The sequence below is a fragment of the Lathyrus oleraceus genome, chromosome 6, assembly GCF_024323335.1.
Source record: "Lathyrus oleraceus cultivar Zhongwan6 chromosome 6, CAAS_Psat_ZW6_1.0, whole genome shotgun sequence".
Lineage (NCBI taxonomy): Eukaryota > Viridiplantae > Streptophyta > Magnoliopsida > Fabales > Fabaceae > Lathyrus > Lathyrus oleraceus.
In genome coordinates, this window is record NC_066584.1 from 324,592,368 (window position 1) to 324,664,456 (window position 72,089).

At 37.5% G+C, this 72,089-nt stretch overlaps 4 protein-coding genes across 5 annotated transcripts; 2 read left to right on the top strand and 2 right to left on the bottom strand.

Moving 5' to 3' along the window:
• Positions 1–14,855: 14,855 nt before the first annotated feature.
• On the bottom strand, positions 14,856–21,645 carry LOC127091091 (uncharacterized). The gene is made up of 2 exons (XM_051029629.1): positions 21,172–21,645; positions 14,856–15,370 (listed from the first exon to the last, which is right to left on the bottom strand). Exons 1-2 carry the CDS (start codon positions 21,492–21,494, stop codon positions 15,289–15,291), a joined length of 405 nt encoding a protein of 134 aa, XP_050885586.1. The 5' UTR covers positions 21,495–21,645; the 3' UTR covers positions 14,856–15,288.
• A 1,090-nt stretch (positions 21,646–22,735) lies between these two features.
• Positions 22,736–25,210, top strand: LOC127091089 (uncharacterized). Of its 2 annotated transcripts, none has more exons than XM_051029627.1 (6): positions 22,736–23,012; positions 23,088–23,167; positions 23,277–23,332; positions 23,442–23,554; positions 24,636–24,697; positions 24,795–25,210. In XM_051029627.1, the coding sequence occupies exons 1-6, from the start codon at positions 22,824–22,826 to the stop codon at positions 25,090–25,092; spliced, it is 798 nt and encodes a 265-aa protein (XP_050885584.1). In that variant the 5' UTR covers positions 22,736–22,823; the 3' UTR covers positions 25,093–25,210. The 2 variants fall into 2 exon arrangements, with proteins under 2 accessions (XP_050885584.1, XP_050885585.1); XM_051029628.1 differs by having other exon boundaries at positions 22,745–23,007; positions 23,092–23,167.
• Positions 25,211–25,648: 438 nt separating this feature from the next.
• Positions 25,649–28,234, top strand: LOC127091088 (amidase 1). The gene is made up of 9 exons (XM_051029626.1): positions 25,649–25,988; positions 26,132–26,284; positions 26,455–26,579; positions 26,721–26,846; positions 26,969–27,151; positions 27,253–27,400; positions 27,498–27,666; positions 27,754–27,888; positions 27,978–28,234. The coding sequence occupies exons 1-9, from the start codon at positions 25,879–25,881 to the stop codon at positions 28,098–28,100; spliced, it is 1,272 nt and encodes a 423-aa protein (XP_050885583.1). The 5' UTR covers positions 25,649–25,878; the 3' UTR covers positions 28,101–28,234.
• Positions 28,235–31,727: 3,493 nt separating this feature from the next.
• Positions 31,728–33,347, bottom strand: LOC127091092 (NADPH-dependent aldehyde reductase 1, chloroplastic). Its single transcript, XM_051029630.1, has 4 exons — positions 33,006–33,347; positions 32,514–32,890; positions 32,064–32,422; positions 31,728–31,983 (listed from the first exon to the last, which is right to left on the bottom strand). The coding sequence occupies exons 1-4, from the start codon at positions 33,318–33,320 to the stop codon at positions 31,961–31,963; spliced, it is 1,074 nt and encodes a 357-aa protein (XP_050885587.1). The 5' UTR covers positions 33,321–33,347; the 3' UTR covers positions 31,728–31,960.
• Between the last annotated feature and the right edge of the window lie 38,742 nt (positions 33,348–72,089).

The following is a 72,089-nucleotide window of genomic DNA, read 5'->3' on the forward strand; positions in this document are numbered from 1 at the left end:
TAGGTTTTATCGATATTTCCTCTTTCCCTCTTTGGGAATAAATAAAGTTCGGTGGCGACTCTGTTTTGTTTATATTTCGAGCGTTCCTTACGCTTGGGTATTTTTCGCGCCGCGACACCACCACTGAGGAGAAGCTTGAAGAACAATGGTCCAAGGAGGAGGATGATCTCGCTCTTGGAAATTCTAGAGCTTTGAATGCCATCTTCAATGGAGTGGAGAAGAATATTTTCAGGCTGATAAATAACTGTGAAATAGCCAAAGAGGCTTGGGACATTCTCAAGACCACTCATGAAGGCACATATAGGGTAAAGATGTCTAGACTTCAGCTGCTCACCTCCAAGTTTGAAAACTTAAGAATGAAAGAAGATGAAAATATTCACGAATTTTACATGAGCATTCTTGAAATTGCCAATGCCTCTGGAGCTTTGGGTGAGAAGATGTCAGATGAAAAGCTTGTAAGAAAAATATTAAGATCACTCCCCAAGAGATTTGCTATGAAAGTCACATCCATAGAAGAATCTCAAGACATCTCAAATATGAGAGTAGATGAGCTAATTGGGTCCCTCCAAACATTTGAGATGGGAATATGTGATGGAGCGGAAAAGAAGGCCAAGAGCATAGCATTCATGTTAAACACCGAAGAGGAAGATGAGGTAGATGGTCACAACATTGATGGAGACCTGGCAAATGAGATAGCAATGCTGGGAAGACAGTTCAACAGACTAATGAAAAAGGTAGACGTCAGAGCTAAGGGCAGTGTCAAAAACATCACATCTGACATCAATAAATCCAACAGCCTTGGTAAGACCACAAAGTCTGAAGAGAAGTGCTATGAGTGTAATGGATATGGTCATATTAAAACTGAATGTGGGACCTACCTCAGGAAACAAAAGAGGAGCCTTGTAGCCTCTTGGTCTGATGGAAGTGAAACTGAAGAAGCCACGAATCATGTGAATGCCTTGACAGGAAGATGGGGGTCTGAGGAAGAGTCAATGGATGATGAAAGATCCGTTGAAGAGCTGGACACTACCTATAAAGAGTTGTGCCACAGAAGGGCAGGAGTGTGCAGACAAGTTGAAAGACAGAAGCAAGTGATAGCTCAGCTGAAAAATGAGAAGAAAGAGTATATGGAAACCATCTCAAAATTGGAAACTGAGGCTGTATTCTTGAATTCCAAACTAGATGAGATGACTAAGTATGTAAAAATGCTTAACAATGGATCTGCCACCCTAGACAAGATTCTCCAGACTGGGCAAATAACTGGAAACAAATCTGGCATTGGATTCAAGGCTGAGTGCAGTTGCAAATCAAAATCCAAACCTAAGAGCAGCCATGGCAAAAGCAAACCTGAGATGTCACATCAGATGTCACAACAGCAGAAAGGGAACCATCAAAGATGGAAATGCCAATATTGTGGAAAATTTGGCCACCTGAAGCCCTTCTGTTATAAGCTATATGGCTATCCTGGTCCTCTTCAGTCTCAACACCAATCTAGGACCAAACATCACAAGACTGTCAGCAGAAAGCAATGGGCTCTTAAGACAAAGGTCACAAGTCTAATAGCCCACACTTCCCTCAGAGTCTCACCCAAAGAAGATTGGTATTTTGACAGTGGGTGCTCCAGACATATGACTGGGAACAAAAACCTGTTAACTGAACTTCATCCTCATGCCATGAGTTATGTTACATTTGGTGATGGTGCAAAAGGTGAAATCAAGGGAATGGGTAGGCTGGATTGCCCTGGAGTCCCTGACCTTGATGATGTTCTACTTGTTAAGGGATTAACTGCTAATCTTATAAGCATCAGTCAACTATGTGATCAAGGTCTTAATGTAAACTTCACAAAAACTGAATGTATGATTACAAACAAAGAAAATAAAGTAATCATGAAGGGAGTTAGGTCCAAAGACAACTGCTACATGTGGAGCTCTCAAGAAACTGGATACTCTTCAATGTGTACCTTGGCCAAAGAAGAAGAAGTAAAGATATGGCATCAAAGGTTGGGCCATCTGCACCTGAAAGGTATGAAGAGAATCATATCAGTAGAAGCAATTAGAGGGATTCCCAACTTAAAAATTGATGAGGGTAAAATCTGTGGAGAATGTCAGATTGGAAAACAAACAAGGATGTCACACCAGAAGCTCAGACATGACACAACTACCAAAGTCCTAGAACTACTTCATATGGACTTAATGGGACCCATGCAGGTAGAAAGCCTTGGTGGTAAGAAATATGCATATGTGGTGGTGGATGATTTCTCCAGATACACCTGGATCAATTTTATAAGAGAAAAATCTGATGTGTTTGAAGTCTTTAAGGAGCTGTGTCTGAAACTTCAAAGGGAAAAAGAAAGCCCTGTTATCAAAATTAGAAGTGATTATGGAAAGGAGTTTGAAAACAACAAATTTGCTGAATTTTGCTCTTCAGAAGGAATTCATCATGAGTTCTCATCTCCCATCACTCCCAGCAAAATGGTGTGGTGGAAAGAAAAAATAGGACTCTGCAAGAATCAGCCAGAGCTACGATTCATGCTAAGAAGTTACCCTATCATTTTTGGGTTGAAGCCATGAACACAACCTGCTATGTCCACAACAGAGTGACATTAAAGAAAGGGACTCCCACAACTCTCTATGAAGTCTGGAAAGGAAGAAAACCTACAGTAAAATACTTCCATGTATTTGGTAGCAAATGCTATATCTTAGCTGACCGTGAGCAAAGAAGGAAGATGGATCCCAAAAGTGATGAAGGAATATTTTTGGGCTACTCAACAAACAGCAGAGCCTACAGGGTCTTCAATTCCAGAACTAATGTGTTGATGGAATCCATTAATGTAGTGGTTGATGATCAGCAGACTGATGTCACAGACGATGTCGAGACATCTCTGAATGATTCTCCAGCTGACTCCTCAGATAAGAATAAGGAGGAAGAACCACCACAAGCTGAACCTGAAGATGACAAAATCAACAAGGGACCCTCTATCAGAATTCAGAAGGATCATCCCAAAGACCTTATCATAGGAGACCCAGATAAAGGAGTCACTACTAGATCAAGAGAAATAATCTCACATGGCTGCTTTGTGTCAAAGATTGAACCCAGAAATATCAAGGAAGCCTTGACTGATGAGTTCTGGATCAATGCCATGCAAGAAGAACTAGGTCAATTCAAAAGGAATGAAGTATGGGAATTGGTTCCTAGACCTGAAGGAGTAAATGTCATAGGTACAAAGTGGGTATACAAGAATAAATCTGATGAACAGGGGGTTGTTACTAAAAACAAAGCTAGATTGGTAGCCCAAGGATATACTCAAGTTGAAGGAGTTGACTTTGATGAAACTTTTGCTCCTGTAGCTCGCCTTGAGTCCATTAGATTACTGCTTGGAGTGGCATGTATTCTGAAATTTAAACTGTTTCAGATGGATGTGAAAAGTGCCTTTCTAAATGGCTACCTAAATGAAGAAGTATATGTTGAACAGCCTAAAGGCTTCACAGATCCAAACCTTCCTAAACATGTGTACAGATTGAAGAAAGCCCTCTATGGGTTAAAACAAGCTCCCAGGGCTTGGTATGAGAGGCTCACAGTGTTCCTCACTGACAATGGATACAGGAAATGAGGTATTGACAAAACTCTGTTTGTGAAGAATGAAGGAGGGAAGCTCATGGTGGCACAAATATATGTAGATGACATAGTATTTGGTGGAATGTCAGAACAGATGGTTGAACACTTTGTTAGACAAATGCAATCTGAGTTTGAAATGAGCCTTGTTGGAGAGCTAACTTACTTTCTTGGGCTACAAGTCAAATAGATGGAAGACTCTATCTTTTTATCTCAAAGCAAGTATGCCAAGAACATTGTGAAGAAGTTTGGCATGGAGAATGCAAGCCATAAAAGAACTCCTGCTCCTACACATGTAAAAATCTCCAAAGATGAAAATGGTGTCAGTGTAGATCAAAGTCTATACAGAAGCATGATAGGAAGTCTGCTATATCTCACAGCAAGCAGACCTGACATTGCATTTTTCGTTGGTGTGTGTCCTAGATATCAAGCTGAACCAAAAGTCAGTCACATAAACCAAGTGAAGAGAATACTGAAATATATCAATGGCACCAGTGACTATGGGATGTTATATACTCATGGATCTGGATCTATGTTGACTGGATACTGTGATGCAGACTGGGCTGGAAGTGCTGATGATAGGAAGAGCACATCAGGAGGATGCTTCTTCTTAGGGAACAATCTGATTTCATGGTTCAGTAAGAAACAGAACTGTGTATCTCTATCCACTGCTGAAGCTATGTACATAGCAGCGGGAAGTAGTTGTTCTCAACTGGTCTGGATGAAACAAATATTGTCTGATTACAATGTCACACAAGAAGTCATGACATTATACTGTGATAACCTGAGTGCTATAAATATCTCCAAGAATCCTATTCAGCACAGCAGGACAAAGCATATTGACATCAGACATCACTTCATCAGAGAACTTGTGGAAGAGAAGATCGTAGCACTGAAGCATGTTCCTACAGAAGGGCAATTAGCTGACATATTCACAAAAGTTTTGGATGCCAATCAATTTGAATTTTTAAGAGGAAAATTGGGGATTTGTGTGTATGATAATTTATAGCAATCAAAGGGGTACGTGGTTAGTTCTCACAAAAAGAGTATGAAGATTTGTGACGAATGGTATGGTGAAAGAGGTAAGGAGTGTAAAGATGCTATGAGATTTGTTCACCTTTGGTCAATTTTGACTAAAAAGGGGGAGAAGAGCTTGATATGGAAGTTGGATGTGGCTAATCAGAATGACAGCTATTATTGACTGGTGCACAGGTGTTGATGTTGAAGCAAATGTCAGTATGACATTCTGGCTGGTACAGGTACTGGAGTTCAGTAGTTGTTATGGTTATGCATAGTTTTAGGGGGAGAAGAAGTACCCTTGTGCATGTGTGTATTACTAGTAGCCATAGCTAGTAATTGTTTTGCTTCTACTGCTGATTAAACTACTGTTATGTGGTTTAACTGCTGATAGTTTACCTTGTGAACAAAAAGGACATATATATGTTTTAGCAAAAATTTGCCAAAGGGGGAGTTTGTTGATTCTAAGAGTTGGCATCAATTTTGGTAAAACAAAGAGTGTTCATAAGATGTCATGTGTGATGTCTTAACATAAGATATCCTATGTACCTGCTGGAGTTGAAGAACATATGCAAGCAGGATTGTTTCAGAATGCCACATACATTGACAAGGCTTCTGATATTGGTTGTACCTGCTGGAGCTTATATGGAAGACATATGCTGCAGGATTGTTTCAGTTGACATACTCATTGTCATGGTAACTGATATGGTTGTACCTGCATTAAAAGGAAACTGGATTATGCAGGATTTTTCCAGATGTCAGACCCGATGTCATGACATCCTGTACACAGAACATTCAATATGAATGTCTGGTGTTTTGTGATTGCACAATTGGTGGCAATCATTGGTTGATTGAAGATATGGCTAGCTGGCGCATTCTATCAGGGATATCAACCAGATTTGTTTATTTTCCAAGGAGATCTTTACAACTGATATGAAAAGATTTGATTGGAAAATATATCTCGGATTTTCAAGGTGTCCAATACTTCTATAAAAAGGGACTTAGAAAACCTGATTGTACACACAACCAAGACTGAGCGAAATTTAGAGAGAGAGCTAGGGTTTGTGTCTGTAGGTCATTCAAGTCATCCATTGATGATTGAATTGGACTGATTTGTCTTCTTGATCAAAGCTTTGAAGCAAGATCAAGAGTGTGTCTTCTTGATTGAAACTGTGAAGTAAAATCAAGAATATTGTAATTGAAAAGTATTTTCTTTTCACAAGGGATTGTTGTTTAAAATCACGGGTGTGTGATTGTAAGGGAAGTGAGTGGGTTCTCATATCTAAGGGTGCTTAGGTAGAAATTGCACGGGTAGAGATTAGGTGAGAAAGACTGTAACTTGGTGAAGTGTACGGATAGTCTTTGAACTAATTCTATTTTTAGTGGATTTCCTTCCTGGCTTGGTAGCCCCCATACGTAGGTGAGTTGCACCGAACTGGGTTAACAATTGATTGTGTTATTTGCTTTACCATTCTGTTTCTGTTTATCCATTGTTTATAACCAGATATCAGTGTCGTGACATTACCTTCAACATCTTATATCTGATACCAGAATTTCAATTGGTATCAGAGCAGGCATCCTGCTCTGGTTCTGGGTGAGATCTAGGGGCAATACTTTCTGGTACAATGGAGAGAGATGGAGGATCTGTTCATAGGCCACCAATTTTGGATGGTTCTAACTATGACTATTGGAAACTTAGAATGGTAGCCTTTTTAAAATCCCTTGATAACAAGGCTTGGAAAGCTGTGCTAACAGGTTGGGTGCCTCCTGTCATTACTAAAGAAGGAGTAGCCACCACTGAGGAGAAGCCTGAAGAACAATGGTCCAAGGAGGAGGATGATCTCGCTCTTGGAAATTCTAAAGCTTTGAATGCCATCTTCAATGGAGTGGACAAGAATATTTTCAGGCTGATAAATAACTGTGAAATAGCCAAAGAGGCTTGGGACATTCTCAAGACCACTCATGAAGGCACATCTAGGGTAAAGATGTCTAGACTTCAGCTGCTCACCTCCAAGTTTGAAAACTTAAGAATGAAAGAAGATGAAAATATTCACGAATTTTACATGAGCATTCTTGAAATTGCCAATGCCTCTGGAGCTTTGGGCGAGAAGATGTCAGATGAAAAGCTTGTAAGAAAAATATTAAGATCACTCCCCAAGAGATTTGCTATGAAAGTCACATCCATAGAAGAATCTCAAGACATCTCAAATATGAGAGTAGATGAGCTAATTGGGTCCCTCCAAACATTTGAGATGGGAATATGTGATGGAGCGGAAAAGAAGGCCAAGAGCATAGCATTCATGTCAAATGTAACACCCTTACTAACTACCCCAAATAATTATTTAAAATAGCAATACAAAGTCAGAGTAATTTATGCACCAAGGGTGTCACACAATATTTCACGCCAAAAATATTTAGTCATGCTCTTATTTAATCAAAACAGCAATTTTGCATAATTTCGCAGCGGATATACAGTCAATTCAATCATATCAAACATGTAACACATTACATGTAAAATGGTTCATCACCAACAATAAAACATTCAAAATGTTCCCTCCCGATGTTACATCTATCAGAGCATGACCCACTACGAAGACTACACTAGACTCCAAGCATTAGTCTCTATGCAACTCATTTCTCGTTACCTGAAAAATAGGTGTAAGGGTGAGTTCCTCAATCAATATAATAAGCATTATAGAACAACATGTAATGCTAAGTAAATAACACATCAATTCACCCTAACCAGACTACGCATTCAGCAACGGCAACATCCGTCCAAACATCATATTCAACAATAATATATATCATATGTATAATCCTCAAACCATATTCAACACCAACAACACAACACAACGATTTACTCACTAATTCCTCACAATGGGAATTAGCTACAGCCCCACAGGCTATGCCATGCATTCATTATGCAATGAGACTCCATGAAATGCGGTACCGACTCTTCTCGAACATATAGTTCAAGCTCACCGATCCCTCCAGATACGGCTACTGAGCCCACTAGTCCCACTCATTGAGATCTAATGACTCACTCACTAATTCCTCACTATGGGAATTAGCTACAGCCCCAAAGGCTAGACTATGCACACTACTCATCTAGTATGCAAACATCAACAACAAATCCACAATGGTTCACTCACTAATTCCTCACTATGGGAATTAGCTACAGCCCCGAAGGCTATGCCATGCATGCTAATCATCTAGCAATGCAACATCAACAATAATTCTAGAATAAACATATGCTCACACTCTGAGCCATACAACAGTCCATTCACACATTCATGCATAATATATACATTCACAGCATCATGTACATCATTATACATCATCAATCCTTCATCACATAAACATGTCAGATTATGCCAAACAACAACCACAATATTTGTACATTTCAATATTGCATATACTGCTCAAAACAGCGGGAATTAATCCCTATTACACCATAGGCCAACATAGACCAACCCTCGGATAGGTACACAACATTTAAACAACAATTTTTCCATTCTGCTACAGCGTTAACCGGTTAACGCCCTGGGTTAACCGGTTAACGCAGCACAACACGCCTCCTGTCTCAAAACTTAACAGTGTTAACCGGTTAACACCCTGGGTTAACCGGTTAACGCAGCGCAAACAGCAATATTCACAATTCACAACAGTGTTAACCGGTTAACACCCTGGGTTAACCGGTTAACGCAGACAAAACAGCATATTTTCACAATTCAACACCGTGTTAACCGGTTAACACCCTGGGTTAACCGGTTAACGCAAGACAGAAAGCTGTCCCTGCGCTAACACACAGCAGAAAGCAGAATTCTCCGCATTTTCCGCCGTTGGAGGACTTCCGGACCTCCGAATCCAATTCCGTAAAAAGCTATACGATCGGAAAATTACAACAGACTCCATTACCGATTTAATTTCAACTTCTAACACGGTTCATCCAACAAAATTTCAGCATTCGCAATTCCCAATTAGGGTCAAATTAACAGCTTATTACTACCCATCACATATTATCCTATAATACCCATTAATCGAGATAAACCCCCCTTACCTTAACAATCCGGCAGAATCTTTGAGCTTCAAGCTTTCGTTCTCCAACCTTTGCTCTTCAGCTCCTCTTCTCTGCCCTTTTCCCTTTTCTCTCACGATGCTTCTCTGTTCTGTTTTCACGTGAAATGCTTTCCAAATGAGAACTTTTCCTTATTCCAACATATATACTTTCCAATAATAATAATCCAAAAATAATAATAATAAAATTTCCAATTATTTAATTAAATTAATAATTAAATTATTAACTCAATTCAAATAATTATTTATTATTATCGGGGTGTTACAACTCTCCCCCACTAAAAGAGTTTTCGTCCTCGAAAACATACCTCAAGCGAACAACTCTGGGTAAGACTCCTTCATCTTACTCTCCAGTTCCCAAGTCACGTTGCCACCTGCTGGTCCTCCCCAAGCTACCTTCACCAAGGCAATCTCTTTACCCCGCAACTGCTTCAACTCTCGATCCTCTATCCTCATAGGTGATGTTTCAACAGTCAGGTTATCTCTCACCTGTACATCATCTACTTGGACTATATGCGACGGATCATGAATGTATCTCCTCAACTGAGACACATGAAAAACCTCATGCAAATTCGCAAGCGACGGCGGTAAAGCGATACGATAGGCTACCTCTCATATCCTCTCCAAAATCTGATAAGGACCAATAAATCGAGGTGTCAACTTCTTCGACTTCAAAGCTCGACCAACACCAGTTATCGGAGTAACACGAAGAAACACATGATCTCCCTCTTGGAACTCAAGTGACTTCCTCCTCCTGTCATGATAACTCTTCTGAAGACTCTGAGCAATTCTCATCTTTTCCTGAATCATCTTAATCTTTTCCGTAGTTTGTTGAACAATCTCCGGTCCAACCACAGCACTCTCACCGGACTCATACCAACATAAAGGTGTCCGACATCTCCTACCATACAAAGCTTCAAACGGTGCCATACCAATACTCGAATGAAAACTATTGTTGTAGGTAAACTCAATCAAAGGCAAATAACAATCCCAAGCACCTCCTTTTTCCAAAACACAAGCTCTCAAAAGATCCTCTAGTGACTGAATAGTCCTCTCAGTCTGACCATCAGTCTGCGGATGATATGCAGAACTCAATCTCAGCTTAGTTCCCAAAGCCTTCTGCAAACCTTCCCAGAACTTCGATGTAAATCTAGGATCTCTGTCCGAAACAATACTAGACGGAATACCATGCAAACTTACAATCTTCTCAATATACAACTCGGCTAATCTCTCTAACGGATAATCCATTCTGATCGGAATGAAATGAGCCGACTTCGTCAATCTATCAACAATCACCCAAATGGCTTCAAAATTCTTATTTGTCCTTGGCAAACCAGAAACAAAATCCATACTGATACTATCCCACTTCCACTCTGGAATAGCCAACGGTTGCATTAGCCCAGACGGCTTCTGATGCTCAATCTTCGACTTCTGACAAGTCAAACAGGAATACACAAAACTTGCAATTTCTCTTTTCATTCCCGGCCACCAAAATAACTTCTTCAAATCATGATACATCTTCGTAGCTCCAGGATGGATACTCAAACCACTACGATGTCCTTCTTCAAGAATACTCTTCTTAAGTTCTGTAACATTCGGAATACACACCCGATCACCAAATCTCAAAACACCATTCTCATCAACTCTGAATTCACCACCTTGGCCTTGATTCACTAAAGTCAACTTATCAACCAAAAGCATATCAGATTTCTGACCCTCTCTGATCTCCTCCAGAATACCACTTGTTAATTTCAACATTCCCAATTTAACACTATTGTGAGTACTCTCACACACCAAACTCAAGTCTCTAAACTGCTCAATCAAATCCAATTCCCTAACCATTAACATAGACATGTGTAATGAGTTCCGACTCAACGCATCAGCCACTACATTTGCTTTACCCGGATGGTAATTCAAACCAAAGTCATAATCCTTCAGAAACTCTAACCATCTCCTTTGTCTCATATTCAGCTCTTTCTGATCAAACAAATACTTTAAACTCTTATGGTCACTGAAAACCTCAAATCTTGATCCATACAAATAATGCCTCCACAACTTCAGAACAAATACCACAGCTGCCAACTCTAAATCGTGAGTAGGATAGTTCCTCTCATGAACCCTCAGCTGTCTCGAAGCATAAGCTATAACCTGCTTATTCTGCATCAACACACCACCTAAACCCAACAATGAAGCATCACAATAAACCTCAAATAATTCCGACGAACTCGGTAATATCAAAATAGGAGCAGTAGTCAACCTTCTCTTTAACTCTTGGAAACCTTCTTCACATTTTGAATCCCAAACAAACGCTTGCCCCTTTCTAGTCAACATCGTCAACGGTAACGCCAACTTAGAAAATCCCTCAATGAACTTCCTATAATAACCAGCCAAACCAAGGAAACTTCGAATTTCAGCAACAGACTTCGGAGCTTCCCACTTAGATACCGCTTCTATCTTAGAAGGATCAACAGCAACACCACCTCTTGAAATCACATGACCAAGAAAACTAACCTCTTCTAGCCAAAATTCACACTTCGACAGTTTAGCAAATAACTGCTTTTCTCGCAGCACTCCTAAAACCACTCTCAAATGCTCAGCATGCTCTTCTTCAGATTTCGAATACACCAAAATGTCATCAATAAACACCACGACAAACTGATCCAAGTACGGATGGAAAATCCTATTCATGTACTCCATAAATACTCCAGGCGCATTAGTCACACCAAAAGGCATTACAGAATACTCATAATGTCCATACCTTGTTCTGAAAGCAGTCTTCTGAATATCCTCAGTTTTCACACGTATCTGATGATACCCAGATCTCAAATCTATCTTGCTGAACACACTCGCACCAACCAACTGATCCATCAAATCATCAATCCTCGGCAAAGGATACCGATTCTTGATCGTCACTTTATTCAGTTGCCTGTAGTCCACACACAACCTCATAGTACCTTCCTTCTTCTTAACCAACAACACTGGTGCACCCCACGGTGACACACTCGGACGAATAAATTTCTTATCCAACAGATCTTCCAACTGACTCTTCAATTCAGCTAGCTCAACAGCAGACATACGATAAGGAGCCATCGATATCGGTCTAGTACCAGGTACCAAATCAATCGAAAACTCAACTTCACGCTCTGGCGGTAATTCATTCACTTCTTCCGGAAACACATCAGGAAAATCACACACCACTGCTAGATCACGAATCACCAGTTTATCTTTAGCCTCTAAAGTTGCCAACAGCATAAACAACTCTGCCCCATCTGCCACTTCCTCATTCACCTGCCTGGCTGATAGAAACAGACTCTGCCCTTCCTCAATCTCAGGAAATATCACAGTCTTAGCAAAACAGTTGATATAGACTCGGTTAAACACCAACCAGTTCATTCCCAAGATAACGTCAATCTGCACTAATGGAAGACACACAAGGTCTATCCCAAAATCTCTACCAAAAATATTCAAAGGACAACTCAAACAAACCGAAGTAGTAGTCACTGAACCCTTTGCAGGAGTATCAATCACCATACTTCCACGCATCTCAGATATCTCTAACTTAAGCTTCACAGCACAATCCACAGATATAAAAGAATGAGTAGCACCTGTGTCAATAATAGCTATAAGAGGAAAGCCATTAATATAACACGTACCTCTGATCAAACGATCATCTGCAGAAGTCTCAGAACCTGATAGAGCAAAAACCTTGCCTCCCGACTGATTCTCCTTCTTCGGCTTAGGACACTGGGGACTGATATGACCCAACTCTCCACAGTTGAAACAAGTTACAGTCTTCAATCGACACTCTGCAGCCAAGTGACCACCTTTCCCACACTTGAAACACTTCATCTCAGCACTGGTACACTCGTGAACACGATGTCCAGCCCGACCACATCTATAACACTTAACAGGAGCACTAGAGTCTCCCCCACTAGGCCTCTTCATCCCACTCTGCTTCTGAAAACCTTTGCCAGCTGCATACGGTTTTCCACGATCCATCTGATTCTTACCCTTCCTATCAACCCTCTGCTGATAGCTCTCTGCTCTAGCCTTGGAATCCTGTTCAAAAATTCTGCAACAGTCAACCAAGTCAGAAAACACTCTGATCCTCTGATATCCAATCGCTTGTTTGATCTCGGGACGCAACCCGTTCTCAAACTTCACACATTTTGAAAATTCTCCAGCAGCCTCATTATAGGGAGTATAGTACTTTGACAGCTCTGTGAACTTCGCAGCATACTCAGTAACAGTCCTGTTACCCTGTTTCAATTCCAAAAATTCTATCTCTTTCTTTCCTCTGACATCCTCTGGAAAATACTTCCTCAGGAACCTTTCCCTGAACACAGCCCAAGTGATCTCAGTATTCCCAGCAGATTCCAACTCAGTGCGGGTAGCAACCCACCAATCGTCAGCTTCTTCTGACAGCATATGTGTACCGAACCTGACCTTCTGGTTATCAGCACACTCAGTTACTCGGAAGATTCTCTCTATCTCCTTCAACCACTTCTGAGCACCATCTGGATCGTATGCTCCTTTGAACATCGGAGGATTGTTCTTCTGGAACTCACTCAACTGACGAGCAGCTCCCATCCCCACAACATTCGGATTTCCACCAAGTACTCCAGCTAGCATACCCAGAGCCTCAGCAATCGCAGCATCATCTCTACCTCTTCCAGCCATCTCTATTCTGAAAACTCCAACAACCAAAACAATAAGTACTGATAGGTTACTCAACACCTATACCGTACAGGGAAACAGAAAATTACGACTCGACTCGACCGACTATGCTCTGATACCACTAATGTAACACCCTTACTAACTACCCCAAATAATTATTTAAAATAGCAATACAAAGTCAGAGTAATTTATGCACCAAGGGTGTCACACAATATTTCACGCCAAAAATATTTAGTCATGCTCTTATTTAATCAAAACAGCAATTTTGCATAATTTCGCAGCGGATATACAGTCAATTCAATCATATCAAACATGTAACACATTACATGTAAAATGGTTCATCACCAACAATAAAACATTCAAAATGTTCCCTCCCGATGTTACATCTATCAGAGCATGACCCACTACGAAGACTACACTAGACTCCAAGCATTAGTCTCTATGCAACTCATTTCTCGTTACCTGAAAAATAGGTGTAAGGGTGAGTTCCTCAATCAATATAATAAGCATTATAGAACAACATGTAATGCTAAGTAAATAACACATCAATTCACCCTAACCAGACTACGCATTCAGCAACGGCAACATCCGTCCAAACATCATATTCAACAATAATATATATCATATGTATAATCCTCAAACCATATTCAACACCAACAACACAACACAACGATTTACTCACTAATTCCTCACAATGGGAATTAGCTACAGCCCCACAGGCTATGCCATGCATTCATTATGCAATGAGACTCCATGAAATGCGGTACCGACTCTTCTCGAACATATAGTTCAAGCTCACCGATCCCTCCAGATACGGCTACTGAGCCCACTAGTCCCACTCATTGAGATCTAATGACTCACTCACTAATTCCTCACTATGGGAATTAGCTACAGCCCCAAAGGCTAGACTATGCACACTACTCATCTAGTATGCAAACATCAACAACAAATCCACAATGGTTCACTCACTAATTCCTCACTATGGGAATTAGCTACAGCCCCGAAGGCTATGCCATGCATGCTAATCATCTAGCAATGCAACATCAACAATAATTCAAGAATAAACATATGCTCACACTCTGAGCCATACAACAGTCCATTCACACATTCATGCATAATATATACATTCACAGCATCATGTACATCATTATACATCATCAATCCTTCATCACATAAACATGTCAGATTATGCCAAACAACAACCACAATATTTGTACATTTCAATATTGCATATACTGCTCAAAACAGCGGGAATTAATCCCTATTACACCATAGGCCAACATAGACCAACCCTCGGATAGGTACACAACATTTAAACAACAATTTTTCCATTCTGCTACAGCGTTAACCGGTTAACGCCCTGGGTTAACCGGTTAACGCAACACAACACGCCTCTTGTCTCAAAACTTAACAGTGTTAACCGGTTAACACCCTGGGTTAACCGGTTAACGCAGCGCAAACAGCAATATTCACAATTCACAACAGTGTTAACCGGTTAACACCCTGGGTTAACCGGTTAACGCAGACAAAACAGCATATTTTCACAATTCAACACCGTGTTAACCGGTTAACACCCTGGGTTAACCGGTTAACGCAAGACAGAAAGCTGTCCCTGCGCTAACACACAGCAGAAAGCAGAATTCTCCGCATTTTCCGCCGTTGGAGGACTTCCGGACCTCCGAATCCAATTCCGTAAAAAGCTATACGATCGGAAAATTACAACAGACTCCATTACCGATTTAATTTCAACTTCTAACACGGTTCATCCAACAAAATTTCAGCATTCGCAATTCCCAATTAGGGTCAAATTAACAGCTTATTACTACCCATCACATATTATCCCATAATACCCATTAATCGAGATAAACCCCCCTTACCTTAACAATCCGGCAGAATCTTTGAGCTTCAAGCTTTCGTTCTCCAACCTTTGCTCTTCAGCTCCTCTTCTCTGCCCTTTTTCCCTTTTCTCTCACGATGCTTCTCTGTTCTGTTTTCACGTGAAATGCTTTTCCAAATGAGAACTTTTCCTTATTCCAACATATATATACTTTCCAATAATAATAATCCAAAAATAATAATAATAAAATTTCCAATTATTTAATTAAATTAATAATTAAATTATTAACTCAATTCAAATAATTATTTTATTATTATCGGGGTGTTACATCAAACACCGAAGAGGAAGATGAGGTAGATAGTCACGACATTGATGGAGACCTGGCAAATGAGATAGCAATGCTGGGAAGACAGTTCAACAGACTAATGAAAAAGGTAGACGTCAGAGCTAAGGGCAGTGTCAAAAACATCACATCTAACATCAATAAATCCAACAGCCTTGGTAAGACCACAAAGTCTGAAGAGAAGTGCTATGAGTGTAATGGATATGGTCATATTAAAACTGAATGTGGGACCTACCTCAGGAAACAAAAGAGGAGCCTTATAGCCTCTTGGTCTGATGGAAGTGAAACTGAAGAAGCCACGAATCATGTGAATGCCTTGACAGGAAGATGGGGGTCTGAGGAAGAGTCAATGGATGATGAAAGATCCGTTGAAGAGCTGGACACTACCTATAAAGAGTTGTGCCACAGAAGGGCAGGAGTGTGCAGACAAGTTGAAAGACAGAAGCAAGTGATAGCTCAGCTGAAAAATGAGAAGAAAGAGTATATGGAAACCATCTCAAAATTGGAAACTGAGGTTGTATTCTTGAATTCCAAACTAGATGAGATGACTAAGTATGTAAAAATGCTTAACAATGGATCTGCCACCCTAGACAAGATTCTCCAGACTGGGCAAATAACTGGAAACAAATCTGGCATTGGATTCAAGGCTGAGTGCAGTTGCAAATCAAAATCCAAACCTAAGAGCAGCCATGGCAAAAGCAAACCTGAGATGTCACATCAGATGTCACAACAGCAGAAAGGGAATCATCAAAGATGGAAATGCCAATACTGTGGAAAATTTGGCCACCTGAAGCCCTTCTGTTATAAGCTATATGGCTATCCTGGTCCTCTTCAGTCTCAACACCAATCTAGGACCAAACATCACAAGACTGTCAGCAGAAAGCAATGGGCTCTTAAGACAAAGGTCACAAGTCTAATAGCCCACACTTCCCTCAGAGTCTCACCCAAAGAAGATTGGTATTTTGACAGTGGGTGCTCCAGACATATGACTGGGAACAAAAACCTGTTGACTGAACTTCATCCTCATGCCATGAGTTATGTTACATTTGGTGATGGTGCAAAAGGTGAAATCAAGGGAATGGGTAGGCTGGATTGCCCTGGAGTCCCTGACCTTGATGATGTTCTACTTGTTAAGGGATTAACTGCTAATCTTATAAGCATCAGTCAACTATGTGATCAAGGTCTTAATGTAAACTTCACAAAAACTGAATGTATGATTACTAACAAAGAAAATAAAGTAATCATGAAGGGAGTTAGGTCCAAAGACAACTGCTACATGTGGAGCTCTCAAGAAATTGGATACTCTTCAATGTGTACCTTGGCCAAAGAAGAAGAAGTAAAGATATGGCATCAAAGGTTGGGCCATCTGCACCTGAAAGGTGTGAAGAGAATCATATCAGTAGAAGCAGTTAGAGGGATTCCCAACTTAAAAATTGATGAGGGTAAAATCTGTGGAGAATGTCAGATTGGAAAACAAACAAGGATGTCACACCAGAAGCTCAGACATGACACAACTACCAAAGTCCTAGAACTACTTCATATGGACTTAATGGGACCCATGCAGGTAGAAAGCCTTGGTGGTAAGAAATATGCATATGTGGTGGTGGATGATTTCTCCAGATACACCTGGATCAATTTTATAAGAGAAAAATCTGATGTGTTTGAAGTCTTTAAGGAGCTGTGTCTGAAACTTCAAAGGGAAAAAGAAAGCCCTGTTATCAAAATTAGAAGTGATTATGGAAAGGAGTTTGAAAACAACAAATTTGCTGAATTTTGCTCTTCAGAAGGAATTCATCATGAGTTCTCATCTCCCATCACTCCCAGCAAAATGGTGTGGTGGAAAGAAAAAATAGGACTCTGCAAGAATCAGCCAGAGCTACGATTCATGCTAAGAAGTTACCCTATCATTTTTGGGCTGAAGCCATGAACACAGCCTGCTATGTCCACAACAGAGTGACATTAAAGAAAGGGACTCCCACAACTCTCTATGAAGTCTGGAAAGGAAGAAAACCTACAGTAAAATACTTCCATGTATTTGGTAGCAAATGCTATATCTTAGCTGACCGTGAGCAAAGAAGGAAGATGGATCCCAAAAGTGATGAAGGAATATTTTTGGGCTACTCAACAAACAGCAGAGCCTACAGGGTCTTCAATTCCAGAACTAATGTGTTGATGAAATCCATTAATGTAGTGGTTGATGATCAGCAAACTGATGTCACAGACGATGTCGAGACATCTCTGAATGATTTTCCAGCTGACTCCTCAGATAAGAATAAGGAGGAAGAACCACCACAAGCTGAACCTGAAGATGACAAAATCAACAAGGGACCCTCTATCAGAATTCAGAAGGATCATCCCAAAGACCTTATCATAGGAGACCCAGATAAAGGAGTCACTACTAGATCAAGAGAAATAATCTCACATGGCTGCTTTGTGTCAAAGATTGAACCTAGAAATATCAAGGAAGCCTTGACTGATGAGTTCTGGATCAATGCCATGCAAGAAGAACTAGGTCAATTCAAAAGGAATGAAGTATGGGAATTGGTTCCTAGACCTGAAGGAGTAAATGTCATAGGTACAAAGTGGGTATACAAGAATAAATCTGATGAACAGAGGGTTGTTACTAAAAACAAAGCTAGATTGGTAGCCCAAGGATATACTCAAGTTGAAGGAGTTGACTTTGATGAAACTTTTGCTCCTGTAGCTCGCCTTGAGTCCATTAGATTACTGCTTGGAGTGGCATGTATTCTGAAATTTAAACTGTTTCAGATGGATGTGAAAAGTGCCTTTCTAAATGGCTACCTAAATGAAGAAGTATATGTTGAACAACCTAAAGGCTTCACAGATCCAAACCTTCCTAAACATGTGTACAGATTGAAGAAAGCCCTCTATGGGTTAAAACAAGCTCCCAGGGCTTGGTATGAGAGGCTCACAGTGTTCCTCACTAACAATGGATACAGGAAATGAGGTATTGACAAAACTCTGTTTGTGAAGAATGAAGGAGGGAAGCTCATGGTGGCACAAATATATGTAGATGACATAGTATTTGGTGGAATGTCAGAACAGATGGTTGAACACTTTGTTAGACAAATGCAATCTGAGTTTGAAATGAGCCTTGTTGGAGAACTAACTTACTTTCTTGGGCTACAAGTCAAACAGATGGAAGACTCTATCTTTTTATCTCAAAGCAAGTATGCCAAGAACATTGTGAAGAAGTTTGGCATGGAGAATGCAAGCCATAAAAGAACTCCTGCTCCTACACATGTAAAAATCTCCAAAGATGAAAATGGTGTCAGTGTAGATCAAAGTCTATACAGAAGCATGATAGGAAGTCTGCTATATCTCACAGCAAGCAGACCTGACATTGCATTTTCCGTTGGTGTGTGTCCTAGATATCAAGCTGAACCAAAAGTCAGTCACATAAACCAAGTGAAGAGAATACTGAAATATGTCAATGGCACCAGTGACTATGGGATGTTATATACTCATGGATCTGGATCTATGTTGACTGGATACTGTGATGCAGACTGGGCTGGAAGTGCTGATGATAGGAAGAGCACATCAGGAGGATGCTTCTTCTTAGGGAACAATCTGATTTCATGGTTCAATAAGAAACAAAACTGTGTATCTCTATCCACTGCTGAAGCTGAGTACATAGCAGCGGGAAGTAGTTGTTCTCAACTGGTCTGGATGAAACAAATATTGTCTGAATATAATGTCACACAAGAAGTCATGACATTATACTGTGATAACCTGAGTGCTATAAATATCTCCAAGAATCCTATTCAGCACAGCAGGACAAAGCATATTGACATCAGGCATCACTTCATCAGAGAACTTGTGGAAGAGAAGATCATAACACTGAAGCATGTTCCTACAGAAGGGCAATTAGCTGACATATTCACAAAAGTTTTGGATGCCAATCAATTTGAATGTTTAAGAGGAAAATTGGGGATTTGTGTGTATGATAATTTATAGCAATCAAAGAGGTGTGTGGTTAGTTCTCACAAAAAGAGTATGAAGATTTGTGACGAATGGTATGGTGAAAGAGGTAAGGAGTGTAAAGATGCTATGAGATTTGTTCACCTTTGGTCAATTTTGACTAAAAAGGGGGAGAAGAGCTTGATATGGAAGTTGGATGTGGCTGATCAGAAGGACAACTATTATTGACTGGTGCACAGGTATTGATGTTGAAGCAAATGTCAGTATGACATTCTGGCTGGTACAGGTACTGGAGTTCAGTAGCTGTTATGGTTATGCACAGTTTTAGGGGGAGAAGAAGTACCCTTGTGCATGTGTGTATTACTAGTAGCCATAACTAGTAATTGTTTTGCTTCTACTGCTGATTAAACTACTGTTATGTGGTTTAACTGCTGATAGTTTACCTTGTGAACAAAAAGGACATATATATGTTTTAGCCAAAATTTGCCAAAGGGGGAGTTTGTTGATTCTAAGAGTTGGCATCAATTTTGATAAAACAAAGAGTGTTCACAAGATGTTATGTGTGATGTCTTAACATAAGATATCCTATGTACCTGCTGGAGTTGAAGAACATATGCAAGCAGGATTTTTTCAGAATGCCACATACATTGACAAGGCTTCTGATATTGGTTGTACCTGCTGGAGCTTATATGGAAGACATATGCTGCAAGATTGTTTCAGTTGACATACTCATTGTCATGGTAACTGATATGGCTGTACCTGCATTAAAAGGAAACTGGATTATGCAGGATTTTTCCAGATGTCAGACCCGATGTCATGACATCCTGTACACAGAACATTCAGTATGAATGTCTGGTGTTTTGTGATTGCACAATTGGTGGCAATCATTGGTTGATTGAAGATATGGCTAGCTGGCGCATTCTATCAGGGATATCAACCAGATTTGTTTATTTTCCAAGGAGATCTTTACAGCTGATATGAAAAGATTTGATTGGAAAATATATCTCGGGTTTTCAAGGTGTCCAATACTTCTATAAAAAGGGACTTAGAAAACCTGATTGTACACACAACCAAGACTGAACGAAATTTAGAGAGAGAGCTAGGGTTTGTGTCTGTAGGTCATTCAAGTCATCCATTGATGATTGAATTGGACTGATTTGTCTTCTTGATCAAAGCTTTGAAGCAAGATCAAGAGTGTGTCTTCTTGATTGAAACTGTGAAGTAAAATCAAGAATATTGTAATTGAAAAGTATTTTCTTTTCACAAGGGATTGTTGTTTAAAATCACGGGTGTGTGATTGTAAGGGAAGTGAGTGGGTTCTCATATCTAAGGGTGCTTAGGTAGAAATTGCACGGGTAGAGATTAGGTGAGAAAGACTATAACTTGGTGAAGTGTACGGATAGTCTTTGAACTAATTCTATTTTTAGTGGATTTCCTTCCTGGCTTGGTAGCCCCTAGACGTAGGTGAGTTGCACCGAACTGGGTTAACAATTGATTGTGTTATTTGCTTTACCATTCTGTTTCTGTTTATCCATTGTTTATAACTAGATATCAGTGTCGTGACATTACCTTCGACATCTTATATCTGATACCAGAATTTCATAATATATTCGTACTAACCCTAATAATCATTGTTATAAGTACCAGTAATACCAATGTTTCATACCTGACAAGCCATAAGTTGGTGAATGTGTTTGTTCTATCAATCTTCCTTCTAATGTCAGGCAAAATCTTATCATTAGAGACATTTTGAAACCTCATCCTATTGTTTGCCCATCTCTCCATAATGTAGGTTCTGATCTCTTCCAGCATAGTGACTAATGGTTTAGCCCTTGAGTCAAGAATAACACTATTAAAAGACTCCGACATGTTATTGAGAACAACATCACACTTGTTACTTGCCCTAAAATATGATCTACTCCAATATCTTGGTGGGGTCTTCATCACATAAAGATATGCATCCTGACTGATCAATTCCATTCCCCTCATTTATATTTCTCAAGCTTATGAGTATGTTGACTTTGCAACCCTCCATATAATTTCCTTCAACATCTTTCCAGGATACCTCTTCCTGAAATTGTTATACAAATGTATCACACCAAATCTTTGTTCAACATTAGGCAAAAGATCATCATTTGCAGGTAAGAGACCCTACAAAACATCATGCATAACAGAAAGCTATGAAGTTTACAAAACAGGAAAAATAATGTAATAATAAGAGGAAACAATCAAGTTTATATACCTTTTGTTGGTCTGAAATGAATGTGTATGAGAGACACTCATTTCTACCTCATAGGACATGAAAAACCCTAAATCTACAAAAAAAACTAAATATACAGAAATCCCTAAATCTACAGCAAATAATACTTACTTGTGATCAAAAATTCGTCTTCAATCCTTCACTTCACTTGATTTCGCCAGACTGTACGCCTTCAATCGCCTTAACCGCCTTCGTGTATCTTCAACTGCTTAAGATTCCTTCGTTTTGAACAACAACACAACGTTTCTGAAGCTATATTGAGTCACATAACCACACCAACACAACATTTCTGAAGCTATATTGAGTCACATAGCCACGCTAACACAACGTTTCAGAAGCTATATTGAGTCACATATCCACCTCATCAAGTAACATGCCACTTGACAACTATTTTTGACTTTGACTAACGTCCACTAACGGAAGGACAAATGTGATAATGTTTCAAAAGTTAAAGGACCAAAGTGACACGGAAAAAAATTTAGAGACCTAACTGAACCCAAAGATATAGTTAAGGGACCAAAAATGATATTTTGCCTAAAGATTAACACTATAATAAACTTGAAAAGACTCTAGCATCCACACTTGAAATACATGTACACAACAATCAAAAAGTTTGTATTCAGGTTGTAACAAGGTCATGGTAAGGGTAGGATAAATTCTATGGAGTACCAGGCTAAAATTTAAAGGGACAAATGAGAATTGAAGGAAACTATGTGTGTTGAACTAAACGATAAGTCTTTCACTTTTCAACAACTTCTCTACGACTATTTTCCTCTTCTCTTTGCTTTTTATTTTTCTCTTTTTTTAGAAGGAATACGATTTAACATGACTTTTATTCCTATTTGCCTTTCTTTCTTTATATATATATATTTTTTATTTTCTTTTTATATTTTTTTTTCTTTTCTGTCAACTTTTAAAATATCACAACTATATTAATTCAAATATATACAATTTCCTACAATTTTTAAGAAGAGTAGAGACTTAAAAAAAACAAGTCTTTAGAAGAAAGAAGCAAAATAGGATACGATTTTAGGACGGAGCGCGAGTTGCACGAAAAGATGGAGGATGAATCAGCAACCAATTCGCACGATTCCATTTGCCCAATCTGCCTCGGACCCTTAACTCAAGAATCGTATCTCGACCATTGTTTGCATAGATTTTGCTTCAATTGCATTCTCCGCTGGACCAATATCGTTTCCTCCAAGCACCAAACTCCACCTTCTTCCGTGAAATGCCCCCTTTGTAAGGTTCGCTTATTCCCCTCACTCTTCAACTCTTACAATTATTATACTCTTATTTACTATGCTGATTTTGTTATTCAGACAGATAATTTTTCTATCATTTATGGACTTGATGGAACTTCCTTTCAGCGCCATTATATAAATACCAATCTTCAAGATTGGTTTGTTGTCTCTCTCACTATGCCTCTTTTAATTAGTTTTTATTTTTTATTTTTTATATAAGTTTCAAAATTTAGTAGAATTCTCATTTTATATAATTTGTATGTGCAGTTTTGTGTTATCAAAAGCACACAGATATAGATTACAATGCTATTATACTCAACAAGGTCTTCTATAATCTATTCTACCACCTTTTATTCATCATTAAAGTTGTCTGTATCTGTAAGTGTATGTAATTTGATTAGTGTGGAATGTTTGTTATATTTATAATTCTAGGTTTCTTAGAAGACATATTCAATGTATCACTCTATTGGAAATCTCGTAAGTATAATCAGCCAAACAACTGGCTTCAAACTTGGTTAACAAGGGAAATTCAAGCACTTACCCAGGTTAGTTCATTTTCCAGATTAGTGCATTGTTTGTGCATTGCCTCTCATGTCACCACAGACAATGGAATCAACAAACCATCAATTTAGTCCATAAACTATCATCCAGCTCCATCAATTTAGTCCCTCCTATTACGATGTTAAGGACTAACTTGAAGGATTTTCATATATTGTAAGAACTAAATGACTAAATTCTTGCGTTGGTTGTGTGGTAAGGCTAGACATGATACGATTAGAAATGACAATATTAAAGAGAGTGTTGGGGTAGCACCTATAGTAGAAAAGATGGTAGAAAATAGACTTAGGTGGTTTGGGCATGCAGAGAGAAGAACCGTAGATTTTGTGGTAAGGAGAGAAGATCAGATGGAGAGGAGTCAAACAGTTAGAGGTAAAGGAAGACCTAGAAAAACTATAAGAGAAGTTATTAATAAAGATCTCGAGATTAACAATTTCGATTGACGCATGATCCTGGATAGAACATTTTGGCAAAAGTTGATTCATATAGCCGATCCCGTTTAGTGGGATAAGGCTTAACTGTTGTTGTAAAAGACTAAATTGACGGATTTCATTTAGTTTGTGAACTATTTATCATATTTTTATTGCTTAGGGTTTAAATTGGAGAGAATGATAGTTTAGGGACTAAATTGATGGTTTATTCCAGAGTAAATGATTCTCATCCTTACCAATGCGTTTCACCTACTAACTACATTATGTTGCATTTTCTTTAGCACTGCTATATGCAATGTGTTAATAAATTTCCTTATAGTTTTCTTTCATAACTTGTACGCTTAGGCCCTATTTGGATAAACAACATAATTAAGCACTTATGATGTATGTGTTTATGTATTAGCTTTTTCTATTTGTGTATAACAAAAGACACAATAAAGTCAATTTTTTCATATAAGACAGGTTGTTTTTATAGGCTAACATGGAGAGCCTATGAAAATAAGTTGAAAACAACTTATGAACATGTCATAAGCTATTTCTATTAGCTTTCCTAAACAATTTCATAAGTGCTCTTACCAATAATGCAATCTGAAATGGCTCTTATCTTGACTCATGTCTCCTTTTGCTTAATCTTTAGGAAGAGGATGTTGACATCATTGTGCACCATATCTCTGGTGTGGTAAAACCGTTATGGACAAGGTAAGTTTCTTCATGCATTTTAAGTTGATATAACATTATCTCATATGAGTATGACAAAGAGTGATGGTCTGGTTACTGTTGATTCTCTATCTTTCAGTAAAGAACAGAAGCTGCACACAAAAGAACCTGAAAAGAAACAGGAAGAGTTCATGATGTCGGTCTCTGAAGCAGCCAGGCCTTTTCTGGGAGCAAGAACAGACAGATTTGTGTATGAGATTCAACTATTTCTTGCTTCAGGATTGAATATTGAAGCTTATGATGCAGTTTACATACAACGATTAGGTTGGAGCTCACCTGGGGAAAACACTGAAGTTTCTCAAAATGAATTGATTGATCGCACTACTGTGATTCCATACCTCTACATATTTGACGATGACTCTGATGGAAATGAGTAGATACCTCTTCCTATTTTTATCCTCATTTGCTTGTTGTAATTCTTGAATAATGTGATTGCTCCTCAAATGGCACATATGTAAAATTTACACATATCAAAGAGCACTATTGTGAGTTCAACCTTTCTAGTTACAGTGCAAATCTTCATCCACGGGCATGAAGTTTTTTAACATATACTTTTAACGGGTATTACAATTATTATACTGACAGTTTTCATTAGCTAGATCTTATGTTGGAAGATTTAGTTTCCACCATGGAATATCAAAAGCCTGATTTTAGGCTTTTACCAACTTAGATTTTGGACTAATTTCAACTACACAAAGTTTGCTTAGAAGATGAGATTTATTTAAAGCTTTAAAAGCAGTATTTAAGTTTTATCTCTATGATGACCTTTTAAAAAATGTGGAAAATAAAATAAATGACATGGTTAAGTAAATATAGAGAAAACTAAGTGTTGGGAAAAATTTACACAGTGAGATTGAGTTAAAAAAACTGAATGAATTAAAGAATGATATGAAAAGAATAAAAAATGCAATATCTTTGTTGGATACAAAGAGAAGGACAAAAAACTTGGTAGGTGGTTGTGTCACACTTTTGGATAGGCCAATCAAAATTTGTTGTTTGGCTATCTTCAAAATAATCATACAAACAGTGAAACTGCTACTGACAAGAGAAGCTCCTTAATCAATCCTTGTAAGTTTTTTTCTGACTCACAAAACCAGTGAAGAGGTGCTGCTGTTATCATCCGTGGGTGGTTGTAAGTGTGTTACAGTAGCTTTGCAACAGACATGGAAACAGCCTCAGACTATGGAGCATTCATGGAGAAATTCATTTTGCCACCATCTTCTTCTTCCACTGATCTTCCTTTGAATTCACTCACCTTTGCAGTCAAAGACATGTAAGTAAACTATGTCACTTTCGTAAAATTCACAGTATGAAAACTTTCCTGCCTTCGAAGTGAACACATACTTAATTAACTCGCGTATTTGAATCCATATATCTTTAGATTGATTGATGTTTTTGTTTGCCTTTGTCAAACAGATTTGATGTGAAAGGGTATGTAGCTGGATTTGGGAATCCTGATTGGGCAAAGACTCATGAGGTTGCTACTTCTACTGCTCCAACAGTTTTGGCTCTCCTTAGTGCTGGTGCCACTTGTGTTGGTAAAACTGTCATGGATGAAATGGCTTACAGGTTTTGTTTTTTGTCAGTAAATATTTTCACCCATTCTAAAGATTGTCTATAGGAGTTTGTTTATTAGGTAAAATATGATTTGATTATTTGTAATTTTTGTTGTCGGGCATGTGCATATATTCAACATGTTACTTATGTTAGTTGTTTAACGAGGTACTCTATTTTGACAGTATAAACGGAGAAAATATACACTATGGAACACCTAGAAATCCTTGTGCAGAAGACCGAGTTCCCGGAGGATCTTCTAGTGGTTCTGCTGTTGCAGTTGGTGCAAAGCTTGTTGATTTCTCTTTGGGTCAGCCATTCTTCCATTGCATGAGCTATTTTGAGCACCACTTAGTTGATAATTAGAAGTACTGTTATGTTTTTCCTTTAAAGGTAGAATACTCTTCCATTTCATGAGATTAATAATCTAAACATTTTGTTAAAATTATAGGAACTGATACAGGAGGAAGTGTAAGGGTGCCGGCATCATATTGTGGGATTTTTGGTTTTCGTCCTTCTCATGGCGCTATCTCAAAATCGGGAGTTGTTCCTATGGCACAAAGTTTTGATACTGTAGGTAATAATCCACAATCTCGGTAGTTACATGGAGCATATCTAGTGATCTTGAAAATATAGCTTCAGAAAATGTTGAACCCTTATTCTCGAGATTGATTCTCTTATTCTCTTATTCACATCTAGGATGGTTTGCTAGGGATCCCAAGATTTTAAGCAGAGTTGGACATATACTTTTGCAATCTCCACAGGTCACACCTGTTAAACCTACTCAGGTTATCATCGCAGAGGATTGTTTTCAGCTTTCAAGTGTTCCTTACGAAGTGGTTCCACAGACTGTCATCAAAGCAGTACAGAAGTTATATGGCGGTAAATGTTTGATTTCAAGTCAGTATATTTATATGTTGTTTCAGCCAATTTTATTTAAACTGATAAATTTTGTCGATGTATCTATCTATCCACGGCTGCAGAGGATGTATTAAGGCGTGAAATCCTTGGTGAATATGTGAAGGCCAAAGTTCCGGGTTTGAAACATTTCATGAGTGAAGAAAACACAAATCAAGTATACAACATTCCATCACTGGCTGCACTTTCAAGCGCGATGCGATTACTTCAGAGGTATAACTCACTACACCATCCCTAATCTTCTAGATATTGCGGATATTTCAGTTAGTTAAATTTTGAATCCTTTCTTGTTTTACTATTTGTGACATAGGTATGAGTTTAAGAATAACCACAGTGAATGGATCAATGCAGTCAAACCTGATTTAGGCCCCGGAATTTCGGAACGTGTATCAGATGCTCTAGGCACAACAGAGAAAGATACTGATATCTGTCATTCTATAAAAAGGGAGTTGCGTGATGCCCTTACTTCTCTTCTTGGGGTATTCTTTTTCTCTCTCTCACACACACACACTTAGCATGCATAGTTTGTCTATAAGTCAGTTTTACAGTTTGTGTGAAAATTTCAGGATTTAGGTGTTCTCGTGATCCCGACGGTTCCAGGGCCTCCACCTAAACTACAAACAAATTCATCTGAATTAGAGATTTTCCGCGCAAGAGCTTTTAGCCTGCTGTCCATTGTTGGAGTTTCTGGATTTTGCCAGGTTGTTCTTTATGCGTGTTTGTGAAAAACTTAAGATTCTTGTTTCTTCTATATTTAAATATGATTTTCTTTTCTCAACACTTTTTGCAGGTAAGCATACCGCTAGGGATGTATAATGACCTTCCTATATCAGTTTCTCTTGTGGCCAGGAATGGTGCAGATGGATTCTTGCTTCACCTTGTAGAGAGTATTTATGATAACATAGAAAAATAGGAAACAAGCAGCATAGCTGAGAGCATAATTAAGTTACTTTTTTGTAACTGCAATGAAAGTCAGTGTAAGCAAATTTTTATATATTCAAATTGAAATAAAGAAGTTTATGGAAGTTTTAGAAAACTTTTGAAGAAGAGACACGTTTTAGTCTTTCATTTTCTGTGTATATACAGTAATAAAATAAAATTAACCAAACAAAATTTGTACTAATTTTATATGAATTTAAAATTTAGGTAAGTTTATTCTGTATAATTCTTTTTAGTCATATTTAATAAATAAATATTTAATTTAGTTCATAAATTATCACTATTTTATTAATTCATTTTGAAACCATTAAAATAAAATAATTTAGACAGTCACTAGTTTGACAATAATTTGACTCAATAAACTTTCCATTGGAGAGGACATTTCTCTATCATGTCTAGCAGTATCAAGAATTGTCACAAATTGTATAAAGAAACACCAGCTTTGATAGTAGGCTCTTATGGGACTTTACCTGCAGATTGAATCCAAACAAGGCCTTAACAAATCAAATAATTTAGAGATTTTTTAATGCATTTTATATATTTTTTAAACATCACATAAAAATTTAAAATTGTTCTTAATTTTTGGAGATGCATCTTTAATACATCTCATGCCGTACAATTCATTCTTTTTTGAACCACATTTTAATTCAATGACTTAAATTATTTCAAAAATATGTTTTTGAAATATATCTAAAAATGTATTTCTGAAACTAAAAAAATAAAAAAGAAGGAAAATGACAACATTTGCCATTACAAATATTATTGTTAAAATTAGAATTAAAAATTGGTAACACTCAATAAAAGATACAATTTGAATCTCATTAAGACACAATTTGAGGATAGTCGAAGTCATCCTAGAAAAAAAGGAAAATGACAAGCGTTTGCCATTACAAATATTACAAATATTATTGTTAAAATTAGAAATAGAAATTATTAACACTAAAAATAAAAACAAAAAAAAAATTGACTTAAACTTGCAATATATCTAATATAAATTAATTTTAAAAAAATACTAAAATAAATTAAAAGACTACTTAAAATTAGAACATAGTTATTGATGGAATCTCATTTTTTTTTTAGTTCCAGAAATATATTTTCAGAGACATTTTAAAAATATATTTCTAAAATAATTTAAATCATAAAATTGAGATGTATTTGAGGTTGCTAAAAAATGAATTAGTTATGTATGCATGGGTTGCATCCTGAGATATATCAACCGAAGATATTTTTATATTTCCGCATGGTATCCAAGAAATATATATGGTACATTAAAATTTTTAAAATAATTTCAAACTTTAAAGTAGAGTTGGATCAATGTGGATGTTTCATATCATATTTAAACAACACGTGTCCAAAAAGTTATTAAGCCCGTTATCTTATTATTTGAGCATGGATCCTAGAAAATAGTTTTTAAAGATTTTTTAATGCACCTTATAAGTTTCTTTGCCCACCATGCAAAAATACATAAATGTCTTCAGATTTCGAAGATGCATTTCCGGATACACTAAAATCTCAGTTAATGTTAAAATATTTCGAAGATGCATCTTTGAAATATTTTGGAGGTTAAATCGCGTCAGATCCTTCATTTCTGACCATTTCTCATTTTACTCAAACTCGACTTCAAACTCTCTCAACTTTTTTCTCTACGCCAAGTCAAAACTCAATCAAAAAGGCTCAAGGGAATTTTAATCAACATCTCTAACATCAGAAACAACATCAGAACATCAATCTCTTGTAAATTTTTTGAGTTTTTGATAAATTTTTGAGTTTTTGTGTAAATGAGTAAAAATCGATGATTAAGATTAGAAATGAATAAAAATAGTATTTAAGATAGTTTAAACATAGTGTATTAGATGTTTGTTGGCTAAAAAGGATGATAAAAACATGTTTTTTTGGATTGCATGAGGTACTGTAGAAATTCCAAAGATGCATCTCCGAAATTTTCAATGTTTTAGTTTTCCAGATTTCGGAGATGCATCTCTAAAATTTTCTTAATGTTTTTTTTTAATTTTCTTACTTGTGGCATTGTTTGCTTGCATTAATTCTCTTCTTTACTTTAGCTTACAGGCATAATGGTTGATAGACACGATAAACTGAGGCACAAGAGGGTTGCTTATCATGCATCAGTGCGGCAGAAGAAGAGTCAGCAGACTCCAAAGACTCCTGGTCCCTCTAGTCATGCAGAGTCATCTACTTCTGAGTCTCATGCTTCTCATTATGCCACTTCATCTTCTTCTTCTTCTTTCCGTAGGAGACGAGATTCACCATCTGGCGCATCACTCCCTCCATCTTCCCGCAGACGCTAGGTTTTCCCCTATTTAGACGCCTGAGATAGCGAATTCACCAGTGCCACCTCCTACTTTAGATGCTTTTGAGTCTGTGTCACCTTTTACTATTGATATTGTTGATCCAGTGCCACCTTCAAAGAATGAGATTGTTACGAATGATGAGCTAGAGGCATTTGGAGGAAACTCTATTGATTTCTCATTACTGCCTCTGTACGTAGACCATACTTCCAGGCATATTTGGGACGAAGAGGTAGCTTACTTGAAGTCATTGTTTTTTATTTACGTTAATTTTAATTGACAAATTTCTGACATTGATTATTCAGGAGTGTGATCCGCAGAAGTATATTAACCACGGACGGAAGATTGCTGCCTTGCCTCAGTCGAATGGGGATTGATTTTAGGAATTTTTGTCCTTATCTGACCTGAAGGACTTGTGCATGACCGATTATGGTACAGTCAACCACGAGATGCTTAATGCATTAATGGAGAGATGACACTCGAAGACCTCATCATTTCATATCTCATTTGGTGAGATGTCTATCACACTCGATGATGTCTCTTGTTTGCTACATCTTCTGATTAGAGAGGGACTCCTAGATCATGGGAGGATTACCAAAGACGAGACACATCAGATGATGGTAGACTATCTGAGAACTGGTCCATGGGAGACGAATGACGAGTTAGATAAAATCAATGGTGCTCATACTAGGTTTGAATACCTGAAAAAAATATATGAGACTGAGATCCTTAGATCAGAACAGGCTGCAGCTGATGATGACAAGGTGGCACTGTATAAAACGCATGTTACGAGATTGCATTTAGTGGATGTGTGACTTTACTATGCTTCACTTATATAGATGTCATCTACTAAGATAATTCCTGGATTTCGAACCGATATATATATATATATATATATATATATATATATATATATATATATATAATAAATTTACTTATTTAAGTTATTTAACAATCGTTTCTTATTAAAAGAAAAAAAAACATATTAATCTGATTTTTTTTATAAAAGTTATCTAATTTTAGTTAATTGCTTTTAAATTTTAAATATTTTTATTTATTCCTAATAGTTTATTCCTACTAAAAGTTCTCGTTTTTTTTCTCACTTATTCCTAATATTCCTAAGATTTAAAGACGTGTAAATTTGGTTGTATTATAAAAAGACTAGGAAACAGCTTTTTGACACAAGGCTTTCCCAATTGTCAAGTTAGAACCAAGAGTACCATGTATATATATTTTCGGATAAAAAAACATGTATATATTCCATAACAAGAGTCTAGTCAAAGTCAAAGTCAAAGTCAAAGTCAAGAGGTATTTCAATCTTAATACATAATGATCTGCATATTCTTTTACATACATTTCTCTTGTCCAAAAATACATATTTATTTGTATAGGTTTTCACGGTTAAATTAAAAACTCATGTTCCTCCCAAACCCATCTCTAACATAAGAGCTTACACATTTGGTAGCACTCTACTACTACCCTACTGTTGTTTCTCTTTCTATTCATATAAAGTAATATTCCTAAATCTTCAACCATTCACAACGGCTCCACCTGGAAAAAAAACATGTCAATGTCAATTATTAAACTTCTACAATAAATTAATAAATGTACACATTAGGGGCACTAATTACCATTGGGATGAAGGACTTGTCCAGTAAAATAAGAGGAACATTGATTGGAGGCAAGAAAGACATAAGAGGGAGCAACCTCAATAGGTTGACCAGCTCTTTTCATAGGAACTTGAGCACCAAATTGAGCAGTTTCTTCCTCCTTGAAAGATGCTGGTATCAATGGTGTCCATATAGGTCCAGGTGCCACCCCATTCACCCTTATTCCCTTGCTCACAAGCTGAAGTGATAGTCCCCTTGTAAATGCCACAATTGCACCCTTTGTAGATGTATAGTCCAGTAGTTTTGCGTGTCCTTTGTATGCATTCACTGATGTTGTGTTAATAATACTGCTCCCTTCCTTCATGTGCTTCAATGCATGCCTGACATGTCAATACTGGTAATAACATCTGACACATCGATATATCGATACTGATAATAATTTGACCGTGTCTGTGATTCAGAATTACTGACCTGGTCATAAAGAAATATGAGAAGATATTTGTTCGGAACACCCTCTCAAGCCTGGGTTCATCAATCTCCTCAACGGATGAACACTCATATTGCTCAGCTGCATTGTTAACAAGAATGTCAATGTGTCCATACGCACTAACAATCTCATCAACAACTCTCTTGCAATTCTCATCAAACCCTAAGTCAGCTGCTAAAGCCAATGGATCCTTAGCATCAGCACTCTTTGATTTCTTGATCATTTCTAGCGTGTCCTTCGCATCCTTGTCTTCATCACCCTTCACATACGTAAACACCACGGTAGCACCTTCTAATGAAAACAAATTGCACACTGCTCGTCCAATTCCAGAATCACCTCCTGTTATTACAGCTATCTTTCCCTGAAATTTCACACAAAATCGAAAAAAAAAACATCAAGTTTTCTTTCAGTATATGTATAGTACATACAACTTGTACAAGCAAGCAATACTTGAAGGTGAATATGTATAGATATACTTGAAGTTTATTGGATGGTTTGTAGTCAGGATTAGTGAATTGAGGTAGTGGATCCATAACATGTTCTTTCCCAGGTTGTGTGTTTTGTTTTTGAGGAGGGAATTTCTGTTCACCGGAAGCCATTCTTACAGAGAAGCTAGTGGGAAAGGATATGGAAGGGACTCTGTGAGTTGATGGAAAAATAGGAAGAAAGTGATGAGTGTTGTTTTTGGAAGTGAAATTAGAGAAGGTGGATATGGTTGTTAGAGATCTTGATGATGATGATGAAGAAAATGTTCGGTTAAACATAGAATGCGTAGTGAAAGACTTGAACATGGTGCACGTGTGGTATGGTACTTGTGACATGCGGATTGAGAGGTTCTTTATAAGGATGTGAATATGCCACGTGGTGAATGTTGGAGAAAGAGGTGCTGACGTGTCATTCGATTCAAATGCTTCTTCATTTTTGTTTGGGTTCATAGTTTCATGAACCACCGAGTAAGGCTTAATCAAACTCCTTATAATCCCACTGATATTTATATTAAAAAACTAATATAATTATTAGATATATTATTTAACATATGTTTAGCCAAGATATCAAGTTGCCTAAAGTACCCTAATCCTCTAACTTAATACAAGTTTGAATAAAAAATAGTACATTAATTTATAATTGGAAAATTATCATTTTATCTCAATTTTTTAAGAATATATCTAAGCGTCAACTTTTTCTTTTACTAGAAGAATTCATCTGGATGCTTTATTATTTTGAAAATATCTTTCAAGAGGGTATGAATATACACACACCTTTTCACTTCCACGTCCAAAAATATCTTTCAAAAGGAATTTTTGTCGACCTTAAACCACACGACTTACTCTTGTCCCCAAAAATTCCTTTTGAGATTTCCACTATCAACAACTTGAGCTTTTACATAGGTTCAACCCAATAGCTTTACCCCGAGCTTTTTTTTTACATGTTTAGCATGCAACCTTCAAGTCTATTACCATATCATATGAGGGTTAAGCTCTTGAATACACAAACTCAACACAATAACATAAAAACACATCTCTCAGTTGAAGTTTTTCACTCTCTCAACACTAAGGTGATTTCCAATGAAGAAAATTGATAACATAATGAGAATGAGTGAGATAGAAAAGTAGATAGTTCAGAAAAATTGTGATTTTCAAATGAGGAAATCACTTTTTAAATAGGAAAAAATTAGCTAAAAAAGGCAACAATCATGGGCATGAATGTTGTCTAATCAATTAGAAATAAAAGCCTAATCGATTAGACTAAGCCAAAAAAGGAAACCATAATCTGATACATAACTTAATAGATTAAAATGCTTTCTAATTAATTAAGAGGTGAACTTGTGCCTTAATCGATTAGATAAATGTTTAATCAATTATACAATGAGCTTTCCTAATTGATCACAATTGTTTCTTAATCGTTAAAGTACTTGCCACAATTGGTAAGTTTTGAGAAAAATATGAAGAGTTTAATAAGATTTTAGTGCGTGTAAGCATCACCTTAGTATTGAAGAACTTTCTCTTGCTTAATTTACATTCAACTGATCAAATAGAAGATAAAAACACTAGGCACATAATCAGATGAGCTTTCATATCTTTATGTTCCTTTTGTTTGACCGGTTTTATTCTTTTTAGCTCTTTAAATAGGAAATTGGATACTTTGCTTTGAGCTTGCTTCTTGATTGATGATACTTGTGATTTTAATTTTTCTTGTCTAGTTTTCGTTATGTAAACCTTTAGAAGGCTTTGGCATTCACGGCATATATAACCATATTCTTCCCCTTTTTGCTGAAGGCAACACATCTTTGACGGATGTGGTAAACAAGATAGATATAGATGAAAAGAAATAGAGTCGTTAACTCCCCCTAATTGATAAATAGATTATACTTTACTCCCACTAAGAGTATGCTTCTCACCCTTTATCATTATCAAAAAGCGAGAAGGAGGAAGATAACATATAGATAAAAAAAAGTCACATTGAAGCAGACACACGTCACATAAAACATATTTATTAAGCTAAATAAATGATAAAAACAACATTCATATATTGAAGAAATTAGGGATTATAAATTGAATGAAAAGAACAAAAAAAAACAAAGCAAACAAGCAAAATAGAGAAAACACGCAAATAAATTAAAAAGAGAAACTCATTGCTTTCATCGTTATCATCACCAAACAACCTGAGTGGAATTGGCACTCTGGAGTTAGCCAAATGATTTGCAAAGAAAGCTATTTTGGTGACATGCTCTGAAGCATTCTATTGTTATCTTGAGTGTTGATCAGAATAGTGTTGAGCAGAGCTTTAGTAGGAGGAAGATCAGGTATCTCAAAATCAAAATTTTCTAAGGTCAATGACCATTCTTTCTGAGATGCTTATGGTGCAAATTATTGTTGTTGTGAAGCTTGATTTGCAACCTTATTATGCATAAAAACTCCATGTTTAGCTTTGACCAACATCAAATTCAAAATGTGCTTCCCAATTATTATGCATTTATCATAAGATGTTTCCCATCTAAGTTGATTCTAACATGCATCAAAACTTTAGTAATCAAGTCACCATATGGTAACCATGTGTTCCTCTTTCTTTAGCAGTTCAACATGTGTTGTACTACCCCATTAGCCTAGTTGGTCTCGAGGTTTTCAGTTAGTATCCAAGTGACTACAACATCGGCCCTAGACAATTTCCCGAGATTGAATTTCCTTTGAATTAACACATGGGTGGCAATATAGTGAATATAATAAAATTTTAGAGTCGTAAGTCTTGTTGTGTGGGGAGATTTTTGACCCGATGTTGGTCAACTATAAGAGATAATATCAAAGTTTTTAATTGCACTGGGAGCATCATAAATGAAGAAGAAGCTAGAAAGAGGTCAATAAAAAATATCCGCAAATTCCTCAATGGTAAGAGAAATATGGGGTTTACATACCTCAAATGTGATTACCCCATCTTTGAAGTTGATATTGGTATAAAACACCCTTACCAACCTTGGAAACATCTCCCCAGGTTTGTTGTAAATGAAGCTCATTAAACCTACTTGATTGAAGGAGTTGAAGAATTGAAACTTTCGAAAGTAACTTTCATCACCATGATGTGGACTGATGAGATGATGATTGATAAAGTTATCATTGAAGTGGTTTTCTTGCTTTTTACAAGAGAAATCTTTAGATTTATAAACATGAGATGAAAAGCTTGCGATGATACGGATTTTCTTGGGTGCCATTTGGTACTGATGATGAATTAGAAACACAAAAATATCAAAAGCAAAGAGAGCAAGAAAGAAAGTATCAAGAAGATGAAGATAAGAGAGATGGAGAAAAGAGTAATACATGTTTACCTATTTATATAAGCCATTTAATCAATAGAAGTTTTTCTAATTGATAAGGTTATTTACTCTAATGGAATTTTAATTGCCTATTGAAGACGGTTGCAACTTTTTAAATTTAAATGATTAAACAATATCATTTAATTGATTAGAGGACGCCAAATTTGAAATTCAAAAATTCCTAATTGATTAACCCTAAGGTCTAATTTAATAAGGAGCAAGATTTATTAGCTTCTGGGGTTCTTTTGGGCCTAAAAGGATTTTTGGTCCATATTGCTTTAGAAACCTCCCCCTTTTAGTTTCTGACCTCCTTTCTTAAATTCATATTTTTAGCAAATAGTTAGTAGAAAAATAAAGAAGATTAGGTAATTTAGATTTTGTTAGAAGAATAACCAGATTTTTTCGTGTTTATTCTCTAATCAGTAATTTAAATAAAACCTTTAAGGAACCTTTGATTTTCAAGGAGTTAGAGCTTTGTTTCTTTACTTAATTGATTCTTTGGATCTTTTGATGAGAGAGACCATTTTGATTTCATTTTCTAATTCTTACTTTCTGATAGTTTCTTTAAACAATTTAAAGAATTCTTCAGATACATGCTTTAAGCAACTGTTTCTAATTTGTGTAGAGCTTAATGTTTGATATACGATCCATACATAAGAGATAGGGTGAATTGTAGAGGTTTTAAAAAATCATTTATAAAATCAGAGTTTGAAAATATTTTATAAAACACGTGAATAAATCAGCAGAGGAAAAACCAAAGAAAAGAAAATTACTAGAAATTAAAAGAGACTAAGGAAGAAAAATAACACTAGAGAATTATATAGGTTCGGCCAAAAAGACCTAATCATATCCCCAAGAATTATTCTTGAGAGTATCTACTAAAATTATCAGCTTTTAGAAGGTTATTCCCATGAATCCCCTTATACAGGGAAATTAGGTTTTCAGGATAACTTCTAACCAAACAATGAACAAGGCTTAGAGCAGTTAGTCTCAAAACCAATTAGATATTTTTCATGGGATGATCTAGAACCAAGACGGAGTTTTGAGTTGGCTATCCTCTGAACAAAACTGGGGTTTTACACAGGGTAACTACGAAGCAACCCAAGATTATTATTGGGTTGATCTCGAACCAACTGAGTTTTTACACCATGATAAACTCAGAAACTGATAAATATTTCAACCGGGATGATCTCGAACTGACAAAACTTTTACACAGGCTGACTCAAGAACCATTGTGGAGCTTTTACACAGTTTTAAGACACAATCTCATCAAAAGTTATTGAGGTAGACCAAGTGAAGAGAGATGTCATTGAAAAATTACCCTCATCTATTAATGTGAAATATGTGAGAGGTTTTCTTTGACATGTAAGTTTTTACCGGCAGTTCAAAAAGAATTCTCAAAGATTGCAAAACCTCTTTGCAACCTCCTAGTGAAAGAATTTTTTTTGAGTTTGATGCTGAATGTTTAAAGTCTTTTTCTACTATTAAAGACAAGTTGGTTATTGCACTTGTAATCGTCGCTCTAAATTGGGAACTTCCCTTTAAACTTATGTGTGATGCAAGTGATTACACGGTAAGAGCAGTTCTTGGCCAACGCCATGAGAAATATTTCCATGAAATCTATTAAGCTAGATAAGTTTTAAATGAAAATCAATTGAATTAAACCACCACTAAAAAAGAGTTAATAGTTGTGGTATTCACATTGGAAAAATTATGGCTTTATATAATTGGTTCAAAAGTTATTATTTTCACAGAAATTAAAGTATCTTCTTAAGAAAGAAGACTCTAAGTTGAAATTACTCAGATGAATACTATTGTTGCAAGAGTTTGACTTAGAAATCAAGATAAAAAGGGTGTGGAAATGTAGTAAGCTAATTACCTCTCCACTTTGGAAAATAGTGAAGTGACTAAGAAGGATAAGAACATTATTGAAGAATTTATGAATGAGCACTTAATGGAAATCAGCGAAAGACCTTGGTTTGCTGATATGGAAAACTACAAAGTTACGGAAAATGTTCCCGGGGAGTACACTTGAAAACAAAACAATTTTTTTACATGAAGGCTAATCACTATTTGTGGGATGAAACTTTTTTAAAAAAAAATTAGTCATGGTGGTTTGATTCGCAAGTGTGTAGCAGGTGAAGAGGCAAGAAATATTATGATGTATTGTCATAGCTTAGCTTATGGAGGCCACCACTATGAGGAAAGAATTGTAGCTAAAGTACTCCAAAATGGCTTGTAGTGACCAAATCTATTTAAAGACTATAAGTTGTATGTTCAACAGTGTCCTGAATGTCATAAAACAAGTAATATCTCAAAAAGGGACGAAATGCACCTAACATTATGTTATAAGTAGAACCATTTGATTGTTGGAGAATTGACTTCATGGGTCCCTTTCCCACCATTAAATTCACATATTTATGTTCTTGTCTGTGTTGATTTTCTCACCAAATGGGTTGAAAACATTGCTTGTACCTCTAATGATGCCAACATTGTTTCTAACTTCCTAAAAAAGAATGTTTTGCTAGGCTCGGAGTCCCTAAAGTCTTGATCAGTGATGGGGGATGAACTTCTACAACAAGTATTTGGAAGGTGTGTTTGCAAAGTATAATTTGGAAGTTGAAATAAATTTTAGACAAAATAATTGCTACATCGCGGAAGGATTGGTCCAATAAGTTAGATGACTATATTTGGGCGTATATGACCGCTTTTAAGACTCACTTAGGACTATTTGCATACCAACTAGTTTATGGGAAAGCTTGTAACTTATCAATAAAGCTATAACACAAGGATTATTGGGCAGTGAAGTTTTTGAATTTTGATGAGAAAACATCAGGGAATAAGAGGTTATTGAAACTGGATGAGTTGGAAGAGATAAGGCCTCAAGCTTATGAGAACGTTGTGATTTACAAAGAGAGAATAAAAAGGTATCATGATAAGAATATGGTGAAACAAGACTTTCAACCACGATAGAAGGTTCTACTATATAACTCTAGGATTAAAGTATTTTCCAGTAAGTTGAAGTCTAAGTGGTCTGATCCTTTTATTATAACAAAGGTACTTGCTAGTGGTACTGTAGAAATACAGGATCTTAGAGATGCAGACACATTTACAATCAATAACCAAAGATTGAAACCATATGTTAAAGGTGAGATACCAGATGAAAATGTGTCTCTAATACTTGCAGAACCTTAGGCAAGCATAAGTTAAGCTAATGACTATAAAGAAGCGCTTAATGGTAGACAACCCATCAGATGAAAAATAGTTTAAATTTCATTTGTATTTTAATTTCATGTTATTTGTGAGTATTGATGCTTTTTTATTTTATAGCAATTATAAGGGTGAAGAAGTATGAAAGACATAGAAAAAGAATGAAGATAAAAGAGGAAAGTAGAAAAAAAGATGAGCAAATAAGTGAATCCGCTGCTAGAAAATTCATGAGCGTGATGTTGACCTTCATGGCAGCGGTCGAGTCCTATCGTGGCACAATCTATTTATTCGCGGTCGCGATTATAACGTTGCAAAAGTAACTTTTGAGTAAAGGACCGTTGGCATCATGGGTGCGATATATGCAATTGCAGACACGATGGGTGCCTGAAAGGCAACTTTAAATAGGAACAAGAAGCATTCCTTCTGTACAACGTAACACCCCTTTTTATACCCCAAAATACTTAACATATAATCAGAGTGAATAAGCACGCATATAAACAAAAGGGCGTCACATCGACGTTTTCAAAAACTAAAAGCTTTCAAAAACCAACATCATTCATCATCAATATACAATACACCTGGTCATTTAAAATAACACATTTCAAATATCATGAATCATCAAGAATATGCGTTTGTAGCGGAAAATAATGAATACTCATGTATTTCATAAAATGATTCATGTCCCATACCATGATCATCTCTCAATAATCTCCTCAAGATAAAATAAAACCATATCCAGAATATTTGGCACTATGGCCTCTCAAACAGCAAATTGCAAATAAACATGTTCACAAGTAATAACATAATACATATCCAAATAAGACATGAGTTCAATTCTACTAATCTACCCAGTGTTACATGACCAGAGCATTGACTCACTACCTAGTCTCCAAACAAAACACGGAAGCTCTCCGGCTAAATCTCGAGTGAGCTACTAAGCGTCAGAACCTGCATGTCGCCAAACGGGGCAACATTAAAACAGAAGGGTGAGAATGCGAATCATTATGAAGAAAGTATAATAAAGCACAGTGATTAAATCAACAATTAAAGGAATTCATCACACCTTGTATAACCATGTAAATAATACTAACCAATATTTATTTCACATGTTTCAAGCATACATCAAAACTCAAGGAGTATAATATTAAAATCCAATGCTATCTTCCCAAATATACACATAACTATAATTATCACATAATCACATATTTTACCAAGTTATGTATTCAAACATCACCAAATTCAATTACCATATCTCATACACGCATAACAATCACATCAATGCATATATTCAATTATCACATAACTCTAATGTGACTCAATGCAAGACATGTGACTCTATGCATGTGGTACCGCAATGTGAACCCAATATTTCCCCGCTTTCCGATTCAATATCTAGAATCCAAGCCACACTTCTGATCCGGACAAGATCCAAGCCATACAATATAGCTATACTTTCTTTTTCTACTAATTAAAACAACTAAGTAATAAAAATAGTAGTATCAGAAGGGATACTATGAAATTAAATGGAACAGCTCGTGAGACATTTTATAGAAAAAATGACTTTAACCAAACAACACTTATGACCACTCACCAAAAGTATTATATTGTTCTGTTTCTCAAAAGGAAAACAACTAATTAATAAACTTTAATAAACTAAGTGGCATGGAGAAGTGGTGCTATATAGTATATAGTGAGAAAAGAAAAACAAGTAGTGACGCTACAGTATAAAAAAAATGTCAAATTGGATTCTCAATCTATCCCTCAATTTCACCCATATATCAATTCCAAACACAATTAATCATAACAAATCAAAGATTACTCATCAAAACCTAACAATTTCAAAAACAATAAAAATTAGGGATTTCAACCTAAACATATTTCTACCCATTGACCCAATTATACTAACCCATAATAATAAGGATTCTCCCCCTTACCTCTTCAATTTTCTAGAAACACTAGCTTCTCCCTTGTTCTTCCCCTTTTCTCCTTACTTTTTCCTCTTTTCTTTCTCTGTTGCCGTGAAATGACCAAGTGAGTGCTACTTCTCACTCTCCTCACCTCTTACTATCCTAGTATTATATTTGGGCTTAAGAAATGATACGTCTAATTTAATTGTTAGGCCCAATAAGACATAGTATTATAATATCTCTATTTAGTTTGAAAAAATTAAACCAACACAATATACACACCAAGTCAATTAATTCAATTATTCATTATATCTCATATCAACTAAATAATTGATTAACACACCAAGTTAATTAATATAATCAATTATTATACTACCTAACAATCAATTAATTAATTAACACTCCAAATAAATAAAATAAAATAGTATAATAATATAAGAAATAAATACTAAAATTGGGTTGTTACAACTCTCCCCCACTTAAAAGATTTTCGGCCCCGAAAATTACCTCAAACGAATAACTCCGGATACGATTCCTTCATCTTATCCTCGAGTTCCCAAGTGATATTGCCATTTGCGGCTCCACCTCATATCACTTTCACCAAAGCAATCTCCTTACCACGAAGATTCTTCACTTCTCGATCTTCAATTCGCATAGGTGATGTATCAACCGTCAAATTATCCCTCACTTGAACATCATCTAATGGAACAACATGCGATGGATCCGCAATGTACCTCCTCAATTGAGACACATGGAACACATCATGAAGATTAGAAAGAGACGGTGGCAATGCAATCCGATATGCCACTTCATCTACCCTCTCGGAAATCTGATAAGGACCAATGAAACGCGGCGTCAACTTACGCGACTTCAAAGCTCTACCAACACCCGTTATTGGCGTAACTCGAAGAAACACATACTCATCTTTCTCAAACTCAAGAGCCCTCCTCCTCTTATCATGATAACTCTTTTGACGACTCTGAGAAGCCTTCATCTTCTCTTGAATCATCTTAATCTTATCCGTAGTCTCTTGAATCAACTCGGGTCCAACCACAACACTCTCTCCCGATTCGTACCAACACAAATGAGTTCTACACCTTCTACCATAAAGAGCCTCAAAAGGTGTCATTCCAATACTCGAATGGAAACTGTTGTTATACGTAAACTCGATCAAAGGCAAGAAACTATCCCAATTTCCTCCTTGTTCCAAAACACAAGACCTCAAAAGATCTTCAAGTGACTAAATAGTCCTCTCCATTTTACCATCAGTTTGCGGATGATATGTCGAACTCAAACGCAACTTCGTACCCAAAGCACTTTGCAAACCTTCCCAAAATCTCGAAGTGAACCTCGGATCTCTATCCGAAACAATGCTCGACGGAATACCATGCAAACACATAATCCTCTCGATGTACAACTTAGCAAGTCTCTCCATCGAATAATCCATCCTCATCGGAATAAAATGAGCATATTTCGTCAACCTGTCCACAACGACCCAAATCGCCTCACAATTACTCGATGTTCTCGGTAAACCCGAAACAAAATCCATAGAGATACTACCCCACTTCCACTCGGGAATAGATAACAGTTGCATCAAACCAGACGGCTTTTGATGTTCAATCTTTGACTTTTGACAAGTCAAACATGAATACACAAATTCCGCTACATCCTTCTTCATACCTTTCCACCAAAACATCTTCCTCAAGTCTTGATACATTTTAGTAGCACCAGGATGAATACTCAGATCACTTCTATGCCCTTCCTCAAGAATCCTCTTTCTCAAATCTGCAACATCCGGAACACAAACTCGATCACGACACCTCATGATACCATTCTCATCAATCAGAAAGTCACCATCTTTGCCTTGATTAATCAATGTCATAACATCGACTAATTTCAAATCTGACTTCTGACCTTCTCTAATCTCGTCAAGAATGCCACACGTAAGCTTCAACATACCAAGCTTAACACACGAAGACGTCGCTTCACAAACCAAACTCAAATCTCTAAATTGCTCCAACAATTCAAACTCTCGAATCATCAACATAGACATGTGCAATGACTTCCTACTCAATGCATCGACTGCAACATTCACCTTTCCAGGATGGTAATTCAAACCAAAATCATAATCTTTCAAGAATTCCAACCATCTTCTTTGCCTCATATTCAATTCTTTCTGATCGAACAAGTACTTCAAACTCTTGTGATCACTAAACACATCAAATCTCGATCCAAACAAATAATGTCTCCAAAGCTTCAACACAAACACAACGGAGGCCAACTCTAAATCATGCGTCGGATAATTCCTCTCATGAACTTTAAGTTGCCTTGAAGCATAAGCTACCACTTGCCCTTTTTGCATCAAAACACCTCCCAAACCCAACAAAGAAGCATCACAATACATAACGAAAGGTTCTAACGGATCTGGTAAAATCAAAATAGGAGCCGTAGTCAATCTTCTCTTAAGCTCTTGAAAATTCGCTTCACACTGCGAAGTCCAAATGAAAGCTTGACCTTGCCTAGTCAACTGCGTCAACGGTAACGACAACTTAGAAAATCCTTCAATGAACTTCCTATAATAACCAACCAAACCAAGGAAACTTCTCATCTCAGCTACAGACTTAGGAGCTTCCCATTGAGATACAACTTCAATCTTCTTAGGATCCACAGAAATACCACCACTCGAAATCACATGCCCAAGAAAACTTACTTCACTCAACCAAAACTCACATTTAGAGAGTTTAGCAAACAACTTTTTCTCTTTCAACACCGATAACACAACCTTCAAATGCTCGACATGATCCTCTTCACTCTTAGAATAAATCAATATATCATCGATGAACACAACAACAAACTTATCCAGATAATCATGAAAAATTCTATTCATATACTCCATAAATACACCAGGTGCATTAGTCACACCAAAAGGCATCACGGAGTACTCGTAGTGACCATACCTTGTCCGAAAAGCAGTCTTTTGAATATCCTCAGCCTTTACACGAATCTGATGATACCCAGACCTCAAATCAATCTTGCTAAACACACAAGCTCCAACCAGCTGATCCATCAGATCGCCAATCCTCGGAAGTGGATACTTGTTCTTAATCGTCACTTTGTTCAGTTGTCTATAATCAACACATAATCTCATAGAACCTTCTTTCTTCTTGACCAACAGAACAGGTGCACCCCACGGCGACACACTAGGACTAATAAACCTCTTTTCAAGCAAGTCTTCAATTTGACTCTTCGACTCTTTCAACTCAGAAGCATGCATTCTATAGGGAGCCATCGATACAGGACTAGTTCCAGGAACTAAATCAATCAAAAACTCAACCTCACGTTCCTTCGGTAAATCACTTATATCTTCAGGAAATACCTCCGCAAACTCACAAACTATTGGCAATTCTTCAATCGTCCTCTTCTCACGAATATCCAAAGTTGCCAACAACATAAACAACTCGGCACCATCTTGCACCGATTCATCAACTTGCTTAGTAGACACAAACCAATCTTCCTTAGCACCAGCCTCAGGAAAAATAACCGTTTTCTTAAAATAGTTGATATACACCCGATTAAATTCTAACCAATTCATACCCAAAATCACATCAAGCTGCTCTAAAGGAAGACAAACTAAATCAATTCCAAAATCCCTACCAAAGATACTCAACGGAAAATTCAGACACACATAAGAAGTAGAAACAGAACCCATAGCAGGTGTATCAATAACCATACTTTTACGCATATCAGATAATATAAGATTCAATCTCTTAGCATAATCCAAAGAAATGAAAGAATGTGTTGCACCGGTATCAATAATGGCAATCAAAGGTGTACCATTAATAAAGCAAGTACCTTGGATTAGCTTATCATCGGTAGTGGCCTCCGCACCAGACAATGCAAACACTTTTCCCTTCGCTTGCTCCTTCTTCGGCTTGTCACATTTGGTACTAATGTGAACTTTCTCACCACAATTGTAACAAGTCACACTTGAACCAACTCCACACTTGTTTGCTTTGTGACCACTCTTGCCACACTTGAAACATGTCACAGAATCCTTACCACAATCAACAACACGATGACCTTCAACACCACATTTGAAACACTTAAGTGGAGTAGAAGATCCTCCCCCACTTGGCTTCTTGCCAAAACCAGATTGTTTCCTCTTGTCATCATACGGTTTCCCACGATCCTGATTTTTCCCCTTCAAACTCTTGTAGAAAGAAGCACTCTCCCTACTATCCTCATCATAAATCCGACTCTTGTTAACCAACTCCGCAAAATGAGTAATCTGTTGGTAACCAATGGCCTTCTTGATATCATGTCTCAAGCCATTCACAAACTTCAAGCATTTAGATCTCTCAGCATTAGCAGTATTATAATGAGGACAATACTTGATAAGCTCCTGAAATCGAGCAGCATACTCAGCAACAATACCATTTCCTTGCTTCAATTCAAGGAACTCCACCTCTTTCTTCCCACGACAATCTTCTGGAAAATAGTTCTCCAAGAAGACATCACGGAAAAGAGCCCAAGTAACCTCAATGCCATCTTCTTCAAACCTCTGAAGAGTGTTGTTCCACCAATCTTTAGCTTCCTTCTCAAGCATATGAGTACCAAACTGCACTTTCTGAGCATCAGTACAGTTCATGACTCTGAAGATCTTCTCAATTGCCTTCAGCCAAGCTTGAGCTTTATCAGGTTCATGCTCACCCTCAAAGACAGGAGGATTGTTCCTCTGGAACCTCCCCAAAGCACGGAACTCATCATCATCTCCATTCCGGTTACCAGCATTCGTTTAAGGGATCTGACCAATGGAGCCAGCCAACATCCTCAACGCCTCAGCAATGGCATCATCATTCCTGCCTGCAACCATCGTCCTAAACATCCAAACAACCAGACAAACAGTATCGATCGTGTCAGATACACAAATCAAATACAACAGGATTAGAAAACATTAACGACTATTGACCAAGTGGTCGACCATGCTCTGATACCACTAATGTAACACCCCTTTTTATACCCCGAAATACTTACATATAATCAGAGTGAATAAGCACGCATATAAACAAAAGGGCGTCACATCGACGTTTTCAAAAACCAACATCATTCATCATCAATATACAATACACCTGGTCATTTAAAATAACACATTTCAAATATCATGAATCATCAAGAATATGCGTTCGCAGCGGAAAATAATGAATACTCATGTATTTCATAAAATGATTCATGTCCCATACCATGATCATCTCTCAATAATCTCCTCAAGATAAAATAAAACCATATCCAGAATATTTGGCACTATGGCCTCTCAAACAGCAAATTGCAAATAAACATGTTCACAAGTAATAACATAATACATATCCAAATAAGACATGAGTTCAATACTACTAATTTACCCAGTGTTACATGACCAGAGCATTGACTCACTACCTAGTCTCCAAACAAAACACGGAAGCTCTCCGGCTAAATCTCGAGTGAGCTACTAAGCGTCAGAACCTGCATGTCGCCAAACGAGGGCAACATTAAAACAGAAGGGTGAGAATGCGAATCATTATGAAGAAAGTATAATAAAGCACAATGATTAAATCAACAATTAAAAGAATTCATCACACCTTGTATAACCATGTAAGTAATACTAACCAATATTTATTTCACATGTTTCAAGCATACATCAAAACTCAAGGAGTATAATATTAAAATCCAATGCTATATTCCCAAATATACACATAACTATAATTATCACATAATCACATATTTTACCAAGTTATGTATCCGAACATCACCAAATTCAATTATCATATCTCATACACACATAACAATCACATCAATGCATATATTCAATTATCACATAACTCTAATGTGACTCAATGCAAGACATGTGACTCTATGCATGTGGTACCGTAATGTGAACCCAACGTTTCACCGCTTTCCGATTCAATATCTAGAATCCAAGCCACACTTCTGATCCGGACAAGATCGAAGCCACTACGCCTATTTCCAATTAAGGATCAGCGTCTTCTACGCCTATTTCCATTCAAGGATCAACGTCTATTACCATGTGAACCCACAGTTTCACCGCTTCCACCATAAAACCGACCATGCCATGAATGAATGTACAAATACCAATAATATATGCAATTAAGATCATCTCTACCATCTTAACATCCCACGTATCACCATAATTCAACTCTATAAATTATCCACCAATTGTACGTATACACATTCATAACAAATATACTATTCACATATATAGGCTAATTATCAAATACGCACACAATTTCCAATTAACACTAGTAACTATATTATCTCATGTTAATTCACAATTTGCCAAATATATATGAATACACACTTTCACAATCAAACAATTAATCACTAGATTTCATGCCAAAAATACAATTACGGTCAAATTCTCGAGATACCGTAATTTACCGACACACCAAATAATTTATCCAAGTCCAAGTATTTTCCAATCAATTAGAATTATTGAAATTAATTCAACTACTAATTTAATTAACCAATTAACATCAAACTATATTAATTTAATTCACTTATATTCTATTCCTAAAATGTGTGTCAATTTCCATCACAAAATCAACATTTATTTATAAAGAATATTTAAATCAAACACAATTTCGGTCGATTCGTAAAATATCACAATTTCAACAAAATAACACCACCACGTTAATCTACTAATTAAACTTAGCTAACACGTAAAGTTTCATCAAATTCCGGACAACTAATTATACCGTTTAATTCAGCTAATTCGGTCAAATGGGACTGTTTTGAATTACATTATCTTCCCATTGTCTAAACTATAACACTACCCTTATTATTTAGCTATAGTGCACCAGAAAATATAATATAGCTATACTGTTTGTTTCTACTAATTAAAACAACTAAGTAATAAAAATAGTAGTATAAGAAGGGATACTATGAAATTAAATGGAACAGCTAGTGAGACATTTTATAGGAAAAATGACTTTAACCAAACAACACTTATGACCACTCACCAAAAGTATTATATTGTTCTGTTTCTCAAAAGGAAAACAACTAATTAATAAACTTTAATAAACTAAGTGGCATGGAGAAGTGGTGCTATATAGTATATAGTGAGAAAAGAAAAACAAGTAGTGACGCTACAGTATAAAAAAAATGTCAAATTGAATTCTCAATCTATCCCTCAATTTCACCCATATATCAATTCCAAACGCAATTAATCATCACAAATCAAAGATTACTCATCAAAACCTAACAATTTCAAAAACCATAAAAATTAGGGATTTCAACCTAAACATATTTCTACCCATTGACCAAATTATACTAACCCATAATAATAAGGATTCTCCCCCTTACCTCTTCAATTTTCTGGAAACACTAGCTTCTCCATTGTTCTTCCCCTCTTCTCCTTACTTTTTCCTCTTTTCTTTCTCTGTTGCCGTGAAATGACCAAGTGAGTGCTACTTCTCACTCTCCTCACCTCTTACTATCCTAGTATTATATTTGGGCTTAAGAAATGATACCTCTAATTTAATTATTAGGCCCAATAAGACATAGTATTATATCTCTATTTAGTTCGAATAAATTAAACCAACACAATATACACACTAAGTCAGTTAATTCAATTATTCATTATATCTCATATCAACTAAATAATTGATTAACACACCAAGTTAATTAATATAATCAATTATTATACTACCTAACAATCAATTAATTAATTAACACCCCAAATAAATAAAATAAAATAGTATAATAATATAAGAAATAAATACTAAAATTGGGTTGTTACATACAACACTTGAACACTCTCTTTCAACTCTTTATTTTACTATATTTTCTCTAATAAAGCTTAATTTCATCTTATTATTTCTCTAAAAGTTCAATTTTAAGTTGCTTTCAGTCAACATGCCTCGAAAGCACTCCCTCGTATCAGTTCTACATCATCTGATCCACTAACTCAGGTTGAAAACACATACCTAACTCACAAAATTCTCACTTAGGCACACGCAGAAAGGTTCCTAAAGGTGAAGAAATACAAGGTAGTTCAATAAAGAGCTTTTGATCCTCATGATTCGGAGGGTATGAGGAACTACTTACTATGTTGGAGGAGATGCGTTGGATCAAGCATAACAACTTCATTTAAGAGACTAAAAAATCAATTGGCTTAAAGTTTTATGCAAACACTTTCAATCATTATCTGAAATATTACTCATATTATGTGCAAGGTAAATTTATTGATTATAACGCTAATATAATTAACGTGTTACTTCATTTATGTCCCTAAGGTTTATGCGGTGTTCAAAAGAGAAAGAGCGGCAACTACATGCCAAATAATGAAGGATGGGAAGCTATAAAGGATGAATCATGTCGACCTGGGGCGGAATGGTTTGGTATGTATGGCATTCCTCAAAGGATCATCCCAGCATATATGCGTCCTAACCCAAAAGCATGGGCCTCATTTTTTGTTCAAACTCTAGAGGAAGCCTCAAACACTTCAGAGTTTATCGTAAAAAGAGTTTTTGGTTTGATGGATATATTGCACCATGAAACTATCAATATTGGGCACCTGATTTCATAAAATATCAAAGCCATGGTTGATGCACCACAACGTGTTTGTGTCCATTTTTGTATAACTAACGAGTTGTGCAGGTTGGCATGTATACAAAGTCATCCAAATGACGATAATATCTCATTGATGCTTATAATTAATTGTGTTTTCATGCGAAGGATGCCAATATGTGTTGTTCAGAGAGATGGTGAATGAGGAGTACCAGAAGAAGGCCAATGGCAATTTTATCATCCTGGCGTGCAACTGTAACAAGCAAATTCACATCAGCAACATCCAACTCATAATCATTTATAAAGGCTTGAAGAGCATACCATTGGCATGGCAAGTTGGGCAAATGATATTTCATCCAGTTTGTATGCTGTGCCACCCCATTTCAGATAGAACTTCCAAGAATATTTCAATAAGCACAAAAATCATATGTCTGTTCTAAATTTGAGGGAGTGGTTCGCAACTTCATAGGATATTGAAGCATATTTCAGATAGCAAGATCAAGCATTGGCTAATAGAAGAGATCATATGAGAACAACCCGGGAAAGGTAAAACCAAGTGTTTGAGGAGACTACGGAGGATATGCACAACAATATTCACCCTGATAATATGTGATTCGGGCGTTTCACGTTCGTCTTAGTTGTAAAAATTTTAGTCATTTCCCTTTTATACTTTCAAATGATCAAGAGTGTTAGTTGTTTTAATGAATGATTTCCCCTTTTATAAAACTTTCACTGCTTTAACTAATAAATGAGTTTATTTCCTCATTGTTTATCAATTTTGAGTATGATACCTTACCATTGACAAAAAGGACAAAGATACCAGAAAAAAATCCAAGAAAAGAGAACAAAGAAATAGCATAGTGGTCAAAGAAATTCCAAAGCAAAGAGACAAAATACTAAGAAGAGTAATATTTGATGATCATGTACTCAATCACCAGATACCTCAACAAGTAAGGTTTAAGCCAAATAATTCCACTATTTACCATCTTTCTTGTATGAGTATCTATACAATTATTCATCTGTTAGGATTTTCTTTACTTATGAGGCAATTTGTTTGTTTTAACTTATACTCTTTCTTATGTGAATTCGAAAATAAATTTTATCTGTTGTTAAACCGTTTGAGTCTGAGTCATTATTTCAATGACTTAACCATGAATTTAGCCAATCGATTTGAAAGAGAAATCTTTCCATCCTCTTCTTGGAGTTAGGTAGATTGTATTTTCCTATAATTTGTCACGATACATGAAAAAGGCTAAATTTGGGGTTGCTTATGGAATAACCCACGATTTAAGTTTGGAGTTGGGGTACTAGAATTCAAGAATAAAAACATGAATAGAAACAAAAAATTATTCTAAAGTAAAGTATAGAGCTTCTGAAAAAATTGAAAAAAGAAAGTCAAAATTCTAGTACTCAAAAGTAAAAACAAACAAGGAATATGTAAGGATGATATGAAAATAGGAAGCTAGCATATACTTAACTCCAAGGAATTAAATCTACTAGCCAAATATATCCCACCTTGACATAAGCTGTGTTACAACCTTTGAAAGACCTCACAAGCGTGTTTTAGAATAGAAAGTGATAAAACTTTATAAACTTTGAAAATCCATATGCTTGCTATCAACTATTCGTGAATTAGTGTTTACTATGTTATGTCAATATGAGTGAACAGTGAGATTGAGAGAAGTTTGAGTACATGGAAAATTGGAGAAAAACTCTTTGTAGTATGATGAATCCAAGCGAGTAATAGAAGTGATTAACTTTGCTATCATTAATGATTATCAATAGCTTGATAAGCACAAAGTCATGAGGAAGGTCGTGGTTATGAATGAGTTCCTTGAGGACATGCAACAAAATAAATTTGGGGTTGTGATGACACTCTATTATCATATAATTTTTACGAACATTTCTGATTGCCTCAAGTTATTTTTGAGTTAATTTGAAGAAGAAACATTGAATAGTTGACGAAGTGGAATAAGGAAGAAGAGTTGTGAAACTTATAAGAAAAAAAGCAAAGGAAAGCAACATTTCATCACTGGAATTTGTGCGTGACCATCATGGGAGCGAATGGATCTCATCGCGGTACGACATAAAGTATCGTGGTCGTGATACAAGTTTTGCCAATGCATCATGGGCGTAACGAGATTGGTTGTGGCCATAGTTGGATGTTTTTCTAACGTGTGTTGGTTCTTTAAAAGGGCAGAAAGACATATTCTTTAGGGGTTAACAATTTTGGAGCTAGAAAGTGACGACAAGGATATTCAGGAGATAAGGAATTTGATTTTTCAGCCATTGGAGACCAAATTAATCCTTGAGTTTCATGTATTATTCTTCCAAACTCATTTTATTAACTTTTATTACTATGAGTAGCTAATTTTGATTAGGTCTTAGGAGATGAACCTAATATTTATTTGTTGAACCATATGACTTGTTTTGTGTTATTTTCAAAAGTTGATATTATATTTTCTATTCAATTACTCTTTTGTTTAATGCTCTTTGTGTGTTGACAGATTCACAAATTGATTTTAGGTTAGTAGGGATTAGTGACCTTAACTCTATCAGCATGATCTAAAGTAATTATTCAGTTGTATCATTGATTTAGGAATAAATGATTATTAGTCGTGGCTAAGGAGTTAACGAATGTAAATTTCCTAAATTTTCTATTCAACTCGCCTAAGGGATTATGGAATTATAGTTTAAATTAATGAGTTATACGCCAAAGAATTGGCTATAACGACATCACTAATTCGTCGCAATTTTGTAAAATCAGCTTTAGACAAATAAACGCATTCATCAACAATGAAATCAGAGGATTCGAGTAAAACCCAGTCGTCTTCTTCATTTTATATATTTCTATCATTTTCATTATTTTCACTATAACTCAAGAAAACCCCCAAGTTTATTTTTCAATAGCACGTAACTTTCCCTTTTAAAATAGCTCAATCCATGTGGATACAAACTTAGATTTTTATCATTTTAATACAATTAGTACACTTGCAAAATTGACATAATAACCCTTAGAGGATGCATTAGAAGTTTTGTATCTAACAATTGTCTAAGAATTCTAAATTAGAATCAGAGATATAATCTAATCCTCAATTCAAAAGATAGTCATGCCTATGTTGAGTTTCAAGAAGAATCTAGAAAGGAGGAGATCATCAATAAACTCAAGGAGTTGATCCAACTTTTGAAAGATGAAAGAGTAAATTCAAGAATATTAGAATAATGTTCACCAAGAGGATCTTTTGATGAAGTATAATCAACCTTAGTAGTCTCCTTGAAATGAACAATCTCGATAGATGAACGATCATCTGAAGAGTCATCGTCCAATAGAAATGATGAAACCTCGTGCAGTAGAGCTTGTGAAAAAACTTCATCTAGCCAAGTTTTTAAAGCTTCAACGAGCATAATCTTTAAAAGTGGAGAAGATGAAAAGATAAAATCCATAAGAGTCCATGAAGAGTCAAAGTATGGAAAAAATTTCAAGGATTCCTCGTATCAAGTCTCATGTAAAGAAGAGGTAGAATAACAATAAATCAATAGAGGAAACATCAAGAGACTCGTGTATAAATTCATGTAGAGATATTTTCAAGAATTTACTTAATGATACATCATACGACTCTTATGAAGAGTCTTCTCAAAGGTAGGATTACGATCAAGAAGATCATGGGTGCTTTCTTCTAAGTTTAAAATTTTAGGGATATTTTTTTAGGGAAAAAAGTTCTAATTTGAGTAAAGTTGATAAGTGCATAATTTACTCGAAAATCACATACATTTCTAAGCACTTATTCACTTACTTGAAAAGGAACTAATCATAAAACCCCAATTTGTGCTCGTATTAAGATTCCCTTGAATAATTGAAATTGATTCTAAATTCCATTGGTTTTGTATGCTAGGTATTAAGAATTTAAAGTTATCCTAAAAGAAACAAAGAGTGTGCATTGGAAGCAAAGGAAACAAGTATACTAGGAAATTTTCTAATTAAAGAGTTCTTCGATTAGCGAATTTGAGGCCGAAGTAAATCAAGAAAAAAAAGGAAAATCTATTAAACAAAGAATCCTTCGATTAACATATACAAGGAGGATCAAAGCCCTTTATTAGAGCCAAAGGAAGCTCATTTCTCTAATCAATCAACCCTTCAACTAGATAAAAGAGGTTAGCATAAAATTCCATAAATAGGAGTCAAGAGCATCATAATGGGAATCATATTATTTTACACCATGGTTACATTAGAGCTATATCCACTACTACAAATAACACATGCCATATCGGACACAAAATGGATTTCACCTCGGTTACAATGCCGAGATAACAAATGGTGACATGAAAAGTGAGAACTTTAGCCCTCGGTGTTTATAAAGCCGAGCTTAAAATGCAAAAGGTCAAAGGTTCAATCCCTAGCAACAACATATTTTTATTTTCAAAATTAACTAGCGCGCACAACATACCTCTCGATTTCATTAAATAACCGAGATAATAAGATATGTTTGTACGTTGGATTTTTACTTTAACCGAAGGGCTTAATCAATTTTAATGCTATATAATTTTGTTTTTATTCTCATTTTACTGGAAGACCTGTATCATTTTGTTCACATGCAGAAACTATTAAATTGTTACAGAATACCAAATTAACATAGAATACCAATCAAATATAGATAATAAAATTGGTATTCTTTTTTCATACAGAATTACAAATTTAAATTGTGGAAAAATCAAATGTACAAATTTACATTGTTGTCATCAACACATGAAAATTTTAAAACCTATATAAGTACAAATTCAACTTATAACAAAAGAAAATTTACTCTTGTTAAATTTCATGACAAGATGATAAGAGGACACCAACCCAAATTGATTAGATATCATCTATCTCTTCTTGTGAGAATAGTGTATTATCGTTAAACTTCTATAATTAGAACAAAATTTAAATTATGATAAGCTAACAACAACAACATTAACTTAAGAAATATACATAAATTATATGTATATGGATTATTCTAATACCTTATGCTTGCTCCATCCATTTGTAATGCCTCTGGTGACAGTATCATGCATATGTTTTATAACATAATATCAACAAGAATAACTGTCGGTTTGTCTTCTCGACTACAAATAATATTCGTAGAGTTTCTATGTAATACATACTGATAAAATAATATTAAAAAGAAAAAGGAATACTTACTTTTGGGGTAAGGATCCTTACCCTTTTACCAATTAAATCGCGTTCCATTGCACTGTATACCTCTATCGCTCTACGTACACATGTCGGTAAAAATTAAACACGCATAAAAACTATTTAAAACTAAAGATCAAGTTTTAATAAAAACTAATACCACTTATCCACACAAAGTGTTTAACATAACTTCATTAAGGGGATTGTTTATAGAGCAAAACATAACTACAAGATTTTTCCTCATAATATAATAATTAGTTGCCAATGATTACTGCATAAATATTCAAAATAATTAATAATATGTATAAGATTGATTTATAAATGAAAACAGTAATTGATATATACTTATGCATGGAAAAATGGGACCAAATAATATTATTTGTTCTCTTCTATCAACCTGTCTTGTAAGTAAACCTTGATATTGTTTGCTACCGTACCACCATGAAGGCTAATGGAATTTGGATCTATGATAAAATACTTTCTTAAACCCCTTTCAACACACATCTCGTGCAAGTATCTACAAGAGTCAAATGTTTATTGTTAAAGTATGAGAACATATGAATATAAATAGAAATTTTCAATGTAAAAATTATACTTACGAGCACCACAATTGTAATATGGTAACGTCTAGCCATTCACCCCCTTCAAAAAATCTTTAATAGTAGACTTAGGAAGTACGTAATATTGATTTGAAACATGACTTAATTGAATATTCTCACAGATATCTGAAAGACTCTCTACTATTATTTTTAATCTCTGAATTTTATCTACTTGTTATATTATGGTTTCAGTATTGTCTTGATGGGCATAACAACTTTCTTTTGTGCTTGTACCACTAATTACTTTCTCTTGAATGTCCAAATGATTTGAATTTGTTTGATTGAGTAAACCCAATAAACTCAATCTCTGCATCATAAAAACAACATAAATACAATACAAAAATTAAAATGCAAACAATAATAACAACAACATACAACACAATTTTTTAACTTATACGTATACCTCAAGCACATCGCAGGTACATTTCACGGATAACCTCTCATACTCCTCAGCATTCGCCTTCTTTCGCTCCACCTCAGCCAACCTCTCTCGCTTCTTTTTCTCCTTCTGGACCCGCTCCCGCACTTGCTGCAAAAACCTCTCTTCCACCTCCTGTAACACCCTATCCCGCTCCTCTGTCTGCACCTTCCAACGTTCCTCTTAATTCCACTTATCCCTTTCCTCCACCAACATATCAGCGACCATATCTTCAATCTCTTCCTTACTGTATACTACTCTAGTTGATTGAGATCGTCAAAAAAATCTTGAAGCCAATGCCTCTTCCAAGACCACAAACACGCCTATGATGCTCCTCGGTTTCAATCGCTTCAACCGAGATGCCATGACGATCTTCTGGAACGAAAATACCGACTTTGGATTGTCTAACCAATAAATCCTAAACACATATAAAATTTCATCTTTACCAAGTTGATTTAACCAAAATAAATAATATTGTTGAAAAAAGAATTTGCTTACAATCTTTTCAGCTACTTCGTGTGTAGCCTTTTATGCGAACTCACCGTATTTTCTTTGACGTGCCTTCTTCCATTTTGTAATACCCCAAAATTTACCCTTCATTTTTCTTGGAAGCATGGGATTGTGTTTCACATTGCATTAGCATCATACTAGGTCATACTCATTGCATACTGCATCAGTGACTTTGGAAATCAGGGTTTGATTGATCACTCCTTAACAGAAGGAACCCACACAAAGCAAGATTGAGAATTGGACTTCATTCTCCAAGTATACAAGTCTCAAGGGTCTCAAGGTGGTCCAAGCATCTTATTATGGTCCACAGTTCATCAGTGAAAGATTCATAGCTCTCAGAGTGTGCATCTGCACTTAATCAGAAATTAGGGTTTCATGGCTACCTGCAACATGCAAGGTTTTGGTGGGAAATAGAGGGGCTCATTCATGTCATGATTAGAGAGGCATCTTGGCCTAGGAAGATTCACAATTATCTCAGAAAGATCCATTGGCAAGCAGTGCAGTCAATGCCCGACCATTTTTGCCCTAAACTAGGGTTTGGCATAAAATCAGTTTATTTCTGATTCCTTGGGTGAAACTATTTTCCATGGCCCTCCATATGTCCACAAGGGTCTACATACAAAAAATCAGCTTTTTATTTGAGCCAGAGGTGCTTCAATTGATCAATGGAATCGGGAATCAGATAGTTTGGGAAAAGTCAATTGTGGGGCCAGAAAAGTCAACTCCTGACATTTTAAGAGTTGAATCTCAAAAATTCATGCCTAAGGGAGCTTACATGTGAAATTTGATCAAGTTTAGATCATGGATTCATATTTTAATCAGGAATTGAAGAAGTTACTAAATTTGGAAATGGTTGACTTTCCATTTAGGGCAAGTTTTCATGGTTGTTGCACCCACTTTAAGCCCATTTTCCATCAAGATGCAAGCTCCATTTGAAAATTTCTCCAACATGAAAGTTGTTCCTCTTGTTCCAAGATTTCTAGGGATATAAATTTTGTTTCATTTGGATTAAAATTGAGAAAGTTATGCTTGGTCAAAGTAAGACACTATTTTAGGACACTTAGAAAATTTTCTAAGTCCAAAATCTTCAAGATTTGTCAAGACTTATGGGCCAGTTTTCTTGCACTTCAAGGCATCTTTTGAAAATACTTTCTTCATAACAATTATACCTTGCCATGTCCTCTTTCACATCCTTTTGGAATCATCCCATTTGGATCATTGGTTTGGGAGATGCACTCATCTAAAGTTGGCATCATGGACTGAATTTTTAGGTAGCATTTAGGCCAAACTGGCCCAGCCATTTTGAAGATGATGAGACACGATTTCATGGCCATTTTCACCTCTTTCCACTCATCATTTCAACTTGTGCCCAACATGAAAGATGTTAAGCTCCATGCACTCTTTCTACTGTTTGCATTGCCTTGTCATTTGGTCATGTATTCATCAAGATACAAGGTCACAAAGTCACCTTGTTGGATTGTTTCCTTGCCAGACCAAGACAACCAATAAAGCTGCAAAATTGACCAACCCTTTTTCTTTACCTCATTTGGCCATGTGCTTTTGTTTCACTCACTTAACCTTTTCCAAAACAAGAGATCTTCTAATACACCTCACTTTTTGCATTGCATTTTGCTCATAAACCAAACCAAACATTGCAAGCCCATTAGACACTTTAAATCCAACATATATATAAACACAAGAAACCCTAATCTTAAGGTGGTGGCTGCCATTTTCGAGTTAAGCAAGAGCAAGCAAGGCAAGGAGCAAAAGATCCATTTCATTCCTCTTCCATTGCACAAGCATCAAAGCATCTTCCTTCTTCCTCTATTCCTCCAATACCAAGAGGCAGTGGACTGTTTTCCACTAGGTAAGCTCTCTAATCCATTCCCATGATTATGGCTTTGCTCATTCCATGCTCATACCATGCTTACCATGCTCATGCTATGCTTTCTCATCATATTTTCCATGTTCATTCCATGCTTGTTCATCATATTTACATGCTTGCTTTATGTTGTTTCCCATGTTAACAATATGTTATGCATGCTTATAAAGCCCTCAACATGAGGCATTGCTATTAAGTTTGAGTTTTGTGACATTATTTTCTGTTGTAGACGTGTGCATGTGACCACCTTACTGTCCATTTTTCACCATGTTTAAGTTACCATTTCATTTGAAACAAGACACCATGGTGTTCTACTCATTTTGCACTTGAACTTTGCTTTTTATATCATCCCATTTGGTGAACCATAGCATGAGCAATCTTCGTTGGAAGATGGGGAAGGCTTGTTGCGTTTTTCGCGTTTTCCTTCACTGCATGGGCCTAAGGTTTAGTTTGCATGAAGAAGATAATATGTGTCACTCCGTAGACCGCTAGATCGCGCGCCTATCTTCCAATCCTGGCCATCCAACGTCACTTTTGTCATTTAGTGACTTAAACTCCACATGATCGGTTGAGCAATGTTACATGAGTTTATTTTAACTAAATGTGCACTTAATTCATGTCACGCTGGGTTTGGATATTTGGATGGATCATGGGCCAGCGCTGGTAGCTTTCCACACCCCCACATGCCTGGCCCATTAACACATTTATTTTCTTTTTCTTTTTTAATTCATTTTTATTTTCTGTTTTGTTTTTAATTCTTAAAAATATTTTATTTATTCATAAAAATACCAAAAAAATATTTTTCACATTCTTGAAGTCTTATTTAATTTAGTTTAATTTTTATTTTCATATTTTTTTAATGTTAATATTTTATTTTAGTTATTTATTTCAAGTGAATCTTTTTAACACACATTTATTTCTTGATTTTATTTTCATGACTTAGAATTATTTTTAGGTTCTGATTTTTGGGATGAGAGTTGACCAATGTCTCATGGTCAACCTGACCTTTTCTTGGAATTTTATTTCCCATATTCAATTTATTTTGGATTTATTTTTGACCTAGTTTGCTTGGTTGACTTTTCATTTGACTTCTGTTTTATTTCAATTAATTTATACACTAATTCACATTATTTTTAAAATATTTTGGGGGGATGATGATGTCCTAACCCCACCTTACTTAGTTTAATTTTTCATAATTTTCTTGATTAATTTGCTATTTATTTCATATTTTTTAAGTTGACTTGACTTTTCAGTTGACTTTTCTATGATTGATGTTTGACTTAGGGATTGCTTAGGGCAATTGAAGAGATCTTTTGATCCTACCTTGTTCATCTCATATGCCATGTATTAGAGGCCTTTCATCTTGATTTTATTTGATCCTTGCATCATTTCCCGATTAAATTATTCAGTGATCCTTTGTGTGCATAGTTTCATCTGTCTGATTCATCTAATACTTGTTACACTTGTTTCTTTCATCCATACTTTCTATTATTTGATTGCTTAACATGTTTATACTTCTCATGCATTTTCAAATGCTCCTTCATTTCATTCTTTGATTCTTTGATTTGATTATACATTGTTTGCTTATTTGATTTGTTTGATTAACTGTTGCCTACTTGTATGATGTATGAGGCATATATTTTTATTGTGTGATTGCCATGAACAACCCCCATTCATAACAAGTGTACCCCTCTCCCATGAAGTGTATAATGTTTATTCTTTCATTCTTTATTCATCTGTTAATACAATAATTAAAATGAACATCCGATAACCATTTCAAAACAAGATCAAAACCTCGATCCAACGTCGAGTAATTATTTTCAAAACTTAACAGAACCAGCACGTATTCATCCACACTTTTGTAAGTCGATTGCTTCAGGCATCGCCATTTCTCTTGTAAGTCGATTGCTTCTAGCATCGCCATCTCCCTGTAAGTCGATTGCTTCATGCATCGCCATCTCCCTGGCTCTTCTCCTTGCTCCATCCGTCGACTCTTGTTCCGTTTAGGTAGCACCCATTAGGTAGAACCCTTTGTGTGATAACATAGGTAGAATTCCCTTTTTCTTTGTATGATAACATAAGTAGAATTCCCTTATTCTTTGTATGATAACATAGGTAGAATTCCCTTTTTCTTTGTATGATAACATAGGTAGAATTCCCTTATTCTTTGCATGCTAACATTAGGTAGATACTCCCATTTGAAAATCCTAATACATAGGTCCACATTACATGACAACACTAGGGCAGAGCTTCCCCACTTTTTTAGACCTTCCGTGCGTCTCCGATCTTGTGGCATGTCAACCCGTCCTATTGCAAAGAGGTAACTGTCTAAGACTCGATTCAGCGAGCTGCGACACCTACTGCTAGGACGTGAACACATTGCCCACTCTCCTTTGGCACAACTGATGTCTTCCTTTGTAAGTCCATGTTCAGATGGCAATCCTTAACCCCTAGTTAGCCGAACTACGGCAACTCTGATTCTCATGTTCAGATGAGATACGTAGGCACGAGACGCGATGTCTTGCCGAGTTTTTTGACTGACAATTAACAACTAATCCTTGTTTGCTTTCACCCTCGTTACGATTCTTTTCTCTCGCCCTCATTGTAATCGAGACCTTCCCTTTCTCTTGCCCTAGTTGCAATCGAGACCCTTGTTCCCGTAGTTAGCTGAACTACGCTTTGCTCTGATTCTCATTCCAGATGAGATACGTAGGCATAAGACGCGATGTCTTAGCGAGCACACTTCTCTTTAACCCATAGGTAGCCGAGCTACGAAGACTTTGATTCTCATGTTCAGATGAGATACGTATGCAGTGGATGCGACATCCGTGCGAGTCATTTTCCTTTGACCCATTTCTTTTAGTAAATAGTATCTTAGATATACACACACCTTTTAGACGAGAACAACAAGAGTGGATCCCGTAGAGTACTACGGATGCGTAGGGGTGCTAATACCTTCCCTTCGTATAATCGACTCCCGAATCCAAGATTTGGTTGCGAGACCTTGTCTTTTCCTTTCCTTTCTCCAGGTTTTTTTCGAGCGTTTCCTTTCCCTCCTTTGGGATAAATAACGCACGGTGGCGACTCTCCTGTCATTCTTTTTTTCACCGGTTGTTTTTTCGCAGGTTGCGACAGCTGGCGACTCTGCTGGGGACGCTGGTTTCCCTATGGGAGTCCCTCCTAGCTTTTGTAGGTTTCTTGTTTGTTGGGTGTTTTTTTCTTTTGTACAGTTATTTACTTTCAGCATTTACCTGTTTTATCTTATTGCATTATATACATATGATTGCTGTATCTGTTGTGGGGTTTGGTTGTTTGTTGGGATGGGTTGTTCCATGAGAGATAAGCCCACCACCCAGGCTTGAGCATACACACAGGTTTTAGAGTGGATAGTCATGAGGCTTGCGTGGCATGTTGCTACGTTAAGTCGTTCATGAAGACCCACATCCAGACGAGGTTTCTTTTGGATATATTTTGTCCTATGGGTGTTCCATAACGACAGATGTTCCTCTAGAAATCGTCGACTCTGGTGACCATTTCCCGAGGACTCAGCCGAGGCCTCTCCTCCGAGACGCGTTTATGTTAGCTCTGGTGGGCGCATTCTCGCTACTCAATCCGAGGACCCTGAGGCTGGGAACTTGCTATTAGGATATCCTGTTGAGGGGAGTCAGTGGAGGTCTTTTGTCTCGTAATAATGCCAAACCTTCAGTGGTAAACGTATTATTCGACTGAAGGGCAAGAAGCTGACGAACTTCTGTTCTTAAAACCTACCAGTGAGGGGCGGGCTAAATTCAGGAAACTTTAACCTTCAACCAACCCAGTTTTCTGAAGCAGAGTTTTGATCTCGTATTATATTCCTCAGCGGGTTTCTCTTCAGACAGTGTGACCCGACAGTTGTTCAAGCAGATACAGCAATCCTGATTCCCATGTCACTGCATTGCATCACATCATTCAACACATGTTTATCTATTCCCAGGCGTTTATATCTTCTTCTTGATTCTAGTCAGGGTCCTCAAAAAAATTTATCCACGACTCATTCTTCTTACACTGTTTACCTGATGTGAGACCGGAATCAAGGCACAGAATACCCTTTGGAATGGATAAACATGTCATCGCATTTGCATATTCATTAGTATGTCTTGAATAACAGGTATCGCTGCGGTGTTCTCATTTCGTCTGGTATTCCACTAGCAGGATAGCTGATTCAGTCATTCACCGGTACGGTACCCGCAGGAATCAACAGAAAGCAATGGAAAGCCTACAAGCAGAGCTTGCCAAGATGAGGATCTGCATGACCCAATTCATGGATGTGGTTCAAGGAGTGGCTCAGGGACAGCAAGAGCTCAAACAGATGATACAGAGGAAACCCGCCACTACTCAACTAGAGACGGTAACTGATCCTCCAGTTGGAGAGGTTAACGGACCTAGTGGACCGGGGCCTATCCCGGTCCCACGTGCTAACCCTGATCAACAACCCATTCAGGATGATCAGGAGGATCAATTCACCTTGATGTAGGAGGACTTGGGCGTGGGCCATGGCATGGACCCCATGTTTAGAAGATTAGAGGAGAGGCTGAAGGCTGTGGAGGGGCAGAATACTCTCGGAGTAGATGTTGCCGACCTGGGGTTGGTCCCAGGTGTGAGGGTGCCACCAAAATTCAGAGTCCTAGTGTTTGACAAATACAATGGCAACTCTTGCCCAAAGACTCATGTGCAAGCCTACTTCCACAAGATGGTTGCATACTCCGATGATGAGAAGTTACCCATGTACTTCTTCCAGGATAGTCTAGCTGGGGCATCCTTGGAATGGTATATGAGGTTGGACAGAGCCCACATCCGTTGCTGGAGAGACTTGGCTGAGGCCTTCGTGAAACAGTATCAGTACAACACAGACATGGCGCCTGACAGAACCCAACTTCAGAATCTGTCTCTCAAGAGCAATGAATGCTTCAGAGAATATGCTCAACGCTGGAGAGAGACAGCTTCCCGTGTTCAGCCTCCTATGTTGGAGAAGGAAATGGCCAACATGTTCATGAACACTCTGCCCGGATCTTACTTGGAGCGTCTGGTGGGTTGCAACGCCTCCAACTTTGTTGATGTTGTCTCTACCGGTGAGAGGGTGGAGAACTATTTGAAGACATGCAAGATCCAGAGTGGGGTTGTATCATCATCAGGGGTGAAGAAGCCGTTCATTAGAGGGAAGAAGAGGAGAGAGGGGGATGCCAATTCTTTGTCTTCATATCAGAGCAGGGGTATCTGGAGGAACAACTTCCAAAACTACCATCAGCAGCCTTATGTTGCGGCTGTGACTATTCCGGCTGCAGCACCAGTGCAACAACAACAGCCACAACGTCAACAGAATCAGTACCAACAACAGCAACAGGGTAATAGACCCGCCTACCAACAGAGGCAAAAGGTGATGGACAGGCGTTTCGACACTCTTCCAATGTCGTACGCTCAGTTTCTTCTTAGCCTTCAACAATTACAACTTATGCAATTACGCACCCTGGCTCCTCCCGTTGGCAGGCTTCCGGTGGGTTATGATGCCAACGCTATGTGTAACTTCCACTCTGGGCACCTGGCCATAATATTGAGAACTGCAAAGCTTTTAAGCACGTAGTTCATGACCTTATCGACTCGAAGGCCATTAACTTTGCACCGGCTCCTAATGTTGTCAACAATCCCATATGCCGCAACATGGTAGTACAAATGTTAATATGGTGGAAGAAGAAGCCAGGTCCGTCAAAGATGTGTTGAAGCTGAAGACTCAGTTGTTGGAGATTACAGATTACTTGCTAAAGGCCGATGTTTCTCCGGTTGTGGGAGCGGTTATTTGAGTTGTGCTGTACAGAGCAAGGGTTGTTTGAAGCTGCAGCAGGGTATCCAGGCCTTGCTCGACAATGGTATCCTCCAAGCTGAAGACTTGTCTGTCCAAGAGGCTGTTGAAAGGGTTGAGGAAGAGGTGTTTGAAGATGCTGCTGAAGAATTCACAGATGTTGTTCCTGCTGATTCTGTAATTCATAATGATGTATTTAATTTTTCCAATGTTGTTGCTGATATCCCAAACAATATGGTTGATTCTGATGTACCTATTGAACTTGATTCCGATATTTCGGACGTTTATGTTTCAATGAATGAGATTTCTGAGTATGACTGTGATGTTGCTACTATCACCATTTTCTACCCAACTGCTAAGATTAGTATGCCAAAAGCGCAACCAGTGCCACCAGTGCGACCATCCACTATGACTATCACGACCCCTTGTCCTTTACCTTTCACCAGCGAAAGAGACATTCCGTGGCATTATGGGGGGAGTGTGTACACGCACGATCATGGAGTGGAACAGCCACTGAAGATAGAAGAGGTGCAGGATCAGAAGTCTGAATCTGAAGTCGGAATAAAAGATCCCGCAGTGGACAATGTTGGTGGAATCGGGCGATTCACCAGGAGTGGTAGACTGTTCTCACCGCCGGTTACCCAAGCTGATAATGGTGACGCCGCGGCGAAAGCCAAGGGCAAGCAAGCTATGAATGAGGGTACCTATGCGCCCCAGGCTGGCTCTGAGCCTACTTTCACGAAGGATGTGGACGAGCTCTTGAGGATCATAAAGAAAAGCGACTACAAGGTAGTTGATCAGTTGATTCAAACGCCGTCTAAGATATATATTCTCTCACTCCTGCTGTGCTCGGAGGCACACAGGGAGGCACTTCTGAAGGTTCTTAATGCTGCATATGTGCCTCATAAGATCTCAGTAAACCAACTAGAAGGGATTGTTGCAAATGTTCATGCAAGCAACGGGTTGGGTTTTACTGATTCTAACTTGACACCAGCTGGACGTAATCATAACAAGGCTTTGCACATCTCGATGGAATACAAAGACACTGTGTTATCTCATGTTCTGGTGGATACAGGCTCCTCTCTCAATGTGCTACCCAAGAGAGCCTTGTCAAGGTTAGAAGTGGAAGGTTTGATCTTGAATCCTTCAGATCTTGTTGTGAGAGCCTTCGATGGGTCTAAGAGGTCGGTGTTCGGAGAGGTAGAATTGCCAGTTCATATTGGATCACAAACCTTCAACACCGTCTTCTATGTGATGGATATCAGTCCCTCGTATAGCTGCCTGTTGGGTCGTCCTTGGATTCATAACGCTGGGGCAGTCTCCTCGACTCTGCATCAGAAGATCAAATTCCCGGTCAATGGAAGAATTATCACTGTCTGTGGTGAGGAGGACATTCTGGTCAGTAACCTGTCTACATTCAAGTACGTAGAGGTAGAAGGTGAAATTCATGAGACCCTGTGTCAGGCCTTTGAGGCAGTTCAGATCAAGGATGCAGCTCCAGTGGAAGAGGTCAACTCAGGTGCCTCTATCTCGTCCTTCAAGCAGGCACAAGCCGTGGTGAATTCAGGTGTTGCCCCGGTTGGGGACGTCTGTTGGAGTTACCGATGAAAGAAGACAAGTTCGGGATTGGGTATCAGCCAGCTCTGACTTCTACAACTTCAGCGCCTCAGACTCGTCAGGGGCCGATTACTTTCTCCAGTGTTGGCATCATTCAGTACGGCCAGATCTCTGCAATCGACGAAGGAGATGGGGATAGTGATTGCGACATCGACAACTGGGTGCGTCCAAGGATCCCGGGTGAAGTCATCAACAATTGGTCTTCTGAAGAGATTGTCCAAGTCACTCTTCTTGAAGAGTAATTTTCTTTGTTTGTTCATGCATGTCCAAGTCTTACGTTCCGCCCAGGGCGTAATGACTCATTGTAGGGCTCATCTATGTGGATACCTGCATTTTTTATCATAAATAAAGGACATCTTTTTGCATTCAAAAATTTTGTTCACTGTCTTTCTATTTTTGCAGTTTTCAAAAACCAAAAATCAAAAGATATTTGGCAATGTTTTGTTTAGTTTTCACTCACTGTTCACACTCATAAGCACATACCATCACTCATGCAGATGCACATCACCGGATCCTATTGATAACGGTTCTGCTATGGCTCGCTTCGACTTTGAAAATCCGATATTTCAAGCTGAAGAAGAGGGTGATAAAGACTGTGAACTCCCTGAAGAATTTGCCAGGTTGTTAAAACAGGAGGAAAGGGTCATTCAACCGCATCAAGAGTCTGTTGAAGTGATTAATCTCGGCACCGAGGACGCCAAGAGAGAAACCAAGATAGGAGCTGCTTTGGAAGGTGATGTGAAGAAGGGGTTGATTGAATTGTTGCAAGAGTATGTCGACATCTTCGCCTGGTCTTATCAGGACATGCCAGGGCTTGACACAGACATTGTGGTACACCGTTTGCCTCTCAAAGAGGATTGTCCTCCGGTCAAGCAGAAGCTTAGAAGAACGAGACCAGAGATGGCTGTCAAGATAAAGGAAGAAGTGCAAAAACAGTTGGATGCAGGGTTTCTAGCAGTTACCAATTATCCGCCATGGGTTGTAAATATTGTTCCCGTACCTAAGAAGGATGGAAAGGTACATATGTGTGTTAACTACCGGGATCTGAACAGAGCTAGTCCTAAAGATGATTTCCCATTACCTCACATCGACGTTTTGGTGGATAACACGGCTCCGTTCTCGGTATTCTCCTTCAGGATGGCTTTTCTGGCTATAATCAGATTAAGATGGCACCAGAAGACATGGAGAAGACAACTTTCATAACCCCATGGGGCACCTTCTGCTACAAGGTGATGCCGTTTGGTCTGAAGAATGTTGGGACAACATATCAACGAGCTATGGTGACTCTTTTCCATGATATGATTCATCATGAAATCGAGGTTTATGTTGATGATATGATTGCTAAATCTCAGACGGAAGAAGAGCATTTGGTGAATCTGCGGAAACTGTTCGAGCGTTTGAGGAAATTCAAGCTGAGGCTTAATCCGAACAAGTGTACTTTCGGGGTGAGATCTGGAAAGCTGTTGGGTTTTATTATTAGCGAAAAAGGGATTGAGGTGGATCTTGACAAAGTGAAAGCGATACAAGAAATGCCTGAGCCAAGAACAGAAAAACAAGTCAGTGGTTTCTTAGGGAGGTTGAACCACATTGCGAGGTTCATCTCTCACCTAACAGCCACGTGTGAGCCAATTTTCAAATTGTTGAGAAAAGATCAGGCTATCAGGTGGAATGATGATTGCCAAAGGGATTTCGAGAAAATAAAAGAGTATTTACAGAATCCTCCAATCCTTATGCCTCCAGTCCCAAGAAGACCGCTGATTATGTACTTGACAGTACTGGACAATTCCATGGGTTGTGTTCTTGGTCAACACGACGAGACAGGTAGGAAAGAGCATGCCATCTACTACCTGAGTAAAAAATTCACAGATTGCGAGTTGAGATACTCAATGCTTGAAAAGACATATTGTGCACTTGCATGGGCTGCTAAGCGATTGAGACAATACATGCTGACTCACACAACCTTATTGATCTCCAAGATGGATCCAGTCAAGTACATATTTGAGAAGCCAGCTCTCACCGGAAGGGTTGCTCGTTGGCAAATGGTACTGACAAAATACGACATCCAGTATACATCCCAGAAAGCCATCAAAGGGAGTATTCTGTTAGACTATCTTGCTCAGCAGCCGATTGATGATTATGAGCCGATGAAGTTTGATTTTCCAGATGAAGATATCATGTTCCTCAAGATGAAAGATTGTGAAGAGCCAGTTGTTGATGAGGGACCTGACCCAGATGAAAAGTGGACTTTAATGTTTGATGGGGCCGTCAATGCTAAAGGAAGTGGAATTGGTGTTGTCATTACTACTCCGAAAGGTGCCCACATGCCTTTCACCGCCCGTATGACTTTTGAGTGCACCAACAATGAAGCTGAATATGAGGCTTGTATCTTGGGTATTGAGCAAGCCATTGATTTGAGAATCAAGACTTTGGACATCTTCAGAGATTCAGCTCTGGTGATCAATCAAGTGAATGGTGATTGGAATACTCTCCAGCCTAATTTGGTCCCATACAGAGATTACACGAGAAGACTGTTGACTTTCTTCATAACAGTGAAGTTGTATCATATGCCTCGTGATGAGAACTAAATGGCAAATGCTCTTGCTACTCTATCCTCCATGATCAAGGTGATTCGTGGGAACCATGCTCCCAGGATTGATGTTATGCACCTTGATAGGGCCGCGTTTATGTTTGCTGCTGAACTGATAGTTGATGACAAGCCCTGGTATCACGACATCAAGTGCTTTCTGAAGAATCAAGAGTACCCTGCAGGGGCATCCAACAGTGATAGAAAGACTTTGAGAAGATTGGCAGGCAGTTTCTTCTTGAACAAGGACGGTGTGCTGTATAAGAGGAACTTCGACATGGTCTTGCTCAGATGCTTGGACAGACACGAAGCGGACATGTTAATGCAGGAAGTTCATGAAGGCTCCTTCGGTACTCATGCCGGCGGATATGCAATAGCTAAGAAATTGTTGAGAGCGGGTTATTACTGGATGACCATGGAATCTGATTGTTTCAAATATGCTCGGAAGTGTCATAGATGCCAGATTTATGCTGATAAGGTGCATGTGCCGCCAAATCCTCTGAATGTGATGTCTTCGCTGTGGCCGTTTGCTATGTGGGACATTGATATGATTGGAAAGATTGAGCCGACTGCTTCCAATGGGCATCGCTTCATCCTTGTTGCCATCGACTATTTCACCAAGTGGGTCGAAGCAGCGTCATCTGCGAAGGTCACCAGACATGTGGTTGCCCGATTCATTAAGAAAGAAATCATTTGTCGTTATGGGATTCCCGAAAGAATAATTACTGATAATGGTTCTAATCTCAATAACAAAATGATGAAGGTGTTGTGCCAGAACTTCAACATTCAGCATCACAGTTCTTCCCCTTATCGTCCTAAGATGAACGGTGTTGTTGAGGCAGCAAATAAGAACATAAAGAAGATTATGCAGAAGATGGTCGTTACGTACAGAGATTGGCATGAGATGCTACCCTTTGCCTTGCATGGGTACCGTACTTCAGTATGTACGTCGACCGGGGCAACCCCTTACTCCCTTGTGTATGGTATGGAAGCGGTCCTACCTGTTGAAGTGGAGATTCCTTCTCTAAGAGTCCTGTTGGATGTCAAGTTAGATGAAGCTGAATGGATTCGGACAAGGTTCAATGAGTTGAGTCTTATCAAAGAGAAGCAGATGGCAGTCATTTGTCATGGGCAATTGTATCAGAGTCGGATGAAGAGAGCCTTTGATCAGAAAGTGCATCCTCGGTGCTTCCAAGTCGGAGATTTGGTGTTGAAAAGGATCCTTCCTCCTCAGACAGATCACAGGGGCAAGTGGACTCCTAACTATGATGTACCATATATTGTCACCAAGATTTTTGATGGTGGAGCCTTAATGCTTGCAACTATGGATGGCGAAGACTTCACCTCCCCTGTGAACTCAGACGCAGTTAAAAAATACTTCACATAAAATAGACCCGCTGGACAATAAAAAGAATAGTCCAGGCAAAAAATGGGCATCCCGGCGAACCAAGAAAATGAAAAAGGTTCGGGCAAAAGTTAGGGATTAAAAATGAAAAGATTGCACACCCGGTAAGTTGAAAACCTGAAAAGGCAACTTAGGCAAAAATGGGTATCCCGGTGGATTGAAAACCCGAAAGGGCGATCCAGGCAAAAGTTAGCGATTAAGCGAATGAATGCGTTCTGAGTGGTTATGAATCTCATCTCATGTTGATAATTGGAAACTTTCGAAGGATAGGAAACAGTCCAATCACCTTTTTTCAGAAAGCTGATCATCTGGAGGATCTTGAAGACGAGCGAGTCATAGCAGAATTGGAAACCAATAGAAATCCATTTCACATTGCCATTAGATTAATTTCTGTTTTTATCTTTTGTGCGATTACCTCTTTCCAGGGATTGGTTCCTGATGTAAATGCCTATTCCGAGGCTATTCAATCAATAAAATCATATTATTCAGTATATCTCTTTGTTCATTTTCATTTTACTATTTTGTTTGCAAAAATGACGTCCGAATTTTTGATAAACATTGCATCATGAAACATAAGAGCTTTACAGGTATATGCTTAATGAACATTTAAAGTTGCTGTAAATTTTAAGTGTTTTGATTCGTCTATTCAGAACAGGTACACTCGGAGCATTTCCTTAAGGTACCCAGCAGATGATCACAGATGTTTTGCCTCAACATTTGGTAGTTGGTATCTTATCCTTGCAAAGCTGGTTCCGAGCATTGGATTCTTCAATCCCCAGCAGGTTCTCACTACTGTGCTTCCCCAAGCATGTGTTTCAGATTATACACTCCCCAGTAGAGTCGATAGTGCCAGACTGTATATCCCCAGCAAAGTTGACAGTGCCAGATTGTATCTTCCCAGCAGAAGCGGTTGCTCCTCAGAGTTCGATGCCAGATCGATGATCTCGACGCTAGATCCGGGACCTCTTTTCTTGAAGCAGAACCTCGGTACCGTATCGGTGTTTGCTTCCCCTGTTGAGTCGTCTCTCTCGTAGATTATGGTTTCCAGAACCACCGTCGCTTTCCTCAGCAGCAAGCTTTCAGTGCCATTCTCTCCCCAGTCAGAGTCTCGGTATTTGGTTATTGCCAGAACACCGCGTGGCCGGTCATTTCCCCACAGAATGCTGTGTATCTGCAACAGCCTTGCCAGGGTTCGGAAGATTGTGATCATCTCCCTAGCAGAATTCCTTGCCTCGGCTTGGCATTCTCCCAAGCATTTCGCATCCCTACATGTAGAATCATATTACATTGCATCCTCCCAAATCGCGTAGCATTTCCATTTTCATGGAGCATTACGCCATCGAAAAATTCAAACATATGCATGTAAAGCATAAGACATTCTCGGTATCCCAAGTGATAAGCCAGAAGATTGTTTCCAATACTCAGACTGAAGGTCGTTCATGACTCATCCTCAATTATTCCCAGCAGGGATCGTTGGCCCACGTGCCGCCTCAATTATCATTTTCCCTATTTCTGCCGATGCTGACAAGCATAAAAGTTTTTCGGTATTCAGACCGAAGTGGCATATAGGCCAATTTTCCGATGTTCAGATCGAAGAAGTTTCCGACGTTCAGGTCGATGCAACTTGTGGCATTCAAGCCAGTTTTTCCGGTATTCAGACCGAAGTGGCATTCAGGCTAATTTTTTGATGTTCAGATCGAAGAAGTTTCCGACGTTCAGGTCGACGCAACTTGTGGCATTCAGGCCAGTTTTCCGGTATTCAGACCGAAGTGGCATTCAGGCCAATTTTCCGATGTTCAGATCAAAGAAGTTTCCGACGTTCAGGTCGATGCAACTTGTGGCATGCAGGCCAGTTTTTCCGGTATTCAAACCGAAGTGGCATTCAGGCCAGTTTTTCGATGTTCAGATCGAAGAAGTTTCCGACATTCAGGTCGATGCAACTTGTGGCATTCAGGCCAGTTTTCCGATGTTTAGATCGAAGTGGCGCTCAAGCCAGTTTCCCGGTGTTCAGATCGATGTTTGATAATTTAGTATCTTTCGATGTTCAGATCAAAGTCA

What these genes read in the sequence shown, in the direction of transcription:
- LOC127091091 (XM_051029629.1), bottom strand. Translation starts at nt 21,494, where the DNA reads ATGAGGGGAATGGAATTGATCAGTCAGGATGCATATCTTTATGTGATG. An exon ending in ACCAACTTATGGCTTGTCAG is followed by an intron (nt 15,371 to 21,171) that starts GTATGAAACATT and finishes ACGTGAAAACAG; the next exon opens with AACAGAGAAGCATCGTGAGA.
- LOC127091089 (XM_051029627.1), top strand. Translation starts at nt 22,824, where the DNA reads ATGGAGGATGAATCAGCAACCAATTCGCACGATTCCATTTGCCCAATC. An exon ending in AATACCAATCTTCAAGATTG is followed by an intron (nt 23,168 to 23,276) that starts GTTTGTTGTCTC and finishes TTGTATGTGCAG; the next exon opens with TTTTGTGTTATCAAAAGCAC. An exon ending in AAATTCAAGCACTTACCCAG is followed by an intron (nt 23,555 to 24,635) that starts GTTAGTTCATTT and finishes CTTAATCTTTAG; the next exon opens with GAAGAGGATGTTGACATCAT.
- LOC127091088 (XM_051029626.1), top strand. Translation starts at nt 25,879, where the DNA reads ATGGAAACAGCCTCAGACTATGGAGCATTCATGGAGAAATTCATTTTG. An exon ending in ACAAAGTTTTGATACTGTAG is followed by an intron (nt 26,847 to 26,968) that starts GTAATAATCCAC and finishes ATTCACATCTAG; the next exon opens with GATGGTTTGCTAGGGATCCC. An exon ending in CCCTTACTTCTCTTCTTGGG is followed by an intron (nt 27,667 to 27,753) that starts GTATTCTTTTTC and finishes TGAAAATTTCAG; the next exon opens with GATTTAGGTGTTCTCGTGAT.
- LOC127091092 (XM_051029630.1), bottom strand. Translation starts at nt 33,320, where the DNA reads ATGTTCAAGTCTTTCACTACGCATTCTATGTTTAACCGAACATTTTCT. An exon ending in AACCATCCAATAAACTTCAA is followed by an intron (nt 32,891 to 33,005) that starts GTATATCTATAC and finishes GTGAAATTTCAG; the next exon opens with GGAAAGATAGCTGTAATAAC. An exon ending in TCATATTTCTTTATGACCAG is followed by an intron (nt 32,423 to 32,513) that starts GTCAGTAATTCT and finishes TTGACATGTCAG; the next exon opens with GCATGCATTGAAGCACATGA.